Source organism: Ostrea edulis, chromosome 1, assembly GCF_947568905.1.
Source record: "Ostrea edulis chromosome 1, xbOstEdul1.1, whole genome shotgun sequence".
Taxonomy (NCBI): domain Eukaryota; kingdom Metazoa; phylum Mollusca; class Bivalvia; order Ostreida; family Ostreidae; genus Ostrea; species Ostrea edulis.
The window spans coordinates 66650226-66722314 of record NC_079164.1 but is presented as its reverse complement, the minus strand read 5'-3'; the positions used below and the strand labels follow the sequence as shown (position 1 = coordinate 66722314).

The 72089-nt window shown below is 34.6% G+C and overlaps 3 protein-coding genes and 1 long non-coding RNA gene across 15 annotated transcripts in view; 2 read left to right on the top strand and 2 right to left on the bottom strand.

Moving 5' to 3' along the window:
- LOC125646712 (chromodomain-helicase-DNA-binding protein 5-like) overlaps positions 1 to 17983 on the bottom strand; it is a 36423-nt gene extending 18440 nt beyond the window's left edge. For 8 of the 9 annotated variants that reach the window (XM_048873230.2, XM_048873259.2, XM_048873253.2 and 5 more), the window contains exons 1-17: positions 17629 to 17965; positions 16807 to 16890; positions 13566 to 13687; positions 13339 to 13434; positions 11188 to 11524; positions 10588 to 10724; positions 10127 to 10333; positions 9750 to 9893; positions 9086 to 9262; positions 8866 to 8991; positions 8415 to 8483; positions 7855 to 7935; positions 6770 to 7005; positions 5490 to 5618; positions 2582 to 2687; positions 528 to 719; positions 1 to 98 (exon numbers count right to left, since the gene is read on the bottom strand). The exon at positions 1 to 98 is cut by the window's left edge and continues 39 nt beyond it. In XM_048873230.2, coding sequence (XP_048729187.2) covers positions 1 to 98; positions 528 to 719; positions 2582 to 2687; positions 5490 to 5618; positions 6770 to 7005; positions 7855 to 7935; positions 8415 to 8483; positions 8866 to 8991; positions 9086 to 9262; positions 9750 to 9893; positions 10127 to 10333; positions 10588 to 10724; positions 11188 to 11524; positions 13339 to 13434; positions 13566 to 13687; positions 16807 to 16890; positions 17629 to 17695 — 2408 coding nt within the window. In that variant the 5' untranslated portion in view covers positions 17696 to 17965. Of the gene's footprint in view, positions 99 to 527; positions 720 to 2581; positions 2688 to 5489; positions 5619 to 6769; positions 7006 to 7854; positions 7936 to 8414; positions 8484 to 8865; positions 8992 to 9085; positions 9263 to 9749; positions 9894 to 10126; positions 10334 to 10587; positions 10725 to 11187; positions 11525 to 13338; positions 13435 to 13565; positions 13688 to 16806; positions 16891 to 17628 lie in introns of all 9 variants that reach the window. The other variant, XM_048873237.2, reaches the window with a different exon arrangement.
- A 4885-nt stretch (positions 17984 to 22868) lies between these two features.
- On the bottom strand, positions 22869 to 29517 carry LOC125646766 (UBX domain-containing protein 10-like). The gene is made up of 5 exons (XM_048873292.2): positions 28016 to 29517; positions 27509 to 27687; positions 26638 to 27059; positions 25612 to 25794; positions 22869 to 24940 (listed from the first exon to the last, which is right to left on the bottom strand). The coding sequence occupies exons 2-5, from the start codon at positions 27670 to 27672 to the stop codon at positions 24309 to 24311; spliced, it is 1401 nt and encodes a 466-aa protein (XP_048729249.2). The 5' UTR covers positions 27673 to 27687; positions 28016 to 29517; the 3' UTR covers positions 22869 to 24308.
- Positions 29518 to 33136: 3619 nt separating this feature from the next.
- LOC125646773 (uncharacterized) lies at positions 33137 to 49755 on the top strand. 4 transcript variants are annotated; one of them, XR_008800730.1, is made up of 4 exons: positions 33137 to 33398; positions 46071 to 46204; positions 46360 to 46497; positions 48788 to 49755. It is a non-coding gene; the product is annotated as an uncharacterized LOC125646773 (long non-coding RNA). The 4 variants fall into 4 exon arrangements; XR_007359824.2 differs by having other exon boundaries at positions 33137 to 34104; XR_007359823.2 differs by having other exon boundaries at positions 33143 to 33284.
- Positions 49756 to 63426: 13671 nt separating this feature from the next.
- Positions 63427 to 66226, top strand: LOC125664880 (E3 ubiquitin-protein ligase TRIM71-like). Its single transcript, XM_048897682.2, has 3 exons — positions 63427 to 64264; positions 64532 to 64795; positions 64957 to 66226. The coding sequence occupies exon 3, from the start codon at positions 64957 to 64959 to the stop codon at positions 66016 to 66018; it is 1062 nt and encodes a 353-aa protein (XP_048753639.1). The 5' UTR covers positions 63427 to 64264; positions 64532 to 64795; the 3' UTR covers positions 66019 to 66226.
- The last annotated feature ends 5863 nt before the right edge of the window (positions 66227 to 72089 follow it).

Genomic DNA, 72089 nt, shown 5'->3' with positions numbered 1-72089 from the left:
ACCACATACAGGTCTGGAGCCCAGAATTCGAATTCTCTCTCCCAGTTGATGATAGTAGACAGGGGGGCACTCACCAGGAATGGACCCTTTGAATGACCCTGGAAAACAAATCATTCATACATCATCACAGACCATCTACCTACATGTACATGGGGTTTTAAGCAAAAAACAATATAAAGTCTGGTAAAAGAAATCTGAACGAAGTGGTATCCAAATGCCTAGAACATTGATCATTGAGGAAAAGTATTGGTTTTTGATTAAATTACTGTTAAAGTGGTTATTTACTCTGGGGGTTAAGAACACATTTTTACATGTCCAACATTACCCGTGGAAGAAAAATATGCCATATCTGAATATAATATATATTTTATCAACTATTTACAACTATACACATGGGGAAAATTTACACTTAAATAACCACTTCTACAGTACAGTATTTATAAATGTGTACACATCACATGAACTACTTATTTATAACTTTGTACACATCACATGAACTACTATTTGAGCCAAGCTATGAACATTACCTCTTGATATAATGATTGTAAGAATGTGATGGTCTGGATGGTTTTACCCAGCCCCATCTCGTCTGCGAGGATGGTGTCTGTTCCATTGCTCCAGGAGTACCTCAGCCAGTTGACTCCCTCTAGCTGGTAGGCATGAAGAGTTCCCCCTGTGGCATCAATGTACTCGGGCTGTTTATCCCACTTCTTCCTCAGCTACAGGGAAGAAAAAGTACAGATCATCAGTGTAACTCAGGTCATCAGTGTAACTCAGGTCATCAGTGTAACTTATGTCACTGGACAAGGATCATTAGTTTATAAACCATGTCATCAGTATAACTTGTGTCAGCGGACTGCTAGAATCACAAGAGTCAAATAATAACTATGGTACGCATTAACAGTGGTTTCAGGATAATGAGATAATAACTATGGTACGCATTAACAGTGGTTTCAGGATAATGAAATAATAACTATGGTACGCATTAACAGTGGTTTCAGGATAATGAGATAATAACTATGGTACGCATTAACAGTGGTTTCAGGATAATGAGATAATAACTATGGTACGCATTAACAGTGGTTTCAGGATAATGAGATAATAACTATGGTACGCATTAACAGTGGTTTCAGGATAATGAGATAATAACTATGGTACGCATTAACAGTGGTTTCAGGATAATGAGATAATAACTATGGTACACATTAACAGTGGTTTCAGGATAATGAGATAATAACTATGGTACACATTAACAGTGGTTTCAGGATAATGAGATAATAACTATGGTACACATTAACAGTGGTTTCAGGATAATGAGATAATAACTATGGTACACATTAACAGTGGTTTCAGGATAATGAGATAATAACTATGGTACACATTAACAGTGGTTTCAGGATAATGAGATAAGCTGTATAGATACTTATTTACATACACAGTCACATTAATACATACAAGAAGCTTAAAAGGGAGAATATCCAGAAGAAAAAAACAACTGCATGTTGAAATTTGAAAACATATTTCTTGACTGCATATGCTATATACCAAGTACTCATTTGAAAATACATAATTAACTACAAAATCATCCATTAAAATTTAGAGATGGGAAAAATTACTATTTCATACAAGCAATTTAAGAATTTGTTAAATAGAAACAATGTTGCTGGAGAAAAAATGTGGCAGAACTTGTTAAAGTGAATAGGGTATAGTTAACGGTTTGAGAGAGTACATCAAGTACATGCACTAATGATACCTATTGTGTATTTAGAACCACAATCAATAGTTCTGGCTGTCCAACAGCAGTAAAGCCAATTTTACAGTGATACCCTGCCATGTGTCGTACTGCAATTGTTAATATACTTAGCTTTGTGTTCTCGCTAGTATTCATTTTCTGTCTAATTTACTTGTTCTTGGATAAAATTGGAAAAAGAACATTTAGTTTTGTAAGTTTTAGTGTGTCAAATAATCTAAAGGATGTACATGTATTATGAATTTGTACAAAAATCTTGCTGAATCCATATTAAACTTGATAAAGATTGACAAGGATTAACTTTGTAGTGTGAACTGGCCCTAAGACATAGGGTTGTAACGACTCAACAAAATATCGATACTGTTCGATATAAAGGCTCAATCAAATGTTTGATTCATTGCTTTGATCTTTAGTTCGATACGTTTCTTAAAATCAGGTTCAGTAAAATACAAAATGCAAATTATCAAGTCTTTGTAACTAGTAACCATTCTCACAGGTAAGGTTCATGCAGTGCTTATTAGGTTAGGAGGGACAGATCTTAGAGGATTGTACACTGTACATAGCAGGACTTAAATTCAAAAGATTGACACTTTGCGAGAATGAGAGTAAATTTGCTTATCTATATATAGGTGAAAAAAATTGGGAACGTGAGATTACTTGGAGAGATTAAGAACTTCTAGAAATCAAAGTTCGAGTCAGTTGATAAGATAAAGCTTGTTCAGCCATTTTGAGTTATAATGTTTCCAGCACTATAAGGAAGAGATTCTACTGAGGTGCTGTAGTTCGTGTGACAGGTGTTGCTATGTTGTGAAACACATTTAGTAAACTCACATCAGTTGATGGGTAAGATGGTGGCATCTTCACCACGATGTCTGAACCATCTTTACTCTTCTTTCCTCCTTTTCCTTTTTTCCTTTTCTCTCCCATCATGAGTGCTCTACACCAAGAGATAAACATGTAATGCATTAATTCATATAAAGTTTAAATCTACCAAAATTCATAAGGGCTATTCCAGCAAAAAAAATATGGGGGGGGGGAGGGAAGGCACTTTATTTTTAAGACAGCCACCCATACAATTAAATTTTCCTCTGCTACCACCACCCATACAATTAGATTCTCCCCTGCCACCACCACCCATACAATTCAATACTTTCATTTAACGTAACAAATGGATCAACCATATGATATTTTAGAACTTAATTCTAGTTTATATTTTTAAAAATGCAAAAAATATAAACAATAAAATGTCTTTCTTTGTTGTTTCATCGGGAGATGAAGGTAGCAATCATTGCAGAAAAAATTACATATTTTGGTTTCCAATGCAATTTTGGTAGGGAGAAAAAAAGGATGATTTCAGCATATAAAATGAAAGAAAAAATGCAATTAATTTTGTATACTCTGGAAACATGCGAGTTGTAGAAACCTAAGCTCTGTTTGCTTATTATAAACGAACAGTTTCACTAATGATGTGGGATATTGTCATATCATTTCTGGACTAGATGTGCATGTCCTTTTTACTCATGTCATGATCTGGGTGCTTGTTAATTGCACAGTTGAAATAACAAGAAGTTGGTTTTTTTAAATGATATATAACTAAATAAAATATGAATATATTATACCACTTTTAATTTAAATTCACATATATTGTTACTCTCTTTATTGCTTTTAAAAGACAAGTGTCTTATTACATCAGTTACAATATATATACATAAAATGGCATTGTATAGTGGTGTACAAATTCAAGCAAGCAACGGAGAAGAACTTTTCAAAGAGTTAGGTTTTCTCGCAACTTAAGTGCTAGACATAGATATTTCCCTAAATTACAAAGTGTATGCATATAGATTGTGACTTTTTTCCTTTGACTTTCCCCCCTACAATCTCTCGTAGGCCTACGGGAAACCCGCAAATATTCCATTTAAAATTTCAGTCCCAAGCATAATATTTACCCGATTTATATCGCAATCAGGCAAATTTTCCACTCTGTTAAACGTAATGGTATACCAGGTGGGAGATTTCATATCCGAATTACCCCGCACATCTCAAAGTCTGTCGAAATTCACACCTTCGGAAACAACGGTGATTCCCTGATCCTTGATTTTGTTAATTAAACAACAACTCGGGTTTTGGTAATTAACCTCACACAACGCTGCATGTTAATTACACATTAACAAATTGATAGCTTGGGTATAATAATTGATTCAGAGTGCCGATTAAACAAGATCACCGCCGAACTGTTACCTGCACATTTTAAAACGAAAGTGTTAGGGGCGATAATTCCCAGAATAGTCATGCTCGACTGAAATCGAAAGTAGGAATCGCGTTATAATCGAAAAAATGTACAGTCGTTTCATAAAGGTGAAATTACACGAAAAGGTTGTAAAACTCATGATCGTTGGTTGCATTAGACAGGTGGTAGTTTAGGACAGGTACAATACGTTGGGTAACACCTTGGAGGGGAAAGTTTTACGGTAACATTGAGTTATCTGCCCATTTATCAATCTTTTTTCCGTACTTAAGTTAATGTAGAATGGCTCCGCTTTTCTTCTTCTTTTGTAATAATAGAAACTTAGCGTGATACGTTTTCATTTTTATCAAAATTCACAGGCACCCATGTTTTTCATTTAACCTGGAAGACAACCACCCATACAAATATATTTTCCCAAATCACCCCCACCCATCCAAAAAAATATCTGCTGCCGTCCCTCCCCCCCATACGTTTTTTGCTGGAATAGCCCTAAGCCTAAATCTACCAAATTCATAAGCTTGTTAAATATATCAAATTCATAAGCCTAAATCTACCAAATTCATAAGTCTAAATCTACCAAATTCATAAGCTTAAAGACCCAATTTTAAGTTGACACCCCCAAATTGTAAGCTGCCTGCCAATCAAACATTTAACAATAGATCTCAGGTGGAGTGACATCTGCAGACACTGTGGTCTGGGGCTACCCCAGAGAGGTGTTTTGATAACAATAACAGCCAGTATCTACAGGCATTCTTTAGATCTTGAGGAAGCCCAGTATACCTGAGTTTTGATAGCAATGACCTGTCCACATCTGCTATTTTCTTGTAATTCAATTGCTTTTAAAAAGGCCCCTGAACAATGCAATTTCAATGTAATTGCAATTTCCCCCCTCTAAATACCTGTATATGTATTATAAATTACACAATCAAAAACCAAACAATAATTTGCACAATAATTTCTAAAACTTGTAACCTATTGAAATAATTTGTCATCAATTTATGATACCTCTATATTATAACAGGAATTATTCATTGAGTCAATGACAGAGAGAGAGAAAGAGGGGGTGGGTGTAGAATGTGTGTCAGCTACCCTTAGGATTAATACAACCATTATTCAAACACTATGGCCAAAGAAACTCTGCAGAGGTCCCTGAGACAGGTCCTGTGTATATCAAAACTATATATAAAAAAAAAAAGCAGCATGGACAGGTAGATTTCTACCATGTTCTGTCTCTGTGTATTTCTTTGAGTGCCATGGGATATAGCAATTAACACCTTGGTAGACCCTGGCCACTCCAGGTAAATAACATCTGTTTAGATCAGGCTCCGCCTACATTTTCACTGAAGGTATGGTCATGAGATGGGTCTTTAATCAAATCTACCAAATTCATAAGCCTAAACCTACCAAATTCATAAGCTTAATCAAATCTACCAAATTCATAAGCCTAAATCTACCAAATTACATGACAAACAGTACTTTAGGTGTTTATCATACCTGAGGGCATCATACTGATTGATGTGCTTTGAAATCTCTGGGGTGTCTTTGTGTTCCTTCTCCCATGTGGATTGGTCGTATGGCAAGTCGCACCACTTCACCAGGTACCAGGTTTCATTTTTACCTTGTCTGAAATTATCAAATTGAATTCAGTATTCCAAGATTTTAACAGATACAGTATGTACATTTGTGAACTACTGCGTCCCAGGCCTTTTTGAAGTTTTCATGGCAAACTCAATCTTTTGATCATAAAAAAATTATCTAACAAAGCTTAAACTTTGACCCTACAGTACAGAAAGAACAAGCACAACCAAAATGATTGCTGTGTAATGCTCTATGACAAAAATAAGATCGGGGTTTAGGTGTTTAATAATAGGGAACCTGGAATCTGAATCTTGTTTTGCTGTATACAAACTCAGTATGAGTCTTATTGTCAGATACAGCGGATTCCCTTTAACATGTTCTAACAATAGATGCTCACTACCTGTGGTTCACTAACATGTTCTAACATTAGATGCTCACTACCTGTGGTTCACTAACATGTTCTAACATTAGATGCTCACTACCCGTGGTTCACTAACATGTTCTAGCATTAGATGCTCACTACCTGTGGTTCACTTACATGTTCTAGCATTAGATGCTCACTACCCGTGGTTCACTAACATGTTCTAACATTAGATGCTCACTACCTGTGGTTCACTAACATGTTCTAACAATAGATGCTCACTACCTGTGGTTCACTAACATGTTCTAGCATTAGATGCTCACTACCCGTGGTTCACTAACATGTTCTAGCATTAGATGCTCACTACCTGTGGTTCACTAACATGTTCTAGCATTAGATGCTCACTACCCGTGGTTCACTTTAACATGTTCTAACATTAGATGCCCACTACCTGTGGTTCACTAACATGTTCTAGCATTAGATGCTCACTACCTGTGGTTCACTAACATGTTCTAACAATAGATGCTCACTACCTGTGGTTCACTAACATGTTCTAGCATTAGGTGCTCACTACCTGTGGTTCACTTTAACATGTTCTAGCATTAGGTGCTCACTACCTGTGGTTCACTTTAACATGTTCTAGCATTAGATGGAACGGGTTGTTCTCCACAAGTGATTGACCATAGCATATTCTATTATTAAATATTCTAGGGGACCATTACCTGTGAATGGCCTTTTGTACTAGATAACCTGGAAATTTCCATTATGATTGTTATATATCTACTGTAACTGAACCCCAACAAGTTTATCATTAGGTGCCCCGGGAGTCCCTCACCTGTGATTGATAATTCTTTGCATCTGCAGCCATTCGGGTCGAACTCCGTATTTGTAAAACTTCTCTTCTAGATTATTTTCATCATCATCTTTGCTCTCTTCCTTGCCATCTCTACCCTTCCTGTGTTTTTTGTAGTCCTTTCCTCCATAGCTACTGCCGTCCTCCAGTGGTGGTGGTTCATCCATGTCATTCTTCCTTATGTAAGCCCTGTACATTGCTGGGTGGTACACATCCAGCTGTCAATCAAAACCAATGATATTGTATCGTGAACACAAAATCATGAAGACTGTAGTACAGTTAATCTATCAAAACATTTCTATTTATGTTTAAAATCTGCGAAAATATGGAAGAATGCATTTATTTTTATCATCTCTCTTAGATTTGCAGAACATTTGCATTTGAAAAATGTGCAGCATTATATAAATTGCAGAGAGATATTTTTAGTCTCATTTGTAAGAACTTTTGTAAAACTGGCCCATAGATCTTAAAACTTTACAATAAACAAATTTGATATAGTTTTTATGTTTATGCATTCTACTTTCTCTTTCACTGTAAGCACTACCAATTCCTCATATACAAAATCCCCCTGAGCACTTACTTGTTTACTGAAGAATTTTATTAATTAGTTGGTACATCTTACATGTACCTCTGATATCAAAATACAGCTTGACGTTGGGTTGAATGTTGTCTTATTTGTTTCATACAAATTTTTAGCAAATTCTTTTCATACTGTTTTCGACTATGGATTACTCCATTTACCTTTCAAGACAGAGGGCTCAAGTCGGATATGGCTCGTCAACAGGGGATGCCTACTTCTCCTAGGCACCTGATCCCACACCTCTAGAGTTTCCAGGTGTCTGTGTTTGCCCTACCCTCAATTTTGAATTCTTTAGAGGATTAGTGAGATTGATCACTATTTGTTATCTTCACTTTTTTCATCCAGAACATCTTACCTGTAGCTAGCCTGAAAATCTTACCTGAAGCTACCAGTCTAGATATCTTACCTGAAGCTACCAGCCTGGATATCTTACCTGAAGCTATCAGCCTGGATATCTTACCTGTAACTACCTGCCTGGATATCTTACCTGAAGCTCTGAGATCCAGCTACAGTGCCAATAAGACAGATCATGCCATTTAACGAAAAATTCCCTCAGAGGTTTACGATTCTACAAAATATACAGAATCTATAACTATACAGTAACTTCAGGAGATGCATGCAGTATTATAGCCCAATTCATTAAATAAATGTACATTAACATTTACGTGTCTCATTACTCCAACATGCTAGAGCATTTATAAATATAACTTTAAAATAGTTAACAACAAATAGAGCAAACATAGAAATTCAGTTCTTCAATTAATATACATGACATGCCTCTCTACATCTGCTATAATAAACGTTTGACTGATGTGTGAATTGTAGTGCCACGTTTCGATATGGAACCGAAGAGACAAGTGTTAGAACGGAGCAATGTTTGTTACGCCACAAATGTCATGCACTAACGACAACAAAGGGACCCAGACCGACACACCGAAAGTCAAATGCTGGCTTCACATTAACACTTTATTTTCTTGATAGAGAATGTAAATAACAACAAAAAATACAACTTTCCGGCAAATGAAATGAAAAATGCCGATCACTTGCCTTATTGCTCAACTCAATTAATCTTTGTAAATCCATGGGCTCATATTTACCCCCATTTTTTACCATTAACTTCAAAAGAAAAGAAACAAGTCTATTGTCTCATGTCAGATTATCAACATGAGCAGTACATCTGTTGAAAGCCCTAAAAACCTCATTTGAAACAATCCAAAGAGAATTTTCATAGGCAAGTGAGAAGAAAAATCACCTAGTCTCTCATCTCAATAGAATTATACATTTAGAATCCATAGACAAAACTTTCATATGAAAACATTTACTGATACATAAATTCAAAGTGAGAACTTTTCATGACACAAACATTTAACATACAGAACTAAAAACATATAGATACATGGATTATGTAGACAATTTTCAAATTGAGACTTTAATCAAGTACTAAGATTAAATTTTAATGTGCAACATTTACTAGGAAGTAGTAAGACAGGAGATGTACCTTTCTAGTGGAGGCGGGTAAGTGTGGATGGGTGTGGTCTAATTCCTCCATCTTTCCCTCCTCCTGCAGAGGCTCAGTCCAACGCCAAGTAAGAATCTTGGCCACCCTTCCTTTCAGTGGCTCACACTGTTAAAAAATACATGCATCTTATAAACGAACTGAGACACATATCTGGCAACACTCTTACCAACACAGTTTTCCTACTGTGCAAATAACTTACTGAGCACCTCGGGCAGTGCCATTCACCGTCTGGAATGATTTTCATTGGTGGATTGAGACAGTGGACGTGATATGCTGATGGACAGGTGTCACAACACAGGAGTTCCCCACCGTCCTTACAAACCCGACAAAACTCCATGTGGTCATCCTCCTCCTGCTCCTTAATTCCTTCACCCTCCTGAAAACAAGAAAAGGTCAGATCATATAACTTGCATGTTGTACAAAATATTTAAATACCACAGCTACTGCACCACAAACACTTAATTAAAATGTTAATTGCATTTCAACAATGACTACAGATTTTTACACTTCTGTATGATATACAAGATACATGTTTCTTGGAACAAAAACTTTTCAGGGATGTCCATGTTTGATCAATTGTATCTTTGTCAAGTGCTCAGCACTAATGTGAAAGTAAAAAGCGTAGGTTTTTCGGATGAAACATTCAAAAATGAGGTCCAATGTCATAATTGGAGGTGGCAACTGGCAAGATAAAGAACCCATTAATACATGTACATTTAAGTCTAAATTCATGGCACTTCAATTATAACTGTTGAAATCTCTTAATAAGTGAAATATTCTAGAAATAATAAACAATCAATCATATTTCACAGAGCAGAGCTTTTTCTTATGTGATTACATGCTTCAAAATTGTGCTGACTTACACAATGAGGACAGCTCCATTTTCCCTCTGGGGGTTCCTCCAGTTCAGGATCAAAGCAGACCAAATGGTAAGCTCGTGGACAAGTGTCACAGAGGATTATCTCCCCTCCCTGCTGACACACCTCACAGTAGTCCTGATGCTCAGTCTGAAAGCAACATACTTATTGCAGAATATATCAAACTACAGTGTATCTTTAAAAATTTACAAGGAGTGCTATTCATATACATGGCACGCAGATTTCAGCATCGAAGTTTGAATGCTATTACCAAATATGTCACATATACAAAGTGTTACCCAGAGCACATTAATCTTTTTGTACAATGTATGTTTCTACTATATAAAATAGACAGACAGTGAGAACCTGTGGGTACACTATACCTCATAGCCGTCAGCATCAGGATCAGTCGGATACTTATTGGTCAGTTTGGTCTTCTTCTTTCCACGACCTCTCCCCTTCTTAGTCTTGGACTTCTTTTTGGGCACTGCCTCAGCTGCAGCTTTTTCTTCCTCCTCCAGAATTGAGGCCTCTTCCAACTGACGTTCAAATTCTTCATCACTTGTGTCATATCCTACACCATCATCATCCTATTCAAAAGAATATCAACAATTATTTCTCTTTCCAGTACATCTTAACTATTGTTCTTTTTCAACTTGCAGTTTTGAAACTCACAAACACATGTTTCGAGGTATTGATATTTTGATATGCTTGGGGGGTTGGGGGTTACACTATTTCATAAATTTTCATTTTGCTTGAAGTCAAACATTCTATGAAATATTTCCCAGTATCTATAGAAATACAGTGCACAATCATCTGTAAATATTATGGGAGATTGACGTACTGAGGCAGCCTTCTTTCTGCCCCTCTTTTTCTTGCCGATTTTTATTTTGATGGCAGGCACGGTTTTCTTGGACTTTTTTCTCTTCTTCTTGCTAGTTTCCTCTGGAACAGGGTCACTGTGAGGCTCTGTATCTTCATCTATATCAAAAGCAATTTTAAATTGTTAAACAGAACACAACGATAACAAAAAACCATCAAACAGCTTCTCATTATGGACTCAATTCATTTATTATTTAATGGATATTGGATGGATATCATATGATAAATATGAAATTCAAAACCCAATGAAAAAATACTACTGCATAACATCTATAACAACAAAAGAACCTTCGAATTTAATCTTCATAAAATTACTCCTTGTTTTCAACTCCAAAGAACATGTTTCTAAGGGCTGAAAAGAATTCTTATTTTTCCATTATTGTGGAGTCATTAGATTTCATAAGGGGGGGGGGGGGGGGGTGTTGTTGTTGTCATTTTCGGGGATTTTTGTTTCAACAAACAGAAACCATATCCACATAATTATGTAAAATCTTGACAATTCACAAAGATTTGACTGATCCCACAGTATACCTAGTTTTATTTCCAGCATGTCTTTACATACCATTTTCCCTTATTTCCGTATCTGTGACCTCCTCCTCTTTTTCGGAGGACGCTCCGTCTCGTGACGTATCTGCTCTCTCCTTTTCGGATGGACTTCCTTCATCTTTGTCTTTGTTACGATGAGCTACAATCTGGGCAAACTCTCGCCACTTGGCTCCAATTAAGGTCACCATTTTAGCCATAGCAACTTTAGGATTGGCTTTTTGTATGATTGGTTGCACATGTTGTTTGAAAAGCTTGTAATTATTAAGGGAGATGTAGTCATCGTCATCAAATGGTATGTCTACATTGTTGATGCCAAGTTCCTCTGCAATCTGATCTGAAGGGCTTTTCTTCTCCTAGATTTACAATAAATAAGTGATCAGTAAAACTGTTAAAATTGCAAAATATACCTTAATATTTCAGTTTTAACCAAATAAATTCAATACAATGTACTCCGACCTACTTGTTTATCTATTGACTAATCCTGACAAGTTTACAATTTTATTACTAAAAAATTGTTTAAGGGTGGTCCATGCAGAAATCCATCTTTTTAAAGTTCAATTTAATTTTGTATACCATCCATAAATAGCACAATTAAAGTGGGGCAAATATCAAGGTAGTGAACAAGGTAAGATGTGTTAAATTTCTTTGAATCTTTGAGTATTCTTTGTGTTGACTTCTCTTTGTATTGACTTCTCCGTGTCTTCCTCTGACATCTGAATGGCAAGTCTTTGTGTAAAATTTGCTGATTTTGGTGAAAAAATTTGTTGAACACGTATAAATAAATGTACATATCCAAGGTTCATTTCAACTGAACAAAAAATGTTAGAGTTCTCAACCAAATAATAAATCCCTTAATCCAGTACTTTACCAATCATAAGTTGACCTTGGGATGTATTGATGCCAGTAACAGCCCAGGCTTAGTTTCAATCTAATGCAAAGTGTTTGTAATTGACAGGACACCACTTTGTTCAGTTTATTTCTTGGAACAAAGGTCTTCACCTCAGATCAGTTACAATAAACCAAAATATGGTAGGGAGACTGCTCATGTGATATGTCACCATACATCAAAATCAGTTTTCTTTAGCATGTAAGGCCTTCAAGTTATTATCAAGACACCAAAGTGTTAACCTACCATTCAGCAAAGCAATAGCCAAGTCAAAAGTATAAACTTTAGTGAATCTGCTAAAAATCACCCTAAGAAAAGAATGTGGAGTGTTCGAAATTGGTTTTAAACTTGGTATAGACCACGGGTCTATGCCAAAACAAGACGACATAGACCTCATCGAATTGACATAGACAGCAACATTGAAAAAAAAAATACAACAAAACTTTAAAGCATTGTTATTTACTTCTAATGTACTTTAAAAACATATTTGTTTTCCATTTCCATAATAATGTCCTCCTTTCCCCATAACGTTTATCAGGCGTCAACTTTTGAGATAATTTTAAACCTAGAAAATTGGCATAGACAATGTGGTCTATCTCAATTACAATTGGTATAGATCGGTGTCATTTGACATAGACTCGGTCTATGGTTAATTTCGAACACTGAATGTGTGGTAGATCAAAGTAAATTTTTTCTTTAACAAGGGGTCCTACCTTAGAGTAATTCCTCCATCCCTACCTTATTCGTGCTCAGTTCTTAGAGTCACAGGAGTTCAAAATTTTATAAATAAAATTCACTTGATTGACCAAGCCATGAGCTATGATGTTACGAATTCCTGTGTTAGAGTCACGAATGATGAGAACATGTGCGCACAAACGTGCTTGTTCTTAGATCACACTACTTGCAGTTTGAACCCATTCTCATGATGCGTACTCGGAGTTCGGAATTGGCAGGAGTTTGTGCTCGTTCGAAGAACGGTGGTCTCAAACGCACTCCATGAGTCCATGTGTTTGGTAGATTAGTCATAGTCACGCAAACACTTAACCATGCAGGTAATTGACCATAATTTCAAACACCTAAGAGACTTGGACAAATCTTGCTAAAATCTTAACCAATTCAAGATTGATTTCCAGATTTTCACTAGTCTGTACGGACTAGTGCTATAGAGAGTTTACTAGTCCGACACGTTTTTTACTAGTCTCGGACTTACGGACATAAGATTATTTCGAACCCTGAGTACTACCTTATTTCCTGTTATACAAATACTTCCTCTATTCCTACCTTTGGAGCACTTGTTCCACCTCTGTCCTTCTGTCTTCTCTTCTTGGATGAAACATAATCCTCCTCGTCATCATCTGCTACCCCTGAACCATAGTCCTATAAATAAACAAAGTCAAAATACAACAACAAAACCAGTTTCAGAATTCTCATCTTTAAAGGAATAATCTCACCCAACAAGGTAATTATTCCACATCACAAACAAGTCTTACAAAGAGTAAACATTTTACCTCGTCATCTTCATATCTCTTTGGTTTTTTGCTTTTCTTTTTCTTCCTTTTCTCTTCACTATCCTTCTTTTTCCTCTTCTTTCCTTTCTTTTCAACAGATGCCTCATCACCAAAGCTTTCATCTAATTTTAAAGCAAATCAAAAATCAGCTACATATATATCATAAATCACTGTTAAAACAGAGTAATGAACCTTTCACATCCAAACTGAATCGTGTTGATAGACTATTTCTTGTTTTAAATGCTTTGACAAAAACAAACTTAAACGTAATGTCAAACTAAATCAATCACCTTTAATGTATCTTCTTCAGTAGATGCAGAATTATATAGCAATACAAAACAATCAGGCTACTATAGCTTTCAACAAAAATCAATTCTTTGCAGCATTTATCAAAAATCAATACCAATGGCAGTTATTTGAGTTATACTACACAAGCTCTAAAGAAGACATTGATCCTTGGAAATCAAGTGCAACTTTAAACTGATGTCCATTTACAAATAAATCAATAGTCTCGATCCAATTCTGTATAGTTTACAGCACTGAGCATATATCCAGTGGTAGATCCCTAAACTGTTCAACTGTCTCTGCATTACATAGTTCAATGTAAAAAACAAAACAAATCGAACTCCCACAGAAATGTGGTGCACTTCTACCATTATCCATTTGAGAAGAAATGTATCATATCACCATTGCACTGCAATTTGGAGCATTTTAGACAACAAAGTTATTGTGAGCTCCACTGCATGGATTAGAAGACAAGATCCATATATGTCATGTATATAGATTGCTTGATCTGAATAACTTGCTTTTAAGCATTGAACTGAGCAGATTTTATATATACTTTTCCCATCTACTTTGGACCCAAACACCACCATCTTAATTCCTTACAAAACATTTAATGAAATCTAACATGACTTGCAAAGCACATTAAAAGCAATGCTATTATTATACATGCTTATTCCATAAATCACTTTGTTCTGAATTTTTATACATGTATGCACTTTTCTAAACTATATTTATTAAATGATCAGGAACTTTGATGCTCTGATTGGTCCAGACAATCTTTTCTGGTGTGCACCCCAGAGTGAGTTCACCATAATATTAACTTTGGAAGGTTTGTTCAAGATTTCCCTCTTGACTAACCATTATAGATTTGCTAAATTTTTATCGACCAATCAAATTGCATTATTTTAAATCAAAACTTTTAAAGTCAATTCAGTGCTGTTCATTGCTTAAGCTTCACCAAACATTACTAATTATGGTCAAATCACTATCAACTACAATGTAAGAAGAGACCCATGGACCTTAACAGTCAACTGAGGGTACAGTTACAGGATCCATTTCCAATCCAAAAATCACCAATATTTCCCTTATTTTCAGTCCCCCCCCCCCTCCCTCCCCAATCAAGTGTCCTTAAAGTTTCATACATAATGATTGATATTGATTTGTTGGGGCATGATTATAAAAAGCAACCAGCTTTCCTCAGAAAACTATGCTACATTATACAAGAAGCCTCAAGTTGTGCTAGTGAAATGCCTAATGTCCTGATAGAATGTTTGATCATAAAACATTTATGAAGATTTATTTATGATAGAAATATCATATTCATGGTCAACTTTATCATTTATTAGTATTTCATATGAAATATGTGTCAATATGCTTATATTCTAAATTTGTTTTTTGTTAATTAGATGATTCTGAAGTCTTTAAACTGTTAATGAATAACTAACACAGACCAACAGCAATAGGTCACATGAGTAACCCAAAGGACCTAAAAATTGAGTATGCATGTCACCATTGTTGTAATACTGTTATAACGCACAGATAAGCAGGGCTCGAAATTAGCGAGAAATACTCGCAAAATGCGAGTACATTTGAAAAATAGCGAGTAAAAATAATGGACACTCGAAAATCTTAGCGAGTGGTGATTTACAAACCATGATCGTATCGTATCCGTTTTATACGGTGATGCGCTATTCGCTTTTCTCAAACTTGCACTCTGAATCATACAAACGCTTACATGAACGACCGATTTCAATAACCGTTTTTATCCGGATTTTTCTTTTATGATTTTTTAAGAAACTCGGAGTCAAACAAATGCTTTAGAGATCGGACATCGCATATCGACATGTGCCACGAGTCCTGTTCACCTATAGGGGTGATTAAATTGAATAATTCCAAGTATGATGTTTTTGTTATTCATTTATCTACAAAAAATATCGGAGTCTATGTTTGACCAAGTCTTCCGGTAGTTATTTTTATCAGAATCATGAGAATGTCCTATCTAAATTTATTGTCATATTGAGGTCGGATTGTAGTGACGACACGGGTGCATTTCTCACCGCGTAAACGATTATCAAAAAAGTCATAGGACTCGTGATCGTGCTGCTTATAAAACCATGAGTCCTGTATTCGCTTTTAAAAAATCACTAGTGACAACCCTGATGTGGCATGAAATTGGAAGACTGGATCTAGACCTGCGGTAAACAAGTTGTGGATTAGACTGCTAGAGGTGCGATAATCAAGAGACCTAGACATTGCACCATATGACTTACGTAACTTAGTGTCTTGTCCAAACGCTGCTTGTTGACTCACTAGGCTCAGTAATGATGGGGAAAATCATTGATTGAAAAAAATATATATATATAAAAAGAGCACTGTTTCATTATTTTTATTTTAGCTTGTAGGTTTTCATTTTAGCCTGTGGATTTTTTACCCACAGGCTAAAATTAGCCTGTCGTAGAAAAGGTTAATTTCGACCCCTGATAAGGAATAAAAAAAAATTATTGTGTGAAAACCTTTATAAAATTTCTGATCATTTAATAAAACTGTTCCCGACTTTTGCCGAGGTTAACCACTACCTGACCAGGTCTATATAGTCACAAGTAGAACAAATCAAAAGTGATTTATTTACATATAAAGTAACTCTCAAAATTTTATGAACATCCACCATTTAAATATTCATTATCTAACAAATTGTAATGTTAATATAAGATTTATATTTATATGTGCAATAAATTTCACACGTTACTACTGTAAAATTGCCCCAAACAAAAATCTTTGATGGCAAAATACTACCAGTAGATTTTATGCTTCACAAACACTGATGTGATTTATGCATACATGTATACAAATCATGCACAACCATTTTCTCAGTGTATTACCCTGCATGCAATAATACTACATAAGGAACACTGCTTAAGCTGTGGGAAGTACATAGATATTGATCTACTGTACTTACAGGACACACCCATTCTCGTCCCTCTGACCTCTGCTATAGCAGGGCGGGGGGAGGGGGTGGGCGAAGATACGGTTGAGTCATCAACTGAAAGTTGATAATTCAAGGATTTGTTTTAAAAAAAATATATGGTTTAAATACTCTTGTAACTCTTTGGTTCTTTAACACAAAATGCCTCAGACATATTTAATGCACTGATAAAGTGAAAATGAAAATAGAAATATAAGCACGTGTGGCACAACCAATGAACGGGGATAAGTTTTGCTAAAATATATAAATATCAAAGGAAATAACCATTTTTATTTCAGTGTAATATTATCTGGTCCTTCGCATTCGCATGTATGATATGCATGTCATGTTTATCCCGACATGCATTTATCTTGACCTCATTAATTACTTTCAGCGCATGCGCAGCTATTCTTGAGGCTTAGATATATAGCTCGATATTTATCCCATCGATCGTTGATAATCACAATGAAATAAATTGTTGCATTAAAATTCTCACAATATTTCACATATAAACTGCATATCTTTGCTGTACTCTTAACTGACATATTTACGTCAGAATATGTGGGGAAATCCCTATTTTGAGTGATATTTCAGGCAACAAATATGCAAATGAACGTAGGGGAATCCTTGTACTCGTGGTTCAAAATACACAACAAACAGCGGTCTTATCAGACAGTCAGTGCATTAAATTTGTTCATGACAATGTTAATTTCATAATCTGTTCAAATTTTACCATGAAATCTATCTATGTTAGAAGAAAACTCCTCAACAATAAATAATTTGGGGTTGCTAATTATGGAAATTAAACAATGATACCTTCGCCGGCCTCCTCTTCATAATCCATGCTGTCTTCCATTTCGTCTTTACTTATCTTTCCTGCCATTGTGTACCAATGGACTTCTACTATCACGATATCACAACAGAAATACGCATAAAGGATCCTCTACTCCGTTTTTCCCAGGGGCACTGATAGGTCGAGTCCCTTCCCCCTGCGTGAGAGCGGCCTTTCGTCTAAATTGATCATGCGCGGCGTGACGTCATTGATTGGATTTTACATCCCATAATTTTTAATAAAAAAACTGTCACTTAAATATTCAAGAGGAATCATGGTAGTGCGTACCTCCATCAGTCAATTTTTTCGACAAACTTTGGTTTCTTGGGTGTTTTTTTTTAAATGTTAGTTGTTCATTTTGGGTTTTTTGTTTGTTTGGTTTTTGTTTTTTTTTTGTTGGTTTCTTTTTAAATAAACAAATATTTTCTAGATCTACGCAGATCTACATTAATAGATATATCATTGTGGAGTTCTTTAGAAAATATACATGTCACTGATATTTGTAAGTATTTATTTTAAAGTATATACATGTAGTGATGTACGTATGATCACATAGTTATCAAATATAGCGGCATGACGACTGACATCATAGTGATATTATTTGAAATATATATATATATTTCAAAATTTTCATGTTATAGCGATCAGATTGACCAGGGTTCGATTCTTGACCCCGACTGCAATGTTAACTATAAGCCTAAAGAAGATTTAAGAATATATACATATATGTAGTATTAATTATAGTCCCGGTCTTTGCTAAGCGCGCAGTGCATCTAAAGGAAAGTGATGACCATCATCGGCCGATTGTTCCAAAAATGACAAAAACAGCTTTACAGTATATACATAAAAATCATCACTGTTCAACCCCAGTGTAACTTTGACATTAGAATTCATAGGCGTAGCTTGGGTTCGAATATTACCGAGGCAGGGGGTCGGGGGGGGGGGGGGGCAGCCCCCCAGAAGCTATCGACATTTTAACAACGTAAAAGGTGTTTCTTTTTTTTTTTTTACCGAGGCAGTTGCCTCGGTTGCCTCAATGGAAGCTACGCCACTGGAATTTCGTTTGTTTATATAGAAACACGTACAGGCCTAACATTAAATAAATAATTCATTGCGGATAGGCCTAAATGTTATGTAATTTCCATAAAATTCAATTTGTGGTCGCTTTTTTCACTCTCAGATTTATTTTCTTCATTTTTGTAGAAAGAAATTCTATTATTTTAATAACGGTCCAGAATCAATAAATATCTCTCTCTCTCTCTCTCTCTCTCTCTCTCTCTCTCTGACACTTAATTTTTAACCGGATTGCTGCAAATGTCGGGCAAATTATTTAATATCAAAATATCAACATGATATATATATATACATTATATCAGAATCATAAATATTTTATCAGTCTCGCATACCAATACAATGCCAACATACCATTCATACACAATGTATATATATATATATATATATATATATATATATATATATAACAATGTTCCAATATCAAAAGCATTGGTATCCAGCTATATTGACTTATGAGACACTATGATCATTGAAATACATATTATAATAATATTGTCATATAAAGGGTAAACAGAAATAAACTGATCAACTACGTTATATACATATAATAATAAAGAGATAAACTAATAAACTACGTGGAATGTTCACTTTGTTTCCGACGATAAAACATAGTATATATTAAGGTAACTCCATACTCGCATTATCATCATCTGATAAAGTTTAAGATGTGTATATATTTCAAGTCATCAGAGTTAAAACAAATAAATTATCAAATAAAATTTATAGGTCATCACACTTTTTAAGATGCAAGACATACTAAAACAAAATAATATATCAACGTCAGAAAATTGCAATTTTTCTTCAACAGCATCATTAAAATTTTACAAAAACTGGTTACATGATATAATAGCATTTATAATAATCTTATGAAACTGATTCTTTACAAAACTATTCAAAATTTCTGTAAAAAATAAGGAAAACCTATCGCAGAATGAACTTGATAAAGGATTCAATGTAAACAGAGTTATTGCCCTTGGATTCAATATTTTGAAACATATTATTGATTATTTATATATGACTTAGACTTTTGAAATATTTTATGTTTAACAAGATATTTTACAATAACAATTCAAAAAGACTTCAACGAAATTTATGGTAATATCATGCATAAATCTAAATAAATCATTGATTTTGTAATATCTTATGACATCACCGGAGGGTGGAATTACTTTAAATAGAACAGAGATTGGCCACAGTTTATTAGGCCTTCACCGGCCAATCTCTAAAGCTTACAAAAAGCATGAAACGTTTACGTAAATTGAAAGAGGGATGAGATAGACAGGGAATTCACACATTTCAGAGAAATTATTGCTACATGAAAAATTATCAAAAAGGGTGTAGCAAACTAGTCATATCCATACTTCAGGTGCCTGTGCATACACCACGGACTCCCAGTGCAGGGAGGTGCCACCAGAAGAATTCATTTTTTTTCTCATTACGATTTATAGGATTTTTTCCCCTTCAAAATCTCAAGAATCAAAAGGACACAATATGTCAAACTGATTTGCATGCATGCTTAGTTATATAGTGTATATCAAAGTTCGTTTCCACCGTGACGATGCCGTGACCCCTAAGATCAAGGTGAGTCCATGATATAATTTTTATTTCATAGGAGCATTGTATGAAAATTATAAAGAACTACAAGTGCAAATGTTGTCAGATTAATATAGAAACAACTTCATGCAGTGTAGATTTAAGTTATTGGAGCCATGCAGGCACTTAGCAAGGTTTTCATAGGTGGAGTGGAAGGGGGGGGGGGGAGTTTCTTTCTTCACTTATCCACAATTGTTTAAAATTCTTAAAAATGTCATGCAAAAATAAATAAATAGATTAAAATAAAATAAAAATAGAATCATTAAATGAATAAAAAAAAACAAACAAAAAAACAAAAAAACAAAAAAAAAAAAAAAAGAAGGGAAAGAAATAACATTATACATTTTCAAAATCTTAGATCGATCGTAAGAGGGGCAGGATGGTGGCCGGTATACCTTTTTCCATTCAGTTTTACTATTAAAACGGAAGTGCAGTCACACTACGTATTTTACTTGGCATGTGTATGTTCTTGTAAAAAAAAGAAGAAAAGAAAGAAGAAGAAAAAACGCAAATTAAACATTGTCTGAAAAAGTAGGGGTTGTAACACCCCCCCCTTCCACATACCTGCCACAGTAGAGGTTCAAAACTTTACATATGTATATATAGCAAATAAAAATTTAAAAGTTTCTTCTCAAAAACCACAAGGATTCAATGTATTAATATTAAAACATTCAATTCGAATTTGCTCATTCCATGACACCTGAATCAAGGAGGGGAGATAAGTGTTTAGAGTTGTTAATAATAATACGATTGTGGTATGAGAGAAGATGCATATAATTTTTTCTTTGTTTGTAAAGGATTTTCAGTAGTAAGAAATGTTATGTTTAATGAACTTTTTCAAATACAAGAATTATCTATTATTGATACACGGATTTTACTTTGGGGCAGTGACAATTTGGGGTAAGAAACTAACAGCAACATTTTTAATTTTTAATTTTTAACTTAATTCAGGCAGATTCTCATGATAGTAATTCACTTTATGCTATATGTACATGTATTTATTTTATCTATACATATGTTTTATGACAATTGTTATCAATTAATCTAAGGTGAGAACCTCGTAAGTTGTAAGAACTTGTGTTCAAACCTGTTGTATATTATATATGCAATAAAATATGTTCAAACCAATAATACGATGGAAAACTCTGAGAAATCTCCTTTTCAAGAATTACCACACATCACGACTGTGTTATTAGGACTACACGAGGGGGTGGGGGGGTGGGGGGGGGGTGGTAACTGCATGTGCATGCATGGGAGAATGCAGTAACTCGGGTGAGCACTGTGTTCTACATATAGGGGTATAGATACGCACCAGTACAGGAAGGCAAGCTGAACGAACTATGTTCCAGCATGTACATTCAACGAGAGAGAGAGAGAGAGAGAGAGAGAGAGAGAGAGAGAGAGTGTGTGTGTGTGTGTGTCAAAAACCAAACCAAACCAGGGATTGAGTATACATGTATAAGCTGATGGTCTGCGAGCTGCCGTAAGACCCCAGGACAATGCACTCGCTGGCGGATCCAGGATTTCCGAAAGGGGGGGGGGGTTGCACATGTGAAAGCCAAGTATTAGCCAAGATACTCAATCATCTGGATTTTACTCACATTTCAATCGAATCAAAATTCGATCTTTATATATATATATATATATATATATACATAATTTTAAATGAATTGCTCAGAAGCTTTCATAATTTGGAAATTTGTGGCGAAAAATGGGACCGTCCTCTTAATCCGACACTGGCCCCAGGATGCAAAATCACCTGAAGCTCTTGAGATTAGCATATAATGCATAGTGGTACCTTTGCTTGGTTATATATTGTAGTGAACATCTGGGGAATTCCGCAGAAATACCTCCACTATAGCTGAAATACATTGTTTAGGGCCTATAAAAAGTAATTTTTTGGCAATTAAAATTATGTTAAAAACTGCGTGATCTAATTGGGATTAGGGGTGAGTTGATATGTCCCGAAACTCCTGGCTTTAAAGAAATATATCATTGTGTTTAATTGCCTGGTAGATATACAATGTAGTCATTTTTCCTCGATTTGAATTAAGGGGGGGGGGGGGGCAATGGCAAGGTATTCCCACACTTTAATACATGTATTACTTTATCAATTGCATGGTGGTTCAAAAAGGTTCCTTTAACTATTAATTTTTTTTTACTGAAATGTTGTTAATACGACAAACAGTTTGAATAGCACGAAATGAGGCTACACTCTGGTATGTCACTTTCCTATGTCTGACCTACATGTAGTAATTTAATTTAAAAAATACTAATAATTAGATAAATACGACAAATAATAACTGGTATTATAAACAAGTTATAAAGTTTTAACATTGATTTTTTTCCCCGCATGTGATTTCACAAGTGGATTTTGATATCAACTTTTTTAGATCACTTTCAAAATCTTCTTCTATAAAGGTATGGTTTAAAATTAAGCAAATTTTATTATAAATGCAAATTAGTTTGTGTATACCACCGACACAGTTCTTAATTATAATGAATTAAAATTGAGAACATTTACATATCCCAATTTTTTGTCAGTAATGAACTCATGTTGTTTCCATGTATTTTATTTCTTAATAAAAGCAACGTCGACCTTTCAAATTGACATAAAAACCTATATATTACAAAATACGAATACAAAGTCTAAATGTCTAAGCTGTTTTGTATTATGGGGAACATAAAAATAATGGAATCATGTGGTCATGTCAGTATAAGGGTTTACTATATATTACCTTAAAGGTTTCCATTGTTTATATAAACCTCCATAATACAAACAGATGCACATTCATTCCTAATGAATTCTCAGCAAATGTTGGAAATATCACAGACCTGAAATATCACTTTCTGCCCATACCATATATATAAAAATAATATGATTTAAGTAAACAAGAAGTAGAGACCCATGGAAACAAAAGATAATATTTGTCCTCTTTTCAACAGAAAACACCAGAAAGCATACACCCCAGTCTAAAATACAGTAATTTACCAATTAACATATTGGACATTATAAAAGTATTTACATTGGTACACACTGACACTTCCATTACTATCTGTTGGCACCAGTGCATGTGTACCATTCTATACACACACAGTGTGAACTAATGAGGTACATTTGTTAAATTTACTATGAGATCTAAGTTGACTATACACAGATATTACTCTGGCAAAAATGCGTTATGACAGTCTTACAGCATCTTCGCTAGCCAAGGATTTACGATCCACTGATCCGCTTCTCAAAGCACAGCGTAAACTATTGGCTAGGGAAGATGGTCTTACAGGGGTATGGCATTATTCAGCTACTATTAATAACAAGTACTTTAAAACAAAATAATAAAAAAAGAAAGAAATATGACACTGGTACAAATATTTGCATTGTGAGTAGAAAAAGAAGAAGCAACGAATAAAACATGGTCTAGAGCATGCAATGCAAGCCCCAGGGTACTGATTAACACACTGGACTGTGAAACAGCATTTAGTGTTATGCATAACAATTATTTCAAAGAAATAAGATAAACAAAACAACATCTTTTGACAAGTTTGTCGCACCTTTTTTTTTGTTCACAAAGAAACAACCCTGCACTATATATGTGGAGAGAGAGAGAAAGAGAGAGAGAGAGAGAGAGAGAGAGGGGGGGGTGTACTGCAAAATTAATAATTTTGGTGGGGGTGATTTTTGTTGTTTTTGTGGTATGATCATACACCTGCATAAGCAAGAGAAAAGTGAACTACAATAACGAAGAACAGTTCTTTAACAAGAAGATCAAATTCCCAACTACATATTTATGTTTCACAAACCACAATAATTTGACCCCACAAAAATATGCAATTTTACAGTAGTTTTTCACAGCAGATTTTTCTTTAAATTGACAAGTTTTTATCAACTTTCATTTTACAAGTATTTTCATTCCATACAATGTTACTGTGTGTACTTAATTAAACATGTATGCCTTGTCAATTTTTGTGCAAGTAGAGGTTAGCGTTTTAGTTTTTTCTATTCCATCTCCTCCAGGTATAGAATAGTCCTGTCCTGAATCCCAGACTCGCCTACTTGTTGTGTCAAGTCAGTAAACACTGCCCGTGGGGCATTACAAGCCAGTCTAAACTCCGCCAAGTCCATTCCACTCACATTTTCTGCAAATTTTAGCACCAGATCCATTTTTTCCACCAACCTGAAATACCGTTGATGTCTTCGGCCATCAGGTAGTCTTATGGCTAACAAAATCCTCACTTCTGCATCATCAGGTTCTCTTGGGAGGTCGTGTGGTTGGAACCCATTTTTGCTAGACAGATCTATTTCTTTAGTTGAATCAGGGTGTTCTAAACTTTGCTGTCTGTAATGGGTACTTTGTTGTTCTAAGCTTTCTCTTCTGTTGCTCAGTTTTTGATCTAAACTACCTCTTCCATCACTACCTCTTGAAGTGCAATGTTCAGATGGATTTTCAGAGTCTTTTTTGTGAAGTTCGATTGAATAACTTGTTTGAGTTCTTTCACCAAGCCCAAGTGTCATAACCTGGGCCTTTTTGGAGATGTCGTCCGTGTCATCAGTAGTAGGTGATGTAGCCCCAATGGCAGGAAGGGGTTTGTACTTTGAGAGTGATGATGGGGGTCTGAGTATTGGTGTATCTACAAACAACATTGAATTTTCAATTCAAGATTTTCGTGCCCTTTGTTATACTGACAGTACAATAAATGAAATGTGAATATTTTTTTTCTCTTATAGGAACATATGCACATTCCATGAATTAATATATACAGATTGGATTCAGGTATTGTCAACCCATAATGTTTTTGATTGCCATCTTTATTTCGGTCACATATGCAATTGCTTGACAAGAAAAAAGTTTTAGAAATTTTTGTTTGTAAACATGACACTACATCATTGTCAAGTAATTGGTAGCATAAACATACAGAACACTAATGTACTGCTTTTTAGACACAATGAGTTTTCAAGGCCAGATCAGATATTAAGGACAAGATAAAACTAAGCCTAGCTGTCATGTGACACACAGCATAAATCTTTATTCTGTGATTGATCATTCGAACAAAGTTCTATCTTTTTAAGATGATCAGTTCCTATCAATTTTGGATATAGAAAGTTAATTATTTTTTAAAACAAGTCTTAACCACTGCCAAAGAGTGCATTTGACCTCTTAATATCCTGGTTTAACAGACTCTCATTTCTCATCAGGTTTACATCTCTTAAACTGATTATGTACAACTATATGTTTGAATTTGAACCAGAATAGATGTGGAAACTATGTCATCTCAAATTCATTTACCAAGATGATACATACCCACAGCTGAATAGGTCTGTTGGGACTCTTGTTCTTGTCTTTTCTTTCTGCCACTCTTCAATCTTTTTCTGCTGGACTTTGGACGGGTGGTTGGGGGCTTATCTCTGGGAGTTGGATGCCAAGAATCTTCCACACTAAAAACATTGGATTCCATTTCAGGAGAGTTTGTTCTTTGGTTGAACTCTTCAAAGAGATATATAAAGAATATCATTAATGACTGGTGTCTCTCTGCCATATTGGCCATATGGTATAAAACAACATTACCAATAAAGAAAAAGTTCACCAAATCTGTAATTCAATTAGATTGTTTCTAAAATTATCATTTTAAATTAATAATTGTTAATGATTTGTTTTTAAGATCAAAACCAACCTCTATTTCATGTGTGAATTAAAAAAAATATTTTCCACTTTAAGAAGCTAGCTTAAAATGTTTTGCATTTGGGCTAATCATTTCTATTATTGCATTATTTATACAGTCGGACTATCTTTAACATCAATATATCAATTACCATGGATATATCAAAGTGATTTGGAAGTACCGTCTATATTTTCTTTATGTATTTTCACCTCAATATCTCAAACCATTGGATATATAAAAGTTTTTCCCAGCCCTATTATGTTTGAGATAATGAGGTTTGACTGTCAATGTAGGACCAATGCCATGGATATAGAAAGCTGTACACAGGTTTTACTCAAGAAAAAAAAAACACAGTAAAAGTTACTTTAAACAATGTTTCTCCCTTTGGTGGCAAATTCCTATTTGAGCTTTGAATCCAAGTAAGAATTGGCTTTGGATTAATATAAGATCAAAACCTCCCTTTGATGATAGAATATATCTATCCTGCATAGATTTAAGATTCATTATGTTGATTTAACTTTAAATTTTTATCCAAGATTATAATAAAGGACTGAGTGTCTCTTGAACAGATACATGTACATCCAAAATAATATGACCCTTCTGAGCATCTAAAATTAAGTTTGAGATTTAGTATGAAAATCAAATCACTGCACTGGAAAGTATCATACCAGAATGCTGATTATTGTTGTAGATACTTTGGTCACCATATCCATGGTCAGGATGTTCATAATTTGATAAGGATCCATAATGCCTGTCCGCTGGAGAGGAACCATAACGATGATCGTCATGCTGAGGAGAAACCGAGCTGTACCGTCTATCACTATGCAGAATATCCCCTTTCCTCCTGGAAGAGGGTCTTTCATATGGGGTGTTCTGAGGAGATTCATGGTTTGTTGGGCTGTAGACTAATGGACTGTCTCTGTGAGGCCGGTAACCTCTTTGTGAGTGAGGACTATCTCTGAAAGCAGGAGAATTTCTCTGCTGCCGAGGAGACATATGCCCTGAGATAAGACTAAGTGGATCATCATATTCTGGTGTTATCTGTCTCTCAATCACATGATTCTGTCTTGAAAATTCATCATAATCCTCTCTGAAACATGATTTAATACAGTGTCAATTAATTGTTACAAAAACATGCAGTCATTACACTTATTTTGTATTAATGATTTTAAAATGATGACAAATTAACACAAAGTAATACATAGTAATACTCTCACTACAGATTTCAATCATTATAAATCTATTTTTGTTTTGTGAATAAGAAAATAATGGTTTATAAAAAAAAATAATCACAATATTGTTATTCTTTTTTTTTAAATGTCATTTTCTATGATGTAGATATTAAAAAATGAAAGTGTAAAAATGTCAAAACTGAATCATACTATAACTGTTCGGGTCTGATGCAAATCTGAGAAATGTCACTCCTTCCAAATGTTTGACGAAGAAGAAACTTTTTGTTCTGTTCTATTTTTATTACATGAATTATCAACGATGAATACCTTCTTCTTATAATGAATTTGTGTAATTATATATCTTTACCTATCGTATGTTTCTGGCGTAAATCCTCGTCGAGATCCTGGTCTTCCATTCTCTTCAGTCTCATCATCTATTAAGTGTTCAATCTGTCTACCACCCCGAGAAGGGGGTCGTCGGGCTCGAGAGCGTACACCCCGACTGGTTGTGGGTCGTTCTGCATCATCCATCGGTATCAGAAATATCTAAAAAAACATTGTAGAAAGTGGTGATATTTTCATTGCTTGGATATATATATATATATATATATGTATATATATATACTATATATATATATAATTAGCACCTTCATTGTTTGCAAACTGTTTGCCGTGCACCAAGCCAATATTTAACATCTAATTCATGTTATGTACCCATTAGGCCTGCCCATAATTCAACTGATCGGGTAACATGTACATATGAAGTAACTGATAAACCCATCTACAATATTTTTGGCTTGTTGACAGTTTGGTTAAAAAGGTCATGCAAAAGAGGGGTTTAGTGCGCACTTCAAGAGCTTCGTTAGAGTTTTACCTGTATTTCTGGTTGTAAAATACACCGTCAACTCTTGTGATAAAGCGCATAATGAAGCAACATTATATTTTTCAACTCTTCACTCAAAGCGTGCTATCTACCATGACGACTGCTTTTCCTTATCCGCCATATTGTTTACATTTGAGTTTCGAACAAAACAATAATCGATTGGACAAAATTTCATTGTTTTCATCCATATAAAATATTAGGCCTAGTAATATCTCTATGAACTAGTAATATTATTTTTGTTTTATCATAGTATAAATTATAATTGTAATGTAATTTAAACAAACAATTAATTTTTCACAGTCTCGCAAAAAAAGATACATATACTATATTAAACCAGTATTGAAAAGAAAGAAAATTTCCGGAAAAATGCAACTCAAAACACGAGGACTTCCATGGATAAGTGTATGTTGGTCATTCATATGGTTGCTTTCTGATTGCTTGAAGTCAGACAAACTAAAAAGGTTTGAACGTTATATTCACCCCTATGAAGGTGCTACATTTTGAATATGTTTTTCAACGTTTTTAATCTGTGTCTGTTTGCAATTTTTATTCTACATGTTTTAAGAATTCGGAATAGCAATCAATAATAAAGAAATATTAACATAAATGAAATTGTGAAAACCAAAAAATATAGAACCAGAGTTACCAAAAGAAAAAAAAATTGAAATTATAAACGGAAATAGAAATAGCAAAATGCCATTGCTAAAACAAAAATAAAAAAAAAACTAGACACGATCTCGTTGCGAGCAACGAGTAGGTCTTCCGTCCGATTTGTTGATGCACTCGGAGTTAAAAAAAAAAAAAAGACAAATGAGTCCCAATTTAGTTTCCGACTTTAAGACACTTTAGCTATAATCAATTTTTCATATCATAAGCTTCTGAAGCAAAGTTGCGGTGAAATTCGTTTGAAATTCGACTCTCCAGGCGAGCCATAAGGCCCGCGGGCCTATTTCTTGATGTCATTTGTTAGCCCTCTATAGACTCAACAACTTTAGTTCTATATGTCTTTACAAAATATTTACCTGTAAAAAGTTATTGAGATCGACCGATATCGACAAAAAATCGACTCTACAGGCGAGCCATTAGGACCATAGGCCTATTTCTTGATATCAATCGATAGATCTCGAGAAACTGAACAACTTTTGTTCAATATGTCCTTACAAAATATTTACCAGTTACAAGTTTTTGAAATCGACTGATATCGACAAAAATCGACTCTACAGGCGAGCCATGAGGCCCACAGACCCATTTTTTTTATATTGATCGATAGGTTATGACACATTGAACAACTTTTGTTCGATAATGCTTTTCAAAAAATATGTCGTTTTAAAGATATGAGGCGTCAAATATTTACGATTTTGGCCCTTAAAATCTCTAATTACGTAACATATGACCTACTTTTTGATTTGATAAGATCAAGCTCGTTGAGATGAACATTTCCGCTTCTACAACTTATTATAAAATATTAATAGTTTCTGAGATATTCTCAAAAACATTTGGACCCTTCTGAACCCCTAATTTAAAGGGCCAGCCCGTTTTGCTTGATATCGTAAGAAAGGCCTTGTCATTTGAAACATTTTTTGCTCAACAAGTATTTAGAAATTCTTTACCGTTCTCGAGTTATCTCTACAAGAAATATTTAGGGGCCAAACTGTAGCTCCCTAACGGGGCCACATAGGGAAAAAACGAAATGTACATATTGTTTAGATTATCATTCTGAACAACTTTTGTTCAATAATGCTTTTCAAAATATTTGTCGTTTTCAAGATATGAGGCATCAATTATTTATGATTTTGGCCCTTAAAATCCCTTATTACGTAACATATGACCTACTTTTTGATTTGATAAGAACAAGCTCGTTTAGATGAACATTTCCGCTTCAATGACTTATTACAAAATATTAATAGTTTCTGAGATATTCTCATAAACCTTTGGACCCTTCTGGGCCCCTAATTTAAAGGGTCAGCCCCTTTTGCTTGATATCGTAAGAAAGGTCATGACATTTCAAACATTTTTTGTTCAACAAGTATTTAGAAATTCTTTACCGTTCTGGAGTTATTTCTAGAAGTAATTTTTAGGGGCCAAACTGTAGCTCCCTAACGGGGCCACATAGGGTAAAAACGAAATATGCATATTGTTCAGATCATCATTCTGAACAACTTTTGTTCTTTATTGCTTTTCAAAATATTTGTCGTTTTCGAGATACAAGGTGTAAAAAATTTATGGTTTTGGCCCTTAAAATCCCTTATTACGTAACATATGACCTAAATTTTTATATGAATAGATTTGGATTGTTGAGATGAACATTTTTTGTTCTTTGACTTATACCAAAATATGAACGATTTTTGAGATATTTGATCTAGACTTTGAGCCCTTCTAGATCCCTAATTTAAGGGGCTAGCCCCTAAATCTTGATATTTTCGAAAAGATCTCGTAAATGTGCACAACTTTTGTTCTACATGTCTTAACAAAATATTTGCAAGAAAAAAGATATTGGAGATCAAAGGTCAAAAATCGCCGAAATCGGCGAAAAATTTTGGCATCCATTTTTTCAGGTCCAGGCGAGCGTTTAGGCAAATCGCCTCCGGTAAAATCGAATCCCCCACAAATCTTCTAAAATGTTTACTCTATCTTGTGTAGAAATTTCAAGACTCTAGCTTCAAAACTAACGGAGGAGATGCGTGGACAACAAGGCCCTTCAAAAAGTCACTAAAAGAGAGATAACTCCTGACCGGAAGTGACGTCAAGCACGAAATTTTGCAAGCAAAGTCTCGTCCCCAAAAGACATCTTTCCTGAAAATTTCGTGAAAATCGATCGAGAAATGGCTGAGAAAAACGCGTGTACTACCAAGGAAAATAATAATAATAATAATAATAATAATGAAGAAGAAGAACGCGAACAATAATAGAAAGGTCTTCCGCAGGAGACGGAAGACCTTAATAATAATGAAGAAGAAGAACGCGAACAATAATAGTAAGGTCTTCCGCAGGAGACGGAAGACCTTAATGATAATGAAGAAGAAGAACGCGAACAATAATAGTAAGGTCTTCCGCAGGAGACGGAAGACCTTAATAAAAACCAAAATATTAAAATACAGAATGTAAACCCAGAGATATAGAATAAATTAAAATTAGAAACAACAATGTTAAAAATAAAAATGTGAAAACAAAAATATAGGTTTGATATATTTACATTTCTGACTTTTGTTGTTGTTGGTATTCTTATGAAAGAGCCTAGATACATGCAGGAGAAGAAGCAATCTCTTGCTGTGTCCTTCAATTTGATATTAAAATAGATAATCGACGAAGTTTTATCTAATCCCAGTGAACTTGAGATAAAAGACACCAATATCTTCAATAACTGTTTCATATTTGGATATTTTATTGAACTTAGGTGTCAACGGCAAACTAACGAAACAATTTTCTGACAAAGATAAATTTAATAGCTTCTTCATCGTCATCTACCATATTCATGTAGCAATATTCCATCATCACCTGCATATGGTATTTCTGTTTCTCAACCGATTCGATACGCGAAGGAATGTTCTGCATGTGATCCATTTTTAAATCGAGACAAATATTGACAAATAAGATGATGACACAAGGGTTTCAAAAGTCAGCGCTAGCATTTCGCAAATTCTATGATCGTTGTGGTGATCTAATTTGCAAGTACAAGCTTTCACTGAGCTGTCTGACATAGGTCGTTCTTTACACACTGATTTTGGTTATGAATTACTCCGTTTACCTGATCAAGATACAAGGCTCACGGTGGGTGTGACCTGTCAGCAGGGGATGCTTACTCCTCCCAGGCATGTGACCCAATCTCTGGTCACAATTATCAATAATTGTATAGTATTCATTGATATCAATAATTTGAATTATTGACAATAATTCGAATTAATGATATCAACGTATGTAGTTTGAGTCATTGATACCAAGAATTCGAATTTTGATATTAATGCATGTAAAATGAATTAATATCTGATATGAATAATTAGAATAATTAATATTAAAAAATGTAACATCAGCGCGTTTGTGAGGAAATGGCAATCATTGCAATTTGTAAAGATATCAAAGGCAAAAACATTGGAAATGAAAATATTTCCTAAATGACACTGTGATTGATACATTTAATTCATTGAATAAAGCGAAATATTGAGATCGGTAAAGTTGGCTACTAGTAAATGGCTACTTAAAAAGAGAAAAATTGGCTACTAGTAGCCAGCTACTTGAACCAGGAAAGGTTAGCTACTAGAAGCCAGTTACTAGTAGCCAGTAGCCAGCTACTAAAAGTAAGAAAAGTTAGCTACTACGAAATTTAAAAGTTATAATTACTGATAGCCAGCTACCAGATAAAGTTACTGAGTTTGAAAATTATTATCTATCAGGTTTATTTCTAAAGGAGTCGTATGAAATTTCATTGCTATACAAAATTCGAATAAACTTTTCCAGCTGAGTGTTTACTTTGAAAATGATTCGGATTGAATTCAGATCTTCATTAATTTGATATTCCACCATTTTGAGATATCAGCTACTTTTACAATTTGATTCGAGTCACCGTGAAATTTCAACATTTGTGTGAATACCGCAAGGAACTTTGTGTTTGTGTTAGATATCTGACGAATTTACGACTATACGTAGGACAAGAGGTGATAGAGGGTTCCTTGATACGCCACCAATTTTCAGAAAAAATCAGCTACTTATACATTTTGATTAGCGGTACAATGAAATTTCAAGATCTATGTGAATACCTTAAGGAACTGTGTGTTTATATTATATATTTAACTAACTTACAACGATACGTATGGCGAGGAGTGATATTGGGTATCTTGATATGTCATCAATTATTAATATCATCACTCTTAAAGGTCAAGTGTAATAAAAATAGATTTGAAAATAAAGTTTATAATTCATTAAAACCCGTTTTGAAAAGTTTATTGATGTGTTTATTATTTTTTTTAAATCCAGGTAAATGCGCAAAATACCTATTCCAAAATCGTTGTTTATAGATGTTTTGCACACTCGCAATCGTAACAACAATCGTAACAACTCGGCCATTTCCGTAACCGACAAATAACCTCGTAAGCAAACAGAAGAAATTCTTCTTAAATTCTTTGCCGGAAGTTATTCCGCAAATAGTTCTTTAATAATGGAGGAGAGACTCGAATTTGCTCGCAGCAATTTCTTTGAAAGATAAACAATTGGAAACACTTCGATATTTGTGGGAGAAGCGAGACTGCATTAGTTTATTGCCAACTGGGTATGGGAAAAGTGCAATTTATCAACTTCTTCCATGGCTTTTACAAGGAGAAAGGGAAAGGGCAGGAATCGTACTCGTCATATTGCACCCTTGAAGTCAATTATTGTGGACCAGGTGGCTTTTCTCACTTCTAAGGGGGTGCAGGCTTTATGCCTTAACTTTGAAGGCACTGGTTGTCAAGGGATTTATCTAGGTTGTTTTTTACTACCAGTATAAGGTACCTTTCCCCTTTGGCAACAAGTGGATATTTCCCCTTCATTTGTAGAAACTTGACAAAATTGTATGAGAATTTTCAACAAAAATCATTTTGTATATATTCCAAGTCATTTTCTATAATTGTCAGACTTACAATACAGATAAAATGAGTAATCAATCAATTTATATGGCTGTAATGATCTGTGGATATTATATTCCATGGATGTCCCCCACCACCATCCCCTGGAAGCTCAATGACTGCATTCTCAAAAATTCCCCTTAAATTTAAAATGTGTGGTAACATCTTAATGCTGGGTAAAACCCTGATGTCGTTTTGCGGATGACGACGAATCTGTTTCGAAGGTAGAGAAAATGCTAAAATTCATATATATTTTTTTCCATTGAAATTTTCTGACTGCAATGACTGCATCTGTGTATGGGAGGCGTTAGAACGGGCCACTATATCCTACAATTGATTTCAAATTTCCTAATATCTTTCTAATGCACTCTATATATAGATTATCCTCTTTCTACATGTTTTATAGAGAGATTTTCCCCTTCTATCTAATAACCAGAAAATACTTTTGGAGAGCTGCAGTTTGTCGGGTATTATCTGAATTATCAGGTAATAGTACACAATGCCACATAATACAAACATCACCAGGATCATTTATTTGCAATCTTTTATATATAATGAGATTGCATTTAAATTCTGGTCATGGTGGACCAATTGCTTCAACTATGTAGAATACTTTTTTTCAGAGTCTAAAAGGGAAAAAAACTAAAACGAAGACAAGAGTAATTTAATAACAATAGATGACTCAAGCACACACTACAATATGTGACATAGTTGACAATTTCATTGATGGTACATCTAACATCCACAACAATGTACAATAAGATAAAACGAAAGAAGCAAAGAGATACCTTACATGGTAACAGCCTCAAAAGGCACATATACTTTATTGAATTTGATGCACTTGAATAACACAAACTTTTTTTGAAAATAAATGAAAATGGACACTGAACATATACATGCCCATGTATACATTTCACCATATGAAATCTTATTTTTGCCATTCAAAGTGTAAATGTTAGGCAAGCATAATTTTTCTGTCAATTCATTTGTTATACAGAACAATGTTGTGGAGAAAAAAATACATCACAATGCAGATTTTTTTGTTTAATAAATCAATTTTAAAATTTTCTATAAATTTCCAATTCTGCAGGCAAGGTTCTGGAAAAAAAAAGGTTCTTCAATATTTTGAATGCTAACTAATATCATTAACTGCATTATGTATTAAGATATGTAATTATACCTGCATGTACACAAATGTTTAGGTTTAGATCTATCATTATACATGAAGACCCGAACTACAGAGCGAACTTAGCACTAAGTGTAATTGATTAGTAAATGTGGATCATGTGTACTTAGTCATCGTTGGATATTTTTTTTTAATTTATTACCAATACCATGGACTTTTTCTGCAATTTTACTATATATATGTGTGTGTTATTTGTTTATGTAATATATGTCTCTTGATAAAGACGTGGGTTGCGTCGAAAATTTGAGTTTTAAATAACGAACAGTGTCGTGGCCTTTTCAGTGCTTTTATAAATTTCTTTACTAGCCTTGTATCTTCTCAGATCCGACACTTTAAGAAAGTAGGGTGTTGTTGGGTTTTCGTTTTATTTATATATGACTGGCATCATGAGAAAAGGGCCCTTACGGTCAAAATTTCACAATTTTAGTTTTTCCTAGAATTTTATTATGTATCATTTTCTGTTCACAAAAATACCAAATTTATGCTGATATCACGTTATTTAACGTTTTAATGACAATTTTTGGGACACATCTGTAAAAATATTAGAAACGTCAAAGTAAAAAAATTGTAACATCATACGTCAAATATTATGCTGATTATATTGCGTGTCCATGAAATGAATTCCAATTACTGTCATGTATTCATTTCAAACACAAATATTTGATCTTATATTGTGGGGAAAAAGAAACATTATATAGAAATGGTAATATTTTAATTTCCAACGACCTGAACACCGGTGAATTCGCACGGAAAGACGTAGCATCAATTTTACCATTCCAGATTAAGGTCACATTTACGCAATCATTCTACTTATGTGTTTAGAACTCACTTTAAACACAAATATGCATAAATGAATGAATAAATTTAAGGTTAAATTGTAAATGAATAAATATAGTTCAGTGACATTACTTGTCGGCGATCATTCATTCCTCAGGCAGAGCGAGACAGGCGCGGATCTAAAAAAAATTTCAAAGGGGGTGAAGAGGAAATGCAGGGGCGGATCCAGGAATTGCTGTTACGAGGGCGCCACTTTATGAGGCAGGGGGTTTGGGGGCCGCCTTGAGGCCCCCAGTGGGTCCAGGGTGGGGGGCCCAGGGGCGAAGCCCCCGAAAGCTCATGGATTTTACAGATTTTATAGGGCTTAAAATATGTCTCCTATTTAAGTCATTTTTACTATTTTCTATCATTCTTAATCAGGTGAAATTAGTAAAATGACGCAAATTTTAAGGGTTTTTGGAAAAAATTAAGTTCTCCCAATGAAGTAATTCAAGAAAGCAAAAAGATTTTGTCATTCATTTCTCCGGGAGTGGAAGAAATTATTGCTTCTTTTATCGTTTAGTACATTTGTCTAAACAAGATATCACGATTTACCTTAAATTTGAAAATTTTAGGAGGGAGGGGGGGGGGGGGGGGGGGGGCGGCTGCGCCCCCCCTTAAATCCGCCACTGAAATGAGAGTTGCTATAACGTACGTTAATATAATTAAACGACAACTTAACAGGGATGCTATCAATTTGTATTTCTTAATTCAAATTTGGATTAATGTTATTGTATAATTATCAGACGTAGATCTGTCACTCTTGATTTTAAAACGAATCCTGTTTTAAAATGCATTCCGATTTACTCCCAGTAATTCGGGTTTTTTTAAAAAATAAAATGAAATATTACAGATACAAACTATATAAAAATAAATAACTCTATAGTCATTCTCTCCTCCCCCCCTCTCTCTATCTCTCTCTTTAATTTAGCGAATCCAAAGGGGGGGGGTGCAATCCCCGTAACCCCCCCCCCCCCTCTAGACCCGCCACTGCGAGACACGGTACATCTTTGACCGAGTCTTTTACAAACGATCTTGCTTGACGGTACATGTATTTTTGTCTTATGAATTTGATTCATGATAATATAAGTTCATTTTGTATTTAATCAGATATATATAGTTATCTCACCTTTAGCTAAAACCCACGGTAGTCTCCTGTTAAATATATCAACAGCTCTGTTTCCACACAATGTAATTAGCTTTTCGTCATACACCGGAAAGAAAGTGAAAATTTCGAAATAGCACACTTTGAAATACCCGACAGATTACAAAAATTTGTGTATTCCAGTTCCACTACAGCAACGTTTTGTGAGCGATGACTACGCGCGTGCATTTCACTTTACACTGTTCTTACCAGGTTTGAAAGAAAACCACAATCTAATTAAAATCAGACTTCTTAGATCCGCGCCGTATACGCTGCGTATTGTAGCGATATTGTGAGCGTATTGTAGGATCTGATTTTAATTAGATTGAAGAAAACCATTGTTTATCGCAAATGTAAACTATATTTAATAAAGCATTAAAACTACTGTCGTTGAGAGATACCAATAAATGTACGAGAATCCAGTATCTGCTAGATTTTTTATGTGGTCAGGCAGATGAAATCTTTATATGGTCCGACCAAAATGCACCAACAAAAGTAAGGCATAACGTAGCGATTTCTATTCTGATCTAAGAAAATAAAAGAATCAGACTTGATACAAAAGAGCGCTATCCAACACAAAATGTGTTTATCAATTAATTACAGAGAAAGTATATACATGTATTATTTAACCTGCACAACTATCGTGAATGGATATGACATCTGTATGATGTACCATGAATAAAACAGTGTTAGGGCGATGGGACGGCATTTGAACCACCAACGCCGATCTTATAGTCTTCATGAATAAGGTAGTGATTTTACTATTTTTACCGCCCCTTCCATAAATGCCCCGAAAAGGTGAATTTTTCTTGGTGTTGTGAACTAGAGGGTCCCTCTTATCTAGAATTTTGGGGAGAAATTCAAGGTTTAATGAACCCGAGACAGTTGTTTTGAGCAAGAGGCATCGGAGGGCGCGCACGTATACGTGCTATTATTCTCTTTAGTGAGGTTTACACATTCATAGTAAACTGCGTGTCGAGATGCAGAAATATTTCAATATTTAGAACTTCATACCCATGGAATTATATCTTAAATTGAAAACAAAAATGCATTCCGTTATTTTGCAATAGATCGTTTGTAATACTTAGAAACCGTTTTCCCAAAGTTAAAAATAAAATCATGTGAATAAAAAAAATCAAACTGAAATACAGCAGTCACATATGATGTGGTAATTTGAATGTTTTTTGAAGCGCGTGAAGTTTTTACTTTTGTATATGACTGTACCTTGAGAAATTTCGTTTCTCCTCCTTTGAGACAGTGACCAACACGCGGCATCGAGTAAAATTTACATTTTAGACAAACATTAGATCTGAGACGGGCGATTTTAATGTAAGGAAAACATAAATTGTTGACAGCCCCACCTTACTATTTGTTGTTTTGTTTGCATCATAATTTGCACTAAAGATATAGATGCAATGTTTCACAATATGGCAGCGTAACCACCGGACATGTAGTAATAAAATGAAATACATGTAGCGGTTGTGTATGAGTATTCGCTGTTCACACGTCGCATTTATTCAGTTTGTGTGCGTGAAATAGTAAAAGTTTACATAGACATGCATGTACCGGGGCATCCGCAAGTATTTGACATTGGGGAGGCGAAATGGATCGAAAACTAGCATGTTTTGGCTTAAATTCAGAATCCCACCTGAATCTTGATATAATTCTTTTCCTATTTTGTCAATATCTTCAGGACACCATAGCAACTGTAAAAAGAGATCATTTAAATAAATATTCTTTTTAAAATTTGTAGAACTTTACCAATAAACATGAATTTAGCTACAGTTCCGCCTCTAACATGAATTATGACAGATCTACCATTGCTCCCTCACAGACAGAATTGTATCTTGTGAAAAATCATATCATTTTCGAGGATGCTGGCAAAAGAAGTGCATGAGATTTGGGCTGTATATTTGACATAGGGTACTGCAGGGAGTGGCAATCCGTATTCACTGTATTGGAAAATCACGTACGGAAACGAAAGGGCGAGGCCATTGTTGCCATGTGACTTGGAAGTTCATTCTTCACATGCTTCATACAAGTATCATGCACAACGAAATAATCTTATACATAATGCTAGTACTCTTACAAGTACAATATGCAAGAGCCTTATGCATTGATAGGTTGTCCCCCTTGTTTTCAGAACGTTCATTTTCCGCTATTTTTACATGCATAGTTATTTTTACATTAAACAAGATCTATTTAGTGACTTCCCCTTTCCCCCCGGGATTGTGACCTTTGGACAAAATAACACATCTATCTGAGGTGTTTTTTTTGGCTTGTCGATAACATTAGCCAACTTCTCCGTAACCCCCCCCCCCCTTACTTTGTACTACGTGACTCGTAAGCACTTTTTCTTAATTTTTCTTATTATAAGCTGAAATCAACTTATTTGATATTCGTTATGGTTAAATGTAATATATATATATATATAGATACTATTTACTACTTTAAATGGCGATATTAAGTTGTGTTTAATCATCTAAAGTACATACAATAGTACACCTTTTGGGCTCTAGACATAAAACTTCCACTAAATAATTAGTAACTGTATTATCATTATTTGACCTGAAATGTTTGTCTCAATTTGAATTACAATGGTGGATTATCAGAAATCTAATTTTACAGCTCCATATAACATATCAGTATGTTTGGAAAATAGATCGATTCCTTCGATTAGTTTTTACGTGTATGTACCAGGGCCGTAAATTAACCTTCAATTTGGAGGAGGCAGGAAATTAGGCGGCCCCCTTGATTCTAGGGCCTTCTAAGATGTTACTTGACTAACTCATTCTAAAAGAAAGATTTGGAATGCTTTTTAAGGGAGGTATCATGTTCTTAGTTATTGGAAACAACATAAATTCTAATGAACTTTAAATTTTAATTTTTTTTGGCTCAAAAGTTGGAGGAGGCAGCTGCCTCCTCCGCCTCCATGTAATTTACGGCCCTGTGTACGGTACAAGTATACAGGACTGTACATAGATCTGTAAATGTGAGATAAATCAAATACTGTATGGATATAAATACATGTATATATTTAATCTAAAATTAAAGGTGCATCAAAACTAGGAACAATATGTACTACGATAATTAACAGGAGGTTGACAAAACACGGACAGTCACGGATGCACGGAAATAGATAAAAATAGTACAAATCACGGATTCATTTTGCACAGATGATAAAATTTTCCGTGTATTTTTTGAAATATAGAATATGCTATTGATTTGTGACTTCGAACGTGCAAAATGAATCCGTGATTTGTACAATTTTTTCTATTTCCGTGCGTCCGTGACTTGTCCGTGTTTTGTAACTGGCGTAATTAACAAATATCGGTACGACTCAGCATATTAACAAAGCGTGGTGTATAACATTTTTATTTGGAAACCCGTACGTCATATGTATTAACAAACACAAGTATTTGTACCCGTTCAGTACAATTAATGGCACGTAATATCTAACTAGAATTCTTCTCGGACATATACAGAGTCTATGTTGGAACTGCCATGTGATTATTTATATAATTAATGCATCCAGAATGTAAGCAAATGCAACCAACAAACATATTTTTTTTTTTACGTTGCCGCGATTTTGACGTTTCAAGTTCACGAACTTTGACGTCGTTTTCTGTGAATTGTGACGTCGAAAGATAAGGGCCCTTTTCTCATGACGCCAGTCATATATATATATATATATATATATATAAATAAAAGCACGAAAAACCGAAAGCAAGAATATATATATATATATATTTTATATATATATATATATATATATATATATATATATATATCTCCAAATGTGAAAAATTGGCCCGTAACCAATAAGTAAACAAAAGGCCCATGGGCCACATATCACTCATCTGAGTCATGTCACCTTGGCCCATATTTAAAGATTTTCCCTATATATACATGTATTTGCATGTAAAATTTTATCCCTTATTGTGGCCCTAAACCTACCCCCCATGCTCCCTGTGGGTGGGCCATAATTTTAACCCTTCATTTGAACAAACTTGAAAGCCCTTCATTAAAGGATGCGTTTTGACAAATTTGGATGAAATTGGCCCTTTGGTTCTGGAGAAGTCTAAAATGTATAGTTTACAGACAGATGGACGGACAACGGGTGTTTAAACAAAAGTACATGATATGCAGACTACATTTCCTCTTTTAAAAAAACTCACTAATTTGTTTTTATAATGTAAAATGCATGAAGTTTCAAGAACATGTACTTCCCCCAAATGGTTGTTGGTATTTGATATTGTTTTTTGTTTGTCTGTTTTTTAATTGTTTGACAAATAATTCATTGTTATATCTTTAATCCAAATTTTATACAGGGCTCGAAATTAACATATGCCCGTCAGTCTGTGACTAGCTAAAAGTCTGGCGGACTGACCGACATTTGTTTTAGTCAATCCGATGGGACTGGTTAATTTTCTAAAGCATCATTTTGGAAAATATACTTAATATGAAATTTTATACACATTTGGCATGCTTCGATCTGTAGATATCAGACGAATCAGAATTTTTAAATTCTGATTCGTAAGTATAAATCCCATATTTGAGTGTTACAATATTGTCTGAGGCATATTGAGTTGAATTTCATTTTAATAACATCAACGAAATATGTTTAATTATTTCTGGAAAACTCTGTGTTGGACTGGTAAATTTTTCTGCGGACTGGTTGAAATTATACCCCATCAGTCTGGCTGGACTGGTGACATAAAAAGTTAGCTTCAAGCCCTGTTATATGTATGTATGGGTACCTTGTTATCTGCATGATAACGTATTGCTAGTGTCGAATATATTCTCTGAATACCAGAGGCTAGTGGATCTCTGCTATGGAGTATCATGCCATAAATAGTTGCCAGTGTTGCAATCTTTCTCTGATGAATCCATTGTTCCTTAGGAAGTGGGCAGAATTTCAAAAAGAAGAGGGCAGTTTGTTTGCATTTCTATAACACATGCCGAGAAAATGTTGCATCCTTGCAAAATGTCTGCACCTTTCTTGAGAAGGACACTCTTACTTCCATGGATTAATTTGTTCAATTCTTTGTTGATTCCTCGACTCCATTCACTGAAAATATTCAAATGATGATAATCAAAATTTATGATTTTCATGATTTTGTAAAATGTGACAAATTGTAAATTAATTAAAAAATTGTCACATCTTGATGAACAGTTTCAATCTGTTATATATGACATTTATTATATTTTTGAAGAGAATCTTAACGTAATTTAAGTCAAATGTAAACAATAAGTAACTCAATATCAATTAAAATATTGTTATAACATATATATACCTCTATTGAAAATGTTAAAATTCATGGGTTTCCAGGATTCGAACCTGGATGTTTTCAACTGTATAGTGGAAAACATGCCTTGATACCCATTGTAATGTAATACATATGTATGTAAAGTAACAACATGCTATACAGATTTTGTCATACAAACTATTGCAGCAATGGATCTCCTTCACAGATTTGAATGTATCGGTACTTAGCCATCTGTACACTTGTGCTATAGCAGCTATACCAATTAGCTTTATTGGGAATAATCTTGAGAGATTTTTTGGGAATATTAACAGCTGAAAGATAAAACAACACTTGCAAACTAAACTCTACAAATGCAGTGGTATACATAGACACAACTGGCTGATATTGACAGAGGAATTATCTAGATGAATTTAAAAAACAATTCAGTGAATTACATTTTTCTAATACATATGCATCTGTATATACCAGTGATCATGTAGTATTTAACTCCATAAGCATTAAACTTTAAAATAACAAGGGAAATCATATCAATAAATACTTAAAAATGGAATTTAAGTATCTTGAGTATCCCATGATAATTAATCAGAACTAATAAACATAAATGCACAAAATATTTTCCTGGTATTATCAACAATTTACTGAAGATATTAATTGTATACCAAAATTAATGTTATCCGAGTTTGTAAGTTATATCATATTTTTAATATGTACAATACTCTACCACCCTTTTATCAAACTAAGTTAAGTAAATTTATCATATACAATAATTACTGTACATGTGTGGATAATATTAAGATACTCCCACATGAAACGAAGCATGAAATCAAACAAGTTTTAAAAAAAAATAATAAATAACTGTCAAACACCGGATTTTTTTTACTTTTTCTAGCAGGCTAGCTGTCATCTGGAATGTCAGATAATTTCTCTGACACAGTCTGTAAATCCTTTGGGGTATATGAATAGTCTGTTGATACAAAATTCAGTTTACAACATACCTTGTTGGAACTAGAGTTGGACTCCTCTGCATCTTTTGACGAAAGCTTCAGCTTCTCCACAGACCTATTACATATTTTAACTTACATTAGTATATATATATTGACTAACATAGTACTATCATTCAAGTACTCCGCATTTTTAATTACTTTCTCATTGTGCAGCATACACCATACATTCTCAAAGCCTGGCCATTTTCCATGCATTGAACCCATGTGTGTGGTAAAGGACACCCCCACCCCCACCCCCTCTTAGAAAGAAAATATTACTGAAGTTTGTAAACAAGCAGTATTTTTAAAAAAAAAAAACATAGTAAATTGTGCCTGTCAATTGTTTTGAACAATTCCAACTCATCTCCTACAGCTAAAATGAAATTTCATTCCTTGTCAATTGTTTTGAACAACCCCAAGCACAGGGGCATCTTATCCGCTCTGTTCTCTATCACACATATATAAATACACAAGGGAAGAATCGAAAGTAGCACACGATTTGTAAACAAAGTCATAAAACACCTTACTTGAAAAAAGTTACACAAATCCTCGTATGCACTAATGCAAATGATGTCCTAGAACTTATCCAGACTCAAATATTCCAAATATTCCCAATGTAAATAGTTTTTATCCACATAAAATCCCAGCTTGCTGCACAGTTTTGAACTCTTAGGCCAAGAAAAGATAACTCTACTTCAGACGACAACTTCCGGTATTTGGAATCTATATTTGAGTAGCATAAAATCAAGGATCAATAAAGTAAATAGGCGTTAATTTGTAAATCAGTGTCTGAAAAGAAATATTGTAATATAATAGGCAATTATACAATAGATTTTCCTTTAACTTCGAATTACAAAAAATAAATGAATAAATTAAAAAAACAACAAATAAGAAAAAGAAACAACAAGCAAATATGAGAAAGGAACTTGACTTTATATTACAAAAGAAAAGCAGATTTTAGAAATGTATAACGTGTCTTCAAAAATTATAAAAATAAATCATCTGTCCTCAACTGTAATCTGTCCCTGTCTGGTGCTATTTTACCCCCCCCCCTCCCCTCACACAAAATAAAGAGTTTTTGAGTTATGTAATTTTCCTTTTTGAAGGTAAGAAAAAATAAGTAATCTGTCTCTGATCATCGTGGAAATGAAGAATTTGCCCTTTAACGGCATGAGAATAAATGAATAATCTAACTTTAAAAATTGTCAGCCCCCCCACCCACCCACCCCGAATTAAATGGTATTATACCCTTATATGGTTAGTATGAATATATAATAACTGGGTCATTCATTTAATTACCATAACATATGAGAAACAGATGAGCAATTAAAATAAATTTCCTTCACATTGAATAAAAAAATTCAAATATGGACAAGAACTTGAAATGAATATATGTATATATATATAATCCAGAAATAAGTATAGAAAAATATATAGGCCTACAAGTTAGTAGCATAATAAAAATATCACAAAGCCGACTGAGCATACTTGTCTAGTTTCAGGAGTTACATATAAGTATTTAATTTCAAAACAATATATTCTTATTATATATAAATTTTATATAAATGAATATATTGAAATTTATACAAATTAAAGAAACTAGTATTTTTATTTATTTATTTTGTATTATTATTACTTTTTTCTTCTTTTTTTTTTATTGTAATATAAAGTCAAATTCTTTTCTTATATTTTATCCCCCCCCCCCTTTTTTTTTTTATTAAACCCGACTGTTTACCAACAATTGTGCAATGAATTACGCTAATTGAATTACAATAAAAGTATGTCAACTCCATGCTTACAATAAGATAGATATTTTTTTTTTCAAAAATTGATAAATATAACCAAAAACCGGAAGTTGTCGTCTGAAGTAGAGTTATCTTTTCTTGGCCTAAGAGTTCAAAACTGTGCAGCAAGCTGGGATTTTATGTGGATAAAAACTATTTACATTGGGAATATTTGGAATATTTGAGTCTGGATAAGTTCTAGGACATCATTTGCATTAGTGCATACGAGGATTTGTGTAACTTTTTTCAAGTAAGGTGTTTTATGACTTTGTTTACAAATCGTGTGCTACTTTCGATTCTTCCCTTGTGTATTTATATATGTGTGATAGAGAACAGAGCGGATAAGATGCCCCTGTGGCTGATGTTATGAATGAAATGCAAGACTTAACCAAGCCTACTGGTTTCACAATACCATTACATCGAAATGATCATTGTATTTTCGTCCAACCCCGTTTCAATATTGACATAAATGCTTTTAAGATGAAAATGGGAGGCTCGAGGGATGTAATCAAATTTATCAGTTATAGCATGTATATCAGAACTAGTAAACAAAGTGAAAGGTGAAGATAACAAACAGTGATCAATCTCATAACTCCTATAAGCAATACAAAATAGATAGTTGGGCAAACACGGACCCCTGGACACACCAGAGGTGGGATCAGGTGCCTAGGAGGAGTAAGCATTCTCTTTCGACTGATCACACCTATGTTGTTGGACTGAGCATGTTGTTACTCACTCTGAATTGGGTAGAAGTGGATTAATTAACATATAACACTAATAATATACTATCCGTTAGCACTGTCTCTTGCTGTTCTGACATTGCAGGTTAGTGTAATTTACAGATACAGTTCAACATATAAACTTTATATTTATCTCTATACATGATGTATCTGTTTATTCTACATGAGGCTGAAGTGGATATATCTTTTAGCACCGACTCTTGCTGCCTCTTGTTGATGTATCAAGCATATTATATATTGCATTAGGGATAACACACATGTATCAACTGGGTACTAATGTTTACATATAAAAATTGAAATACTACTAATGAGTGTATTACTCCAAGAATTACTCTTCACTGTGTATTGTCTGTGAACTGTAGATCTTCCCAGATTTAATAGATTCAATAAGAATTGAAGGTCAAAATCATGGTGGTAACACAAAGCCACTGCATACAAGATTTTCGAGGCTTGTTAAATGGAAAAAATTTATGAAAATGATAGTCTCCAACAATATCTGCATTTAACTCGTATGTGAAATAATATTCAGACAGATGGAAACCAATGTAATTCAGACGAAAAGGGAGTGCAACTCAAAATACCAAGGAAAAACAAGAAAGGCCATTGTGAATCAGCAGCTGATGTCCTATACAACCATCCTTCCATGACACATGCAATGGGAAGGTATTAAACAGCTAAGTATATATAAAATGATATTAAAATCCCACACTCGTTCCATATAATGTCCCTTGAACATTATAAGTATTTAATTATTCCAAATACATGTACATACTTTAAAATAAAGTCAGAAATTCTAACATTTTTTTTTTCTTTTAAAGTTCAATTTCAGGAAACAAAGCCTGCCTGAAACTCCAAAATGACATTTCCAGAAAGCTAAAAATCAACAAAAAATGGCTAGTAATGCAACTAACACCTTACAACCCAGATTTCATTCCACTGAAAAGAAAAGGGGCATAGTAAGAAGTTTTTATTAATGAAAGATAAATATATGCTGAAACATCCTAAAAGCTGAAAGCTCAAGTGAGCTATTTTAATCACCTTTTATCTGCCGTTTGTCTGTAAACTTTACACATTTTCATCTTCTCCAGAACCACTGGGCCAAATCAACCAAACTTGGCGTAGATCATCCATGGGTTAAGGGGATTCAAGTTTGTTGAAATGAAAGGCCATGCCCCCTTCAAAGGGGAGATAATCACAAAAATGTAAAAATAGGGGGGGGGGTCATTTAAAAATCTCCACATGAACCACTGGGCCAGGAAAGTTCAAATTTACATGACAGCTCTCTGACATAGTGCAGATTCAATTTTTTTAAATCATGGCCCCGAGGGTAGGGTGGGCCTCAATAGGGGATAAAGGTTTTACATACAAGTATATAGGAGAAATCATTTTAAAAAATATCTCTTGAACTATTTAAGCTAAGGCTTTTATATTTTGTATATACATGTACATTCTTTAAGAAAAGTTCTTTCATGTGATGTAACGGTGTTCGGTCTTGAGACTTTGACCTGGAAGTTTGACCTACTTTTGATAAAAATCTGACCTATACAATATCTCAACTATTTAAAAAGAGACTATTTTCGTTTGCGATCCCGGAATACGTCAAGCGCTTAAGCATCAGTTATAATGACAGACGATGGACACAAAGACTTGTCAGCTATAACCAAACACAGGGTAAAGTGAAAATATGTTTAGAACTATACAAATAAAATACAATACAAATGAAAAATTCTTTATGTAACTAATTATCTTTTAAATAATATTCATTAGGCCCTAAGTCTCCATGATGCACATACCCCCTCCCCCCCCCCCCTGTTAATTTTCAGTCTTGCAGCATGTAAATTTAATTCACAAACCACTAGGCCTATATTAAAATCATAATATGTGTATGGTGTTAGTGCACAGAAATCTGGAATAATGTGGATGTTAAGAGAAATCAAAAAGTGTGTATTCTAAAAAGCAGCACTTGCTGTTAATATCTTTTTCTCAATTTGTTCAGTTACATCTTATAGTATTGTTTGATAATTGCTTGGTTTGAAGGAGAAAAAATTAAAAACGTTGCAGGTATCGACGTCACAATGCAGAGTTTACATCAGATGGGTTATATTTCCCGCATTTTTAACATACATTTTCAGAGCATGAATATACAAGTAATTTCAAACAGAAAGTAATAAAAACATCTCCAAAGCAACAGTACTATCATTCTATGTGGAATAAATTCAATAATAAACATCAAAACATTTTTATACTTTTGATATGAGTTAAAATAAATGCATGTAAGATGCATATTTATTGTAATTATCACCTGGAGCATTTATGTAAGGAGGGGGAGGGGGTAACTATAGTGCTCATAGTGCCATACTAAACCTGAAAACCAATATTGATACGTTCAGCATGTTCAGGAAAAATTGCAACAAACATATGTTAAAACTTTAAAAAATTTAAAAAATTCATTGGTCATTTATTTCTTGGGGGTGAAAATATGTCTGCTTTGGTGAATAATTGCCTTCTAAAAATTGCGGAATTGCTTATAAGCAGCCCTGCTTCTATTTCATATGAAAATAAATGGATATATTAATACAAATTATATATTATTTAAGGCTTTAACTTCAATTTGATATAAAATTTATATCACTTACTCCTTTTGTTTCAATCTTAAACACCATCTGAAATACCTGTACCATTTATTATGGAAAGTCGACAAGAGGAGATACCATGGCAACCGTAGTGTCACAATTTCCGTGAAAACCATATATTATATTATAATTTCACAATGAGTTACAGATATTGTCAACTACAAAATATGTAAAAATCAAAAAAAATCATAGATTCATTAATTTTCAATGACCCATGCAATCACTACCTTAAGATAGAGCTTTCATATTTTGTATAAAGATTTCTTATGGCAAGATCTTTTGTATCATATCATGATCAATTACCTGGTGACCTTGGTCTTATCCAGAACAGCAAGATCATGTCAATCATATTGGTGTTGAGGCATTTCTGTGTTATGTGAATTCATTTTCAGTAACTTTGTAATCCTTTGGGCCTCATGTAGGCTGGGGCCACAATATGGGATCAACAATTTTCATGGGAATAAAGATTGAAATCTTTTTAAAATCACAACAACTTTACAATGGCAGGGCCGAGGTGACTCCGGTGAGCGATGTGGCTCTTTGGCCTCTTGTACTGTTTAAGATGCATGTATTTAAAATTTATCATGGGGTATATTTGCATTTATTTTTTCAGAAATTTTGCATGTCCATGTCTTGGAAGGTGACTAGGTGGGAAGTCAATAGATGTTTACCAGATCAGATGCTTGCAGAGGATACTGGGGATAAAGGCAGAAAATGATGAAAAACAGGGAAGTGGCAGATAGGGCGGACATGAATGCAATAAATAATGAGCTGAGGAGACGGTGATGGAACTATATAGGACACGTGCTATGGAGGGGAGGTGACAATGACAGTGAGATGGCGTTTGGTTGGACACCAGAAGGGAAGAGGGCATTTAAGAGACCGAAAACAACCTGGAGAGGGACAGTAGAAGCAGAAAGAAAGATTGCAGAATGGAGAAACTGGAATGAGATCCAGATGGAAGCAATAGAACAGAGTGGATTGGAAAGAGTCTCAGCCCTATGTGTTTTGGCATGAAGATAACTAAGTAATGTCTAGATTGTTGGAGATAGGACGACCAGGAATATGAATGGATGTGTTGGAAACTGTACTAAGAACCTGATGTATTTGGATATATTTACATACCATCCTGATTTTGCTATGCAAAACTTGAAAAAAATCCTCAACTCATACTGTAGCTGACATTGTACTTATTAATATCTCAAATGAACATATTTTTAGACATACGATATCTAAACTATGGAGTCCATGTACATTTCCACAATGGATAATAGGTTATGATATATGTGTGGTATCTTTTCCTATGGTATGCACATGTTAATACATTAGTTTAAATGATGATGTATATCTTATGACTATGGAAGAAAATGTGTTGAAAACAGAATATGTGTCTAGAGGAGTTGTTGCCCTTGAATGTAATTCATTATTTACATGGGGTTGAAAAATAATCCAGCACACAATAGTACTAAATGCATTAGGTTAAAATACATTTATAAATAGTATAAGTGATACTGTAAATTACAGATTAATACACTTTGTGAAATCATATTATTGTTATGTTTAATAAATTTCAAGGCTGCACATTTGTACAGTTTACAATATAATATTCTGCACTGTGGTATCAAATTCCCTTAACCTAATTTAAGAGTTACATAGTCATTAACAGCAAGTTAATTATGATATGCTATGTAGTTTGTCAAAGGGCATTAGCTGTGAAAGTGATGACAACCTTTTTATTAAAAATCTCTCAATGGCATAGGAATATATATTAATGCCTAATAAAAACATTTATTTCGTACAAAAACAAGAGAAACCTAATAAAACGACGATAGATTGCCACTTTTAGTGTACAGAAATACATAAGGAAGAATTATTGTCTTGCAAAACAATAATTATTTAATTACCAAAATTCATGTGATATTTATAGACATTCATGTGCCTGTTTTGAGGTTAAAAGGTGTTTGAAATAATTAAATACTGGTGTTATTACTGAAATATACATGTATGATATGGAGCGAATTTTCATTTAATTAAATTTTTGGTATCAAAATGACAGCTAATGCCCCTTTAAGAATAACTATCTTCAATGCACATCATAATGACTGTTTAGCTTGAAAGAATATTGGCTATAAGGAATCTTGATCATAAATATTGAAAATATTTTTAATTTCTCTCAAGGAGTTAAACCTTATAAACAAGCATAAAATCATGATTATAGTACATTGACTCTTGTGTGTTTCAATCTGTTAGACTTTCCCATTTTATTGCATTTCTTGAAAGTTGTGTTAAAAGAATTGGTGGTCTTGAAAAAGGCTGTTGTAGTGAACAGCAAAGGTCAACTGCTATTCAAGAGTCTGTGTACCTAGTCACCAAGGGCAAGGATAGAGGTCCTGTGGTTCTGCATTTCACAGGGCCAGTTAAGGGGCTAAAAGAATACAGTGTTAATGACAATTATTTCCATGAATAATGAGAGACATCTCCCATCTCTTGGTAAGTTCTTTAAATATTTTGTGGGAGATGAGAAATACTTTATCTGATGCACAAAGACACCAAATTAAAAGTGGAGCTTGTTCATCCTTAGTGACATCCCTGTCATTATCTTCCATGCAGTCTTTCATGTGTCTTATAAAACTGTGCAAACACTAGTGCTTGCATAATGCACAGACACGTGAAGTGTGGGTAGTGTACGTGTACAGATGTTGTGTACATACCACCACCCCTCCACTGTCTACGAAACGTATACCTGTAGAACCAGTAATATCACCAGAAGATGTTATTATGAAGTCCGTTCTACTCAGTTACTCTGAGCTCTGGTGAGATATTGATACATACCGTATCACTGAATCTAAAAGAAAGCCGTTTTACCACCATCCCATTCCAATTTGATATCCTTTACTCTCAGGCGCTTTAAATCAGAGACGGGACACTTATAATTTTGATAATGTTGATTTTCCGTTATATTTACATGCATAGTAAATTATCATCCCTTGCAAATTATGCTATACTGGCTGACAACCACCCCCCTCCCCTTACATTGCATGGTAGGACGAATCCGCCCCCTTCTTTACATGTATGGTGTTGAAGTTTGGAATAGAGAACATCTGTTATGAATTTTTTGGTCCTTTTTTTATTTTCGTTTGATAGTCAAGAATTTTAGACGATCGCGAGTTATCCTCTGCTACGTTACCCCCCCCCCCCCCTTCAGAAAAAAAATCTTCTTATGTGCAACAAAAATGGAAGTTCAGTAAAATTTCTGGCAATTTTCTTGCATATTGTAATGAAAAAAATAATTTGATTTATAGTCAATATTAGCCCTATCTAGACTGAAAAAAATAATATATGTCTCTGATATATAAAGCCTACCAAAAATACCGTGTAATTTCATTCCAAATGTACCTAGCAAAATTTGTCATGTAATTGGATATGTAAGGTATTTTATATCTATTAGAAAATATTTTATTAAGATTATTTTTTTGAATTTGAATATGGCGTATTATACGCCAACAATTATTCCGGAAATATATTATCTATTGGTGACGTTTCACCCAAGTAAGTATAATCTCGCGAGAATACATACATTTATATGTTCGACAAATATCTCATTACCGGGTCAGTCCATAGAAAATTGGGAATAATATTGGAAAAGAAAAAAGATAACCTTTGTATTTTACACAATCGAGGCTAATCAAAATCAGACTTCATAGATACTCGCCGTATACTCTATTGTAGCGATTGTGAGCGTATTTAACTAGATTGACTCTCACGTTTGTATTTTTTTTATTATGGGATTTATTTGTATGAGATTGATCAGATTCAAATTATAATGTGTTTAGCTAGATATATATTTAACTGAAAAATGCCTTTTTGAAAAAAGAACAACAAAAGACAAAAGAAAAAAACGTTATTTGTACCTCCCCCCCCCCCCCCCTTTTAAAAAAACAAAAACAAAACATCTACATGTAGATACAATATCATAAAATGTAAATTAGGCCTATTAGTACATGTAATTTCTTTACAACACACGTCAAATGCGAAATTGATATATTACGGCACAAAGTTAACGAATTGTAGCATTTTGAGGTGTGAAATTTTGCCTTAATGATTCATGATATATATGTAGCACATTAGGAATGTAGAATATTAGGAAAAGGAAAAACTTGTACTTGTTTTCATAATGAACTTGAAAAAAAAAAAGCTTTGGAAATTGGACTGACCTCGCAATAAATAAGGTTTTATCAAAATGGGTTTTTAAAATTAAATTCATTTCCATTTTTACTATATTTTATTTTTTCAATATATATATAGTGAAGAAATGAAATGATGACGATGAGTCCCTTATAAATATAATATGAGTACGACAATATTCGAAAGATATTTCATTTAATAAAAGAAATAAAATCAATTCGAACTAGGTAATGGGTGACATTAATTTTTATGTGCAATCGCAAACCCATTGAATACAATGTCGCATTAAAGCATTCAGTGGTGGATGTAGAGAGGGGTGGATTGCGTGCATCCCCCCTTTTTGGGTTGAACTTTTTATATAATTAAAATATATCCCTCCACTTGTTTTGTAGGATGTCCAGTTAATCATCACTTTGCACTTTGTTTGGAGTCAAACAGGATGATGGAAACCTGATCCTCGTTAATTAAAGTGTCACTCACTGATCCTCGTGGCTTGTCACAAATCTCAGTGTCTCTTTTCAGTTTCAGTATCCAAATTCTTCGAAATTTAGTATCTTTTGGGAAAAGAAATATACTTAATCCCTGTCCCGATTTCACATTGCAGTTCAAAGCAGCGCATTGTACCATAAATACAGGACTTTTCTATGTAAACACTATAAAACCCTATCAATGCAGTCGAAAGTTGTCTCAGATGACGTCATAAGCTACGAGCGATAACTCACGTCACAACACATTTATCGATCGCTCAGGTAAAAGTTTGATAGCGCCGTGTAATTCACGCCAAGTGATTTTTATCAAAATTGCCATGGAAATTAATCCATAAGTGTACGACAGACATTTTTCTGTATAAAACTCAAGTTTTAGGAAAATCACCGTACTTGACCTTTAAGGAAGTCAGCTACTTATACGTTTTGATTGCAGGTAATCTGAATTTTCAAGTTTTTCGAAAATATCTTAAGGAACTCTGTCTTTGTATTAGATAGCTGACTAATTTCCACTTGCAGATATGACAAGGAGTGATATTAGGTATCTTGATATGCCATAAATTTTCAGATATCACGCTTAAGGAAGTCAATTACTGATGCCTTTTTTATTCAAAGTACACTGTAATTTCAATAACTGCGTAAATACTTCTAGTGAAGTCTGTATTTACATCAGATATTTGACGAATGAAAGGTGAAGATAACGAACAGGGATCAATCCCATAACTCCTATAAGCAATACAATATAGAGAGTTGGGCAAACACGGACCCCTGGACAAACCAGAGGTGGGATCAGGTGCCTAACATAACAATACGACAAGTAATATTATATACCATCTATTTTCAGATATCATGCGTAATGAAATCAAATATTTACACTTTTTGGATGAAGGTACACTGTACCCCAAAATTGCTTTTTTTCCTGAAAACCTAAACGAACTACGTACTTGTATTATTCATGGTTCCATGTTGAAGCTAGGAATCACTAACCAGCAGTCGCTAAGGGAAATCATCAAAGAACTGATAGTACTAATGATATCTGAAAATTGATGGCATATCAAAATATACCTAAGGCCATGCCAATTTGTAATCTAGTTCGTCGGATTCGCCGCTTCTATTTGTAACAAATCCAAATTATAATATTATCAAAAAATAATATCCGCCCGCGTGTTCAAAAATATCCGTAATATTTTTTTTAGTTTTTACAATAAGCGCACAAATAACTTTGATGTATATGCTGACAAATGACAGAAGCGCGGGCTCTCGAGAAATTTCCTAACAGTGTAATTACGGTTAAGTTATTCATGATGTCTATCTTAATATGTACGATACTTCATAACACTGGATTGGAAGTTGTTCGTTATGCTGGAATCGACTGGAAGCCGATGAAACTTTTGAAGTGCTATTCGGTGCCACTATTTAGAGAGCATTGATAGCATATGATTGATTGTTTGATTAGCCAATATATTGACTGAAGTCTCTCTTGAGAATATTTCACTCACATGAAGACGTTGCCATTGCCGGTGAAGGGCTGCAAAATTTAGGCCTATGCTCAGCGCTTATGGCACTGAGGGATCTTTATCGTGCCAAACCTGCTGTGACAAGGATCTCAGTTTTTGCAGTCCTATCTGAAGGACCTCCCCATTTATTCGCCTCTTACAACAAGCAAGGAGTACTGATCGATGACTATTTTAAACCGGACCGACAGTTAACGACAAATTCACAAAAGGTTTGGTGATGTCATATCAAAATTCAAGAAAATGCTCAAAGCGATGCAATGGATATTGCATTTGCAATGAATGTCAAAACTGGATGTGTCCCTAGCAATATGCATATCTCTGAATCGAAAGTTTGTAGAAATGAAACTTAAATAAAATGCTTCAAAAAGACCTTATCAGTTAATGTTGCAAAGTACATGTATTAGGTATAAAGAAAATAAGTCTTTGAAACCTGAAATACTTCTTATTTATTGTAAACTATATCAACAAAGTTGAAAAATATTAAGTTTATGTGGTAAACAAATGATATCTGATGATTTTAGATCTTTATTTTTAGGCGCCCGCTTTTTAAAATCACACTTAATTCAATTAAAAATATTTATATTTCTTGTATTCGCTCGCCTCATAATTTTTATCTCCAAAATTAAAAATAATATTTGTAAAATAATTTCGCCCTCTCGCCTCACTTTTTTGGTTTGAAAATCCGAAGAACTATTTTAAAAATTGGTGTGGCCTAATATCATTCCTTGTCATACGTGCAATGGTAAATTAGTCAGATATCTAATACAAATACAGAGTTCCTCAAGATATTTGCGAAAAACTTGAAAGTTTAGGTTATCTGGAATCAAAAGGTATAAGTAGCTGACTTACTTAAGGGTGATATCTGAAAATTGATGGCATATCAAGATACCTAATATCACTTTTGGTCACATGCGCAATGGTAAATTAGTCAGATATCTCATATAAACACAAAGTTTCTTAAGATATTTTCGAAGAATCTTAAAGTTTAGGTTACCTGGAATCAAAAGGTATAAGTAGCTGACTTCGTTAAGAGTGATATCTGAAAATTGATGGTATATCAAGATATCTAATATCACCCCTCTTCACGTGGATAGTTGTAAATTAATCAGATATCTAATACAAACACAAAGTTCCTTAAGATATCTACGAAAAGCTTGAAATTTCAGGATACCCGGAATCAAAAGGTATAAGTAGCTGACTTCCTTGAGCGTGATATCTGAAAATTGATGCTATATCAAGATACCTAATATCACTCCTTGTCTTATGTGCAATGGTAAATTAGTCAGCTATCTAATACAAAGACAGAGTTCCTTAAGATATTTTTGAGAAACTTGAAAATTCAGATTACCTGCAATCAAAAGGTATAAGTAGTTGACTTCCTTAAGCGTGATATCTGAAAATTGATGACATCTCAAGATACCCAATATCACTACTCGCCATACGTATCGTTGTAAGTCAGTTAGATATATGATATAAATACAGAGTTCCTTAAGGTATTCACACGGATCTTTAAATTTCATTGTACCGCTAATCAAAATGTATAAGTAGCTGGTTTCCTTAAGAGATCTGAAAATTGATGGCCTGAATTCAATCCGAATCATTTTCTAAGTAAACACTCAGCTGGAAAAAGTTTTTCGTATTTTGTTGTGTAATTGGGAAAAATTGAGCATGACATTTCACACGACTCCTTGTCATCTTTAGAAATAAACCTGATAGATAATAATTTTCAAACTCAGTAACCTTTATCTGGTAGCTAGCTATCAGTAATTATAACTTTTATATTTTGTAGTAGCTGGCTACTAGTAGCTAACTTTTTTTTACTTTTAGTAGCTGGCCACTAGTAACTGGCTACTAGTAGCTAATTTTTCCTGGTTCAAGCTACTAGTAGCCAGCTTTTCTCTTTTTAAGCAGCCTTTTACTAGTAGCTAGTTACTAGTAGCCAACTTTTTTTTTTTTTTTAAGCAGCCTGTTACTAGTAGCTAGTTACTAGTAGCCAACTTTTCTCTTTTTAAGCAGCCTGTTACTAGTAGCTAGTTACTAGTAGCCAGCTTTTCTCTTTTTAAGCAGCCTGTTACTAGTAGCTAGTTACTAGTAGCCAACTTTTCTCTTTTTAAGCAGCCTGTTACTAGTAGCTAGTTACTAGTAGCCAACTTTTCTCTTTTTAAGCAGACTGTTACTAGTAGCTAGTTACTAGTAGCCAACTTTACTGATCTGAAATATTGCTTGATTTTATATTGTTTAACGTCCCTATCGAGAGTTTTTCACTCATATGGAGACGTCACTATTGCTGGTGAAGGGCTGCAAAATTTAGGCTTATATGCTCGGCGCTTACGGCCTTTGAGCAAGGAGGGATCTTTATCGTGTCACACCTGTTGTGACACGGAGCATCGGTTTTTGCGGTCTCATCCGAAGGACTGTCCCATTTAGTTGCCTCCTACGGCAAGCAAGGGGGTAATAAGGACCCATTCTAACCCGGATCCCCACGGGACTAAAATTTAATACACACTAAAAATTCATCATCAGGAGATTTCGTATGTGCTTTCATAAGTTTTTAGCTCACCTGGGCTCTAGTAGTCTCAAGCAAACTTTTCTGATCACTTGTCCGTCTGTCTGTCCGTTTTCATATCTTTTACTTTTGAAACAGAACCACAAGATCAATTTCAACCAAACTTGCCAAAAAGCATTATTGGATAGAGGGAATTCAAAATCACTCAAATGAAGGGTCACACTTCCTTTGAAAGGGAGATGATTAAAAAGTAGTGAAAATATAGTGGCATCAATAAACAATCTTCGTCTCAAGAATCACTCGACCAGAAAAGACAAAACTTTGTGAAAGCTTCCTTATAGAGTGTAGATTCAAAATTGTTAAAATCTATTGATATGCAAGCATTCTCAGGTAGTGCAGTCACGTTTGTTCAATTTGTGGCTCCCGGAGGCTGAATGAGGTTACAATAGGTGATTAAAGTTTTATATGATAAAAAAGTCTTTAAAACCTTCTTCTAATGGACAACTAAGCTATAGTTAATCATGTTAATAAGTTTGCATCCCCAGTTTAAAAAAAAAATTTAATACCCTTAGGGTAGGATGGGGCTACAGTACGGGTTATATTGGAATTTTCACATTGGAATATAAAAGGAAATACAACACAGACGGGAAATTCCATGATATATGTGAAAAATTATACAATGCAAATGAAAATGTACAATACAAATTAAAAAAAATTGTACAAATCAAATGAAAACTTGCACAATACAAATGGAAAAGATCAAATATTGAAACGTTTGACATGCCATAGCAAAAACAATCTGTTTTCAGGTCGAACGTTGTCTGATGTGTTTCATACATATTGTTAGGTTGTTTTTGTTATACTGATTTTGACTACGGATTATACCATTTACCTAGTAGACATAGAGGGTTCATGGCGATTGTGACCGATCAACAGGGAATGTTTACTATTCCAATGCCTTGATTCTATGGAGCGCCAAATTAACATAAACTCAAATAATTGAAGATATCTTCAATTATTTGAAGATATCATCAATTCAATTATTGCTCTCTTTAATTGAATTAATGCGCGCATTAAATCAATTATTGCTCTCATCAAATGAATTAATGCGAGCATCAATTGAATTAATGAGAGCAATAATTGATTTAATGCGCGCATTAATTCAATTATTGCTCTCTTCAATTCAATTGATGAGAGCATCAATTGAATTAATGAGAGCAATAATAGATTTGATGTGCGCATTAATTCAATTATTGCTCTCTTCAATTCAATTGATGAAAGCATTAATTTCGTAGAAATATTGCTCGCAATAATTGATTTAGAGCTCGGTATAAATAATTTGATGATCTCTTTAATTCAATTGAAGATATCTTTAATTATTTACAATGCTTTTGTATAAGGAATTAATGCGCGCATCAATTCTTTTAAAGAGAGCAACAATTCAATTAAAGAGATCATTAATTCAATTGTGGATATGTTGAATTGAAGATATCTTTAATTATTTAGTTGCTCTCTCTAAAAGAATTATTGCTCTCTTCAAATGAATTAAAGATATCATTAATTCAATTGAAGAGAGCAATAACTGAATTAATGCGCGCATTAAATCCATTATTGCTCTCATCAAATGAATTAATGCGCGCATCAATTCAATTATTGCTCTCATCAATTGATTTAATGCGCGCATTATATCAATTATTGCTCTCTTTAATTGAATTGTAGCGCGCATCAATTCAATGGTTGATATCATTAATTCAATTAAAGCGCGCATCAATTCAGCAGAAGAATTAATGCTATCATCAATTCATTTAATACGCGCAATAATTCAGAATTGAAGATATCATTAATTATTTGAAGAGATCTTTAATTCAATTGTTGCGCGCATCAAATGAATTAATGATATCTTCAAATAATTGAAGATATCTTCAATTATTTGAGTTTATGTTAATTTGGCGCTCCATATGATTCCACCTCTGGTATATCCGGGGGTCCGTGTTTGCTCTGTTCTTATTTTGTATTCTTTACAAGATTGATCATCACTATTCGTTATCTTCATCTTTTTCATCCGTCTGTCGCTCCGATAAGGCGATCCAGTGTTTTACCGTAAACACTTACGAGCTTAATTCTGACACCAATTTAATCGCTGTCGGGGTCAGCTGCACTTTGTAAGGTCGATGATTAGGTTTAAGTTGTAAACCTTTGTAAGGCCCTCTACAGAGAATCCCATACGTTTCGTTTTGCTCTACCATGGCGCACAATTGTTTGCCTCGCCGTCGTTTCGGCAGCCGTAAACTTAGTCTGCAAGTGACGTTGCCATATGAACGTTTTTCGATGTTATGTTGTCACAAATGGTCGACCAGGTCTTGAGCGATCATTTATGGACCCTGTTTGGCGATGACATCTTATCAATCGGCTTATTGTGCTAGAGTGAACGTTAAAACATTTAGCTGAAACGTCTACTTTCCGCTGACTGACGCCTGCTTGCACCATACCGAGTGCATGGTTTCGGAAATCAGTGCTTATCGATAAACGTGACATTGTTGTTACAGAACAACAGATTTGTTTCATGATGACAAAACTGTTTTTTACCTTTTCATTGCTTTTAAGCAGCGTTTGGAAAATTTCGTACAATACTACTTTCACCGGGTAAACAACTGAGGTAGTGGATTTTTAAAAATCAGGCCGACGTATAGTCGGGGAATTTTGCAATAAGTTCGGAAAAAAATCATATATTTTTTTTAAATAGAAAAGAATAGGTGTTGCGTTTTTAAAGTCCGCCAGTATATAATCATTTACGTATACCTGGCCAAAGCGGCACCGGCTACAGTTCCAAGTTTAATATAGTACAGATAATTCAAAGTTATGTTTGTGACCGGGAAGAAACTAGAGGTTAAAGCTGTATTGTCCGAATTACAATATTTTTTTTCCATCTCGTAAAAACGCTATTAAATCATCGCACGTATGTAGTTATGAGACTGTGCGGCCTATCATAAATTATTTCACCTGTTTTAACCCAAATAATTTGATTTTAAATCGATGTTTACAAATAACCGCGTCACTCTGCCATTTCAAGTGACAGTCACGTGACCAGTTCAAACTTTCAGATCATCGGTGGTCTTATTTGTGTAAAGCTGTGTATTTTGTTATAACAGTACCGTACCATAAGTTTAAGGTAACTCCATACTCGCAGTTTTATCTGATAAAGGTTTAAAATGTGTATTTATTTCCATTCATTAGAGTTAAATCTAACAAATTATCAAATAAAATAAATAGGTCATCACACTTTTTAAGATGTAAGACGTACATAAACAGAATCGTATATCACCGTCAGAAAATTGCAATTTTCCTTGAACAGTGTTATTAAAATTCCATACAAACTGGTTATGACAATATAGTAGCATTCATAACAATTACATGAAACTGTATCTTCGCAAAAATATACAAAATGTCTGTAAAAAATAAAGGAAATCATCGCATAATAGACTTGATAAAGAAATTAATAGAAACAGAGTTATTGCCCTTGGATTCAATATTTTGAAACGTATCATTGATTATTCATCTATAACTTAGACTTTTGAAATATTTTATTTTTAACAAGATTTTTTACAATAACCATAGGAAAAGACTCCAACAAAATTTATGTTCCTATCATGCATAAATCTAAACAAATCATTGATTTTGCAAAATCTGATGACATCACAGGAGGGTGGAATTACTTTAATAGAAATAAAAATATCAAATGCCTCTTAGTAATTCTTTGTTTTACGCTCTTTCAGCCTTAAAACTAGACATTTGCGTATGAGTTAATACATCATGTTGGGATTTCCCTGACGCGCGTGGGTCTATTTATAGACGTCTATTATGGGATGATTTATATATGTAGCCACTATATTTACTTTCTAAATAATATTCGCACTGTTTTCATTTACATGCAGATGTTTTCAAGCATGTAATTAAGGGAAAGTTAATAACTTTTTAAAGTAATTAATCTGCTTTAAAGTAATTATGTACAAAAATAATACATGAACATCGGGTCATACAGCTTTAACGGACATTTTTCTGGCACGTCATATACCTAGTTGTATTTTAACGAAATCGAAGGCCCTACAATAGTGCGAACCGGTCGCGGTAGCTCAGTGGTAAAACTTTCACTTCATGACAAGGGTCCCATGGGATCCGGGTTAGAATAGGTCCTTAGTACCCCCTTGCTTGTCGTAAGAGGCGACTAAATGGGGCGGTCCTTCGGATGAGACCGCAACAACCGAGGTCCCGTGTCACAGCAGGTGTGGTACGAATTTAAGATCCCCTGCTTAAAGGCCGTAAGCGCCGAACATAGGACTAAATTTTGCAGCCCTTCACGGGCAATTATGGTAACTTCTCCGTATGGGTGAAAAATTCTCGAGTGGGACGTTAAACAATATACAATCAATCAATCATGACAAGGAAGTCGTGAGTTCGAGCACCACTCGTGCATGGCCGTGTCAAACCATGTAGGGGTAGTGATTGCTCCTTCGCCAAACGCTCGGCAGTTAGAAGTGAGAGTCACGGGTCTTTTATGCGCCGTATCGTGACAGGATTTGTCACGTTATTCAGAACCCTCATCCGCACCTGAGCGCTAATACTTCTCATTACCAGCTCATTAGAGTTATCGCTCTTTGATGACTCTTGTGCGTCATTGGTAAGAAAATGCACAAGTCTCGCGAGCAAGTGCGAGATTACTGGGACATAAACGAAACGTTCATAGCATCCCCTCTTTTTTAAGTTAAAGTACATTGTGTATTTTTAAATAAAATAGCCATTGGTCAAACTGCATTTTAAAAATATTCTACCACTAGTTTATCAAGGATGTTACATGTTTTTTTAAAACTCTCCTACACCTATTCTAAAAATTCCAAACAACGATGTTCTCTGTCCTAAGTCAATCAATATTTTGTAATTTTCAAAATATAGCTTAGATGCAGTTTTGAAACGCATTTGTTGTGTTAGTTAGTGTTATAAACGTCTAAAAAAAAAAAAGGCAGTTTGGCAAATATATAACATAGTCTAAAATATTGGAAAATGAGAGAGAGAGAGAGAGAGAGAGAGAGAGAGAGAGAGAGAGAGAGAGAGAGAGAGAGAGAGAGAGAGAGAGAAGGGGATACATGATTGATTACAAAGTCCATGCCATATGAACCTGTCCAAATTGTAGGATAAAATAGAATGTCTTCATAGTCTGACAGAATAATTTTAATAACATATGAATCCCATTAATTACAAGAAAAGTTATTGTGTCGGATGTGCATATTGGTTTTTCCCTTCACAGTTCTTCTTGCGATTGATGCTTTATATCGGTCAGATTTGACAGATTTAGTACCTGCACTCAATCACATAGTTTAATAAGTTCGTCCGGTTTTTTTTGTAAGAATAATCAATTCCTAAATTTGCCTTTAGAATTTTAACCAGTGTCGTGGTTTGCAGTCGGTTATACATGTAATATGCATTCGATACCATACTTTATATTACGTATGCCTAAGTAATGTTTACGTATGTTGTCCCGGTATCACGACTTTACGCGCCTTTAATTTGAAGAGTTCCACTAATGGAAATTATAAGTATTAAAATCCACCTATGACGTCATTCTTTTGTTCGAACACTCCATTATTTTTCAGGAATGGAGTGTTCGGAAAGTAGGTCAACCTTTATACAAGTAGATATAAATGCATGCAACAAAAGAATGAAAAACGTAAGACATGATTAAAATGCACAAAGTTTAGTTTAGCAAAGGTGGATTTTAAGTGGGTCAATGTACTCGTATCACTCCATTCCTTAAAAGCAATGGACTTCGGCCCCTTCGGGGCCTTGGTCCATTACTTTTAAGCAATGGAGCGATACGAGTACATTAACCCTTACGTACAGGTCTAAAGTTGTGGTACTTCACCTACAACTGGTGATGATACAAGGGGAAAATTCTCGATGGGACGCAAAACAAATAAACAATAGGGGTGTTGGTTCAGGGTCAAGCAAAACGTTGAGCCATGAGTGAATGTTTTCAAAGCTGTGACCTGTGACAAATATATTTCTCTTTTTTCACTAGTAACTTTGACCTTATTTCATGTTAATGCATTTTGTCTAATCATAAGAAATCCTGATGCCATATATGAGCTTTTACTGCCTCTTTCTTACAAAATTGTCACCTGAACAAATATCGCAAACTTTTCACTATTGGCAATTTTAAGCTGATGGTACGTTCTCTAGTTGTTAGCAACCTTTCTGACAAGTATGACTTTTTATGGGTTTTTTTCCATTTCATTTTTTATACGTAGAGACATAAGAGAACAGAATACAGATAATGGTGATTTTTTATACATCATCCGAAATTAGTTCACAGGACATATAACTGTGTACCCAATTTGCCTGCAAAGCTATCCGAGTAAAGCAGCCTGGGATCACAAATTTCACAATTTTGGTAGAGGTATATATACTCATTATAACTAGGAGCTCAGTTTGTTGGCTTCATGTTTTGGAGTAAAGAAAATTTGTAAAGATTCAGGTCCATTTTAGATATGACCTGTAGTATTTAGCTCGCGGGACTAAATTCTTGATCCTGAGGCCATGAATTCTACAACTTTGGTTGAAGCCTCCATACCCATAATAACAATGCATGCAGTTATTTTGATCCTACCACTTAAGACAGTGACCATGATAATTTAACGTATGTCCCCCTCTTCTTGAATATGTTGCACACTAACTTTGGTGACGAATAGTCGTATAGTTTCCGAAAGGCTGAACATTTTCAAAAGTTAACGACGCACGATGACGGACGGTCAATCGGTCACAGATAACAATAGGTCACCTGAGTGACGCAGGTAACCTAAAACTTCAGTTTAAAACAAATGGCATTTTTAACATTACTGTGAAGAAGTGCAGGTCTATCGCATTGATCTTATTCATATGCCATGTAGAATGGTTAAAAGTATATGTGTGTTTAAATGTTGTCTGCCAATTCCTTTGTGCTCTTCATGCAAGATTAGACAAAAGCATATTTGATCCTTCAAGAAACTTTGAAAATATACGCTGTACAGGTTGTGTTGACCGAAAACACACAAATTGATTTTTACATTTGCCGCCCCCAAAGAACCCGGAATTCATATTTAAATCGCACTGACGAAAAATACTTAGTATGTTCACTGAGGAGAGCTAATGTAGCGTTTTGTCGTGACTGGCTTTGGAAACTGACAATATCCTACGATTTCTGCTTATCGGTTTAAAGAGGACTGAAACCTGATGATTCGATTCCTCACAGAGCCCTTGTATTTCCATTTTTTGTTCGAGTGTGTTCATCTACTTTCTTTATCGAGGGAAATCCAACTTGAAGTTAATTGTGCTTAGTCCCGTGTCAAGGAAACACAATATACGCACAGGTATGTACACAGTGAAACACGAAACTTAACTCACGTCCTGTCGTTACGCCGCCGTGATGTGGTGTTTAATATTAATAGAAAAGAAAAACGATAGTACTCATAATTACAGTACTTGTGAGTACTTAATTATTACCATTACCATCAAGCCAACTTGTTTTAGTACTGGTGAAACTTAAAGGTACTAAAAGTTACTTACATATATACCAGTTTCAATTTTCAGCTCGTTGACCCACTTTAACGATAATTTTTTTCCACATTCTTTTTCAGATATTTGTATCGATATGAAACCTGCTTTGTTGTATCCACGAAGAGCTAAGCAGTTTTACAAGAGCTTATAGTCCTTCGCATAAAATTTTGTTTTCCGAACTCATTTTTGTTTTGCTATGAGTTATCGTCATGTAACTTGATGTACATGTATATAGCTTTCTAGTGAACGACAACACGCTAAAATCAAGTCGGATTCGATCAGAACTTGGACCTGAGGTCCTCATTGACCTCTGAACTGGTCGGACCACTAATTATACGACACAGGTAGGAAACAATGATTGTTTTTGTTTATTTTGACTATCAATGCTTGCAAAATTGTTTTCTAATTGACCATTGATACACAAACCTACCTGCTAAAACTTTTAAAATATGCATGCACAATCAATATTTACTAAGGTTTTTTTCTCTCTATTTTATTCACTTAGATGGAGGAAGAAACATTGAAATGCTATTTCTGTCACTTTAACGCTCATATGTTTTGTTCAATGTGTGACACGATATTGTGTACAGAATGTATTTCAAAACACGTAGTGATCAAATCCGTCTTCGGCCACAGCATCATCAAGTATGCTGACAGAAAGCGCGCGCATGTTCGAACATCCCGCAGTGTAAAACTTCCAAAGAAAACTCTTAAACCGGAAGCGGAAATAACATTTACCATAAAATGTTCTTTCAACTGGTTGCACGACATTCGCTGTCAAGGAACTGACCAATTTTGGGTCTGTGGAAGAAGCTCGGACATAATATGTATGAACTTGAATAGTGAGATAATTCGTACAATTGCCATCAACGGAGATCCGCAGAGATTGGCCATAGACCACAAAGGTGTATTATTCTATGTGGATTTCAAGACAAACTCCGTTATGAAATTATCAGGATTAGAAGATAAAAATCTGACATACTCAGTATTTTCCACAGGTGTATGGCAACCAAGAGGAGTAGCATTTACGATGTTGAATGACATTCTCGTAAGTTTATATAAGCCCAACGAAAGCAAGGTTGTAAAATATGACTCCGTAAGCGGAAATCCTCTTCATGAATTTCAGAATGATAGAAATGGGAAATTATTGTTCGAATTTCCTGGATATATCGTAGAAAACAAAAATGGAGACATCTGTGTCTCTGACAAGCACACAGTTATTTGTGTGAATCCACATGGACTTCTTAAATTCACTTATCACGGAAATCGAACAACCAGCAGCGTTAAGAAGTTTGATCCCCGCGGAATAGCAGTGGATAGTCAAAGTAACATCATCATAGCGGATTTCGCCAACAACAAACTTCACATGATCAACAGTGAGGGGGTATTTCAACGGTTCATCTTGTCAGGGATGCTAGGACACCCTAACGGACTGACCATCGACGTTGAGGACAAGATATGGGTGGCTGAAGGATGGGCCAGCGGGATTGTGAGGGTGATCAAATACTGGGAGGACGAGTCGTCCTTCTTCACACCTTCACCGAAAGCCGACAACGCCTTCTTCTGATAATTTAGAAATGACATGATCGCAGTTCACATTACAAAGTTAATCCGGGTTAACTCTTATAATAGCTATGGTGGGCTAACTGTCAATGGGTGGATACGACACAAAGATTACAACATGCCTCTCAGTAAATATAGTATAGTTTTATACACTGCACGTTGAAGAGTTTCAAGTGTATAGCTTTTTTTCCATAAAAGATAAGCAAGATTTATTCCTGTGTTGATAATATATTGGAACATTTTGAAAGTGTTTTCTTGACCAGGGGCGGATCCAGGAATTGCGGTTACGGGGGGCGCCACTTTATGAGGCAGGGGGTCTGGTCTTGAGGCCCCCAGTGGGTCCAGGGCGAAGCCCTGGTAAGGGCCCAGGGGGCGAAGCCTTCGATCCGGAAGCACCTGGATTTTACAGATTTTATAGGGCTTGAAATATGTCTCCTATTTAGTCATTTTACTATTTTCTATCATTTTTAATAAGGTGAAATTAATAAAATGACACAAATTTTAAGGGTTTTTGGAAAAAATTAAGTTCTCCCAATAAAGTAATTCAAGAAATCAAAAGATTTTGCCATTTATTTCTCCTGGAGTGGAAGAAATCGTTGCTTCTTTTATCGTTTAGTACATTTTTCTAAACAAGATACCACGATTTACCTAAAAATTGAACATTTTAGGGGGGGGGGCGTCGGTTGCGCCCCCCTTAAATCCGCCACTGTCTTCCTAGGTCAAAACCGCTCGATTCTTACTACGAATTTCTAGCCCAGTATTCAGCCAGCCTGAGTATCAAAATGCTTGTCTTCAATTCATGGGACACAAAAGCAACAGCCATCTGACTTGACACCACCCTTTCCAGTGTGCTATTGGAGTAAAATGTAGAAAGAAATAGTTATTCCTGATACGTTTTCCCCTATCATAAACAAGCTTGGCATGTCAATGCCAGAGTTCCTAAAACATGGAAGTTTTTTCTGCAAGCTTCGGATTATTTTTTTCAGTTGTTATTTCGATTTGCTTCAACAAACACTTCTTGTGGGAAAAAACAAACAAACACCAAACAAACAAACAAACAAACAAACAAGAAAAAACACAAGAAAAAACCGACGATGCCATTGACTTCAAGATTCCAAGCATTACTTGTATCATTTACTAAAATTGCTCTAAATCGGAAATTCACCACTCCCCAACTATAAAATGTTCCAAACTAAACTACTAAGAATTTTTTCTGGTAAATTCTGTCTATGTATTGTATTTATTTACAAGCACTGTAAACAATAAAAATGGAAAAATAAAATTTTCCCCTCAACCATGTCCTTGCCCCTTTAACTGAATATCTTCTAGAAATATTTTCATTTGTCCGAGTTGAAGACCAGCGATTTGCTCTCAGTCCTTCTACCCTGAGAAGAAATAGAAAGCATGATGGTGAAGTCGAATTCATTCGTTTCCCCAATTTTGGTATTTTGAGCCGAACTACCAGAAAACAGTAATTATAAGCAATTGTCTTTAGAGGTAATTCTTCAGTAGGACTCCAAATTTCGAAGGAATGGTATTCGTCTTTTCGATGATTTGAAGAGTACGGACGTCTTTGGGGAGGAAAAAATGTGGACGGTCTCGTTTCTTTCTATGATATTGCACGGACGGCAAAATAAGTCTTTAAAGTTTCAAACACCCAATTGATTTCTTAAAAAAAAACCCCATGTTATACAACGAATGTTGAAAAAGTATCTTCAACCATGAGAAATAAGCTGCTAAATGTTAATTTATCGTACATGTTTACACACAGGGTTTCGACACAAGTTGAGCAAACTTGGGTATATACGTGTACATGTAGTGTGATAGGAGTACATCGTCGGAAACCCACGATCGGTCGCACTAGGTTTACCCCCCACGGGAGGTAAACGTAGTGCGACCGACCGTGGGTTTCCGACGACAGATAGGAGTACTATATATACCAGATTGTGTGCACAGCCAATAAACATTGCGTAAACAAGAGGCTAATGGGCCACATCACTCGTATGGAAATTCGCATTTTATCCCCTGTTAAAGGGGCATGGACACGATTTGAGCTGAAAATTTTCAAATTTTACTTTTCCATTTTTACTGTTTACAATGCTTAACTAAAGTATTTCGAATGGTCAACCAAAATTTGAATAGCAATTGTTGAGTTACAAGTGAGATACAGCACTTACAATTCTTTGTAATGTAAACAAGGCTCGTGCCATGTTGTTGTTTACATATAGATTGCTTAATAGAAAATAACATGTTTAAAACAAAACGAGATGTGCCAATCACTAGAAACTATTTAATTGTGTTCAGAATTTACTTATGAATTGAAAAAAATCTGCTTTAAACAAAACTTTTATTAGTATATTTAACCTATGTAAACAAAAGCATGGCACGAGCCTTGTTTACATAACAAAGAATTGTGAGCTCTGTATCTCCCACGTACATATGTACCTTGACAACTGACACTCAAATTTTTGTTGACCTGTAAGGACTCGCCATGTCTCTCCCCTCCCCGGTGATGTGATCAAACATGAATCTACACCACACGAGGATGCCTGTATATCTATTTGACATACATCCTGGTGGTTGGTGATTTTCAAAGAAAATCCTATATATGCATAATCCAATGTAAAACTTCAATTCCCATTGTGGCCCCGCCTGAACCCGGATCCACCCTGGCCACTGGTTTGAACGAGGAGGAATCTCCAGTAGAATATGCCTTTCTGGTGAGAGGGAGTTTAAACACCACGCACCCTTTTCACTATTTCTTAATTATATCTAAGGACTTTCGAACCAGACTTCAACCTTCATTTTGAATAAACAAGAATCCCTTTTACTATACAAGCATATACTTGCGAGTTTGGATGAATTTGAACATGCTTAGTTATTAAATGAAAACTTTCGTATTATGAATTATGCATCTGTAAAAGTAATTCTATACTTCATCGTGTATATATATATTGTTTCTTCCTCATTAATTTTGAGACGTTTCACTTCCTTCTGGAAACAGATCAATATTAATCATTCAACTCAGCCAAAATCCTCACCTCTTTAAGATAATATCTTAGTGGATACAAAACTTCCCCATTCCCCGTGTACGGTAGAAAGATGTGCAGAGTTCACATACTTTGTAAACACTTCTTGAGTAACCTGATTTTATAAGCTGACAACGTTCTCTGAGCTAGTATTTTAAAAAGGAACATAATTTTAGAACCTGTGAAGCATTAACGATTTGCTGATTTGATTATGGTTCAGTGTTGATTTGTATTGATAATTAAGTGTAAGATGCATCGATACATCTTATGATTGATCTGATTTACGTGTACCAGACAACTGTGTTAAGGGCCACATCGGAAATATTCCTCCATAAATTTTTCATGTGCTAGTCTTGGTCACACACACACAAGCGACTCTCGATGGAAGACCACATTTCATTGTTTTTCACTCGAAAACATGACTGGGTTGTTGACGATTTTGATTCATTCCAAGAATGTATCGAATTCATCGATTAATTGAACTTTGTCTCTGTCGTTATGGGGGAGGCTCGTGCACCATTACCTCGTACAAGGTGCTGCCATAATTGAAAAATGCATCCCCCCCAATCAGGTTTTATTTTAAACTGATTACGACTCATCGCCAGTTAAACTCTTTTACGTACCTGAGGCTTCCCTTTCGACACCCTTTGTGTACACCGCGAGTGATGAATCGAATATACCGACAGGTTGGTCATCGTGGGGTGACCGGTTGAAATACGATAATTGGAGCTAATTACGAGCAGTTGGGACCTCGTGTACACCGAATACGATTGACGTAACAGTTGGGGTGGTGTATCATCGAGGGGCCGGTTTACACAGGACAATTAAAGCTAATTAATAGCAGTTTGGACTGGGTAAGCTGGCCGATATACAGAATACGCAGTATCCGGAGTACAGAGAATTATTAATAATAAAGGATTTGTTAAAGAAATGTTGGGGACTATATTTTGTGACCGGAATTGACAGAGCGCCGGAGTACTCAGAGGTGTTTATATATATATATATATATATATATATATATATATATATATATATATAGTGTGTGTGTGTGTGTGTGTGATCCTCTTAAAATGTACGTTAAATAACTGTATCCCATGACCGTGTAGCGTGTGACAGCGTGGCGAGAATTCCATCGTCATCGAAAATAAGTTTTAAGGTCGAGCGGTCTAACGCGCTGGTTACATTTGGTTCCGCAGGTCGTGAGTTCAACCCCGACTAGGGACGGAAGTGGGTATCCAAATAAAAAGAAGTTTTCTGTGCTTTATATTAAATATTTCTTCACTTAGGGCAGTTATGTTCATTCACATGGGTGTTTTAATGAATTACAATGGAAAGTTTAGCACCACACAAAAGCAATTGCATGGCCAGTCAGGGCAGAAAAGCAATATTTTCCTTGAAATCTAAAGTCAGCCAAATGTATTTAAACACAGAAACAATGTTGTCTTTATTTGATACATATGTTGCAAGTATACTTAATTACAGTTGTGAAGTTTGGGGTAGCCATAGTGCAAAAGATGTTGAAAAAGTGCACTTGGGATATTTGAAGTCTGTACTGGGTGTCAGGAAAAATACAAATAATGCTATCATGGTGTATGTAGAAACAGGCAGACTGCCCATGGACATTGTGCGCTGGTTTAGAATTTTTAATTTTGGGTTTAAATTATTACAAAATGAAAATTGTATTTTGAAAAACATGTTACAAAAGTTTACGTGAAGAAGCTGACAAGGATGGAAATCGTGTGATTAATTGGGCTATCCATATAAAAACAAACTATTTGATATAGGTTTGGGTCATATTTGGTGTAATCAAGAATATAATGGCGTATATTGTAATACTTATTTCCCAATAATTAAGCAAAGAATTTCTGATATTTTTGTGCAGAGTATTGTTGAACAAATCAACTTCTCACCAAGATGTAAAATTTATATGTACATTTATGACTATTTTTCATTGAAATTTTACTTGATGAAGGCTATTCCACATGTTTATAAAAAACACATTAGTAGAATTAAAATGTCTTCGCATAATCTTGCCATTGAGAGTGGACGTCATTTTAATGTAGCAAGAAATAACCGCTATTGTAAACTTTGTAATTTAGATATTGAGGATGAATTTCATTTTATTTTAAAATGTCCTAAACTTTATTGAATTGCGCAGGAAATATATCAAGAGGTATTATTGGAAAAACCCATCTGTTTTTAAACTTATACAATTATTAAGTGTAAAAAATTTCAAAGAGTTATGTAATTTGGGGAAATGTCTTTACTGTGCCTTTGAATTACGTAATGATTTACTTATATAGCATTCTCTGTCTATAGATTCACATCAGTATTGTGTAACATACCATATAATGTCATGCCATGCCATACAATACAATTGTTAACTTGTTTATTATTTCTGTAAACATGTATGACATAAGACGTATGTCTTCAGCAATAAAGAATAATATTGCATTTAAGAGTTCATTGCTATTTCTGTGCTTTATATAAAATATTTCGAATGCAATTTCCATTCTCAATGACCGTGTAGCGTGTGACAGCATGGCGAGAATTCCATCGTCATCGAAAGCAAGTTATAAGACTTGCCTAGATGGTCGAGCGGTCTTGGACGCTGGTTGTGTAGTACATGCTGCTAGGAGATTTAGTTCCGCAGGTCGTGAGTTCAACCCGGGTAGGGGCGGAAGTGGGTATCCAAATGAAGTGAAATTTTCTGTGCTTTATATATATCTAATACAAACCCAGAGTTCCTTAAGATATTTGCGAAAAACTTGAAATCTCAGTTTACCTGCCATCAAAAGGTATATGTAGCTGACTTCCTTAAGCGTGATATCTGAAAATTGATGACATATCACGATACCCAATATCACTACTCGCCATACGTATCGTTGTAAGTTAGTTAAATATATGATATGAACACGGAGTTCCTTAAGGTATTCACACGGATCTTGAAATTTCATTGTACCGATAATCAAAATGTATAAGTAACTGATTTCCTAAAGAGCGATATCTGAAAATTCGCGGCGTACCAAAACACCATCTATCACTT

Coding starts and splice junctions, on each gene's coding strand:
- LOC125646766 (XM_048873292.2), bottom strand. CDS start 27,672: ATGGATGATGCAGAACGACCCACAACCAGTCGGGGTGTACGCTCTCGA. Junction 27,060..27,508: donor ACGCCAGAAACATACGATAG/GTAAAGATATAT, acceptor ATCATGTTTCAG/AGAGGATTATGATGAATTTT. Junction 25,795..26,637: donor CAACAATAATCAGCATTCTG/GTATGATACTTT, acceptor ATCTCTTTGAAG/AGTTCAACCAAAGAACAAAC.
- LOC125664880 (XM_048897682.2), top strand. CDS start 64,957: ATGGAGGAAGAAACATTGAAATGCTATTTCTGTCACTTTAACGCTCAT.